This window comes from Dichotomopilus funicola (assembly GCF_033296635.1).
Source record: "Dichotomopilus funicola strain CBS 141.50 unplaced genomic scaffold C8A04scaffold_55, whole genome shotgun sequence".
Classification (NCBI taxonomy): domain Eukaryota; kingdom Fungi; phylum Ascomycota; class Sordariomycetes; order Sordariales; family Chaetomiaceae; genus Dichotomopilus; species Dichotomopilus funicola.
The window spans coordinates 1-65,792 of record NW_026944076.1 but is presented as its reverse complement, the minus strand read 5'-3'; the positions used below and the strand labels follow the sequence as shown (position 1 = coordinate 65,792).

The following is a 65,792-nucleotide window of genomic DNA, read 5'->3' as shown; positions in this document are numbered from 1 at the left end:
TCGTGGTGCCAATAGCACTTGAAGCACAGATCGAAATTCACGTGCTGGACACACTTGAAGCGGGCGCCGTACATGGGCTAATGAGGTGTCAGTTTTCGCCCCTGTCTCTCTCTCTGTTTCTCTTCTCTCCCTCGCTCTCTCTCTTTCTCATCAAAAGGGCCACAAGAAGTGAGGAAGGAGAACAGTTCAACTCACAACATAATGGCAATCATCGCACCCGATGCTTTGTCTCAACGTTCCGGGAACGACAACCTTCCCATCTGACCGCAGGCCGCTTCCAAACCTCGCCGACCATTCCACCCGAATGCGAGCCCGGCCCGGAACCTTTAGCACATCAGGGCTGATCTCATCACCACCACCGCCGTCTCGGGCCACAAACGCCTCTTCCGCTGATGTGGGTGGATCAGGGAGCTTCTCAGGAGGGGGCTGCTTTTCCCGACCGCTCCATTCAGGATCCATGGCCCACACGTGATGCTGGATGAACTTGATAGCGTCGAGGTTCCGGTGGAAGACGGCCACGGCTATGGCTGACCAGCCGTGGTGCGCTTCACCGCTGCGGCCTTGGTAGCGCAGCGCCCGTAGGGGGTAACGATATTGCGACAGCAACAGCTTGACTACCCCTGTCTGGCTGCCTCGGCAGGCCCAATGAAGTGGCGTCCAGCCGTCTGCGTCCGGCACGTTGACGCCGGTGCCGTCGACGCCCAGACTAGGGCGCAGATTCACGTCCCCAAAGGCGTCCCGCAGCTCGTCCTTTCCCAGCGTTCGAACGGCATGATGCAGCGCCGTCCGGCCCTGGCGATCTCTCGCCTCAACCACCGCGTTGCCGAACGCTGCAAACCACTTGATCAGCAGGCCGTTACTCCGCCGTGCCGCGGCGTGGGTGGGCGTGAGCCCTTCGTTATTGGTTAGCAAGAGTTGCTCTTTGGTTTGGAGCTGGGGGTGGGCGAGGAGAGCGGGCGTGGCGATGGTATTAACCGGCAAAAGCTTCGGGTGGAAGGCTATCTCGTGCAGAAGAGTGTTTTGGTCGTGGTCGCGGAGGGTGGCGTCGGCGCCGGCGTCGAGAAGGGGCCGCAGTGCCTCGGGACAGGCCCGAGCAGCACGCATCAGGGGGGTTTTGCCTTGTTTGTTCTGGACATTGAGGTTGACAGGGAAGCGCAACTTGGGCTTTTCGGGGTTCTTGGGTTCAGGACCCCTAGCGTGGTCCTGCACATCGATGGCCTCGGCCGTCTCATTGGTCTCGTTCAGCTGCAGGAGCACCTCTACCACATTGTACGTCCCCGAGGCGATGGCGGCCTCGAGCGCGGTATCCCCGTCCCCATCGACGAGGTTTGGGTCTGCCCCGGCCTCGAGCAGCACGCGCACCGTCCACGACCAACCATTCAGCACAGCGCGATGCAGCGGGGTAATACCGAACGTGTTGAAGAGGTTCAGGCTCGCCACGGCGCCGCTGTGCTCGCTCCCTTTTACCAGTCTCTCTGTGATCTGGTGGTGCCCCCTTCGCGCGGCTTCGTGAAGCGGTGTGTCCCCCACCTCGTCCGCCAGATCTGGATTGGCGCCTGCCCGCAGAAGGATGTCGACGACGCCGAGATGGCCCCGGATGACAGCGGCGTGTAGCGCTGTCGCGCCTTGTCGATTTGCCACGTTGACGTTCGCACCACTACTCGCAGCGCCAGGGCTTGGGCTTGGGCTACTCACCCCGAGAGCAGCAACGGCAGCGAGTTCGTCTCCTCGTTTGGCCCCTGCTGCTACCTTGGCTCCCAACCCCAGCAAGAGCAACAGCACCTTTACGTGCCCCCCCTCAGCGGCCAGGTACAACGGTGTGATGCCTGCGTCGTCAGCTACTGCGGCCAGGGGATTACCGCTGTTGCTATTCCCACTTTTAACACTACCAGTAGCGATACCAGCAGCGGTAACAGAAGCAGTAGTAGTCGCAGCGGTACTACCATGCCTTAGCAAAAGAGCGGTGGCGACAACACTCCCAGCTTGCGCGGCGTAGTGTAGCGGCGTGCGGCCAGTGGTAGAGTCGCGCGCACCGGGGTCCGCGCCGGCCGCGAGCAAAGTGGTGATTATCCCGGTGAGCGATTTGGTGCGGGCCATGCGGCTAAGGGGCAAGGAAGGAGTCGTGGGCGCTGGTAGTACTGCTTCTGTTCTTGTCGTTTTCGTTGCTGTCGTTGCCATGACCGAAGACTTACGTACAGAGGACCCGGCTGCTGCGGCGGCAAAATGTAGCGGCGTCTTGCCCTTGCCATCAGCGGCTCTGGGGGAAGCACCACGGTCGAGGAGGAGCTTGACGAGCTCGGCAGATTCGCCGCGGCCGGCGGCGATATGGAGAGCTGTGCGGCCCCGGTTAGTCGGGGTATCGACATCTACCACGAGGGCTTGGGGTTGCTGTTCTGCTACTACTGTTGTTGGTATCGTCGCAAGTGCTATGGCGGTTGCTCTGGCTGTCGTTGAGGAAGAGCTGCTGACTCGGCTGTTAAAGCTGTCTTCTCTTCGTGGGGGGCGGAAGGCATCATCTGTCATGTCGGATGGAATAGGGAGAGGGAGAGGGAGAGCTGGCGGGGAGAGTAGGATCTGGACCACATCCACCTCCTCGCGGTGCACGGCCAGATGTAGCGGCGTGTGTCCGCATGCCGTTTTGGCGTTGACGACGTCCGGTCCTAGCTCGACCAGCAGCCGCATGATGTCGGCGCTCCCGTAGTAAGCGGCAAAGTGTGCGGCCGCCCACCCGCGGCCACTGTTTTCACCCAGGATCCTGCGAGCCTCGCCTTCTTCATCTTCCTCCTCGTCGTCCTGGCCGTCGTGGTCGTCGTCGTCGCTGTCGTCATCGTTGCTGCGATCCGGGTCCTGGTGATGATCCACGCGATGCTGGATGTCCGCATCATCGTAAATCAGCGCCCGGAAGATGTCGAACTGGTTGTGTCGCGCCGCGTCCGTCAAGGCCGAGCACGGCGCTGCGGCTGTCGTCTCGGATGGAGACGATTTGCTCCCCCTCCAGCTGCGCCTGTCGCTCGTTTTCAAGATAGCCATCGTGACGGGCACGTTACCATGAATGATGGCCTGGCGCAGGGCGCTCGTTGCGTAGTCTTCGTCGGTTGTCACTGCCGCACCGTGGCGCAGGAGCGCATCAACGACGGCCGTGTGATTTTGCGCTAGGGCCAGGTACAGCGCCGTCTTGCCATCGGCGTTGGGTGCATCAATCGATGCGTGGCTGTGCTCGACTAAGAACTCGACCGCCGCGACGTGGCCATGTTCCGCCGCTTCGTGCAGAGGCTGCGAAACGAGGGGCTTATCCGGCCCTTCATCCCACTCACCGCCATCCACATCGGCTCCAAGCCCCGGACCGTCTCTCTCCAGATCGATGACCTGTCTGAGCAGGTCGACATCACCCACCCGGGCGGCCAGATGGGCGCTCGTGAGACCATCCTCGTTCGCGTTGTCCAGGACTCCGTTCTCTGCCAGGAGCCGACTCGCAATATACCGATACCCCCTCCGGATACTGCACTGTAAAGGCGTCCACCCGCGGTCCGCCGTTCTATTCACCTGCGCACCGTTTTCGAGAAGCAAGCTGACCACATCCAGATGGCCTTGCATGATGGCAGCATGTAGGGGCGACACCTCGCTGTCGCTATCCGCGTTGATGTAAGCACCGGCCTCGATCAGACGCTGCGCGAGCGAGGCGTGGCCGATGCGGCAGGCCTGTATGAGCAACGCGGACGGGATGGTGTATGGATCTTGGTTGGCCGCGGCCCTAACCTCGCGCAGTGGGTCAAGAAGAGCTAGAACGACGTGCTCGTCTCCGCGCTCACAGGCTTCCGTTATGAGGCTTTCGAGAGTGGCCGAGTTGGCCGTCATCGCGCTGTCTTGGATGAGATATTGGACGATGGGCAGGTGGCCGCTTTGGCAGGCTACGCGGAGGGCGTCGAGCCGGTCGGGGTGGTCGGGCTCCGAGGTCGCATTGAAGAGCTGCTTGAAGATGGAGAAGAGGCCAAGGCGGGCAGCGAGAAGCACGGGGCGTACAAGACTCTCGCTGCCTCCAATCTCGGCGGCCTGGGCTGGCGACTCCGGCTCGGGGTTGAGGTATTTTCGGGATGCCAGCCAGCGCATGTTCCTGGGGTTCTCGAAAAGGGCGCGGGCGAGCTGTTGGAGCTCATTGTGCGCGTCGTTTCTAACACTACCTTCGCTGTCGTCATTGTTGTCATTATCGTCCATGACCTGGCAGTAGTGCACATGCCAATGCTCCAGAGCATACTCCAACAGCCCAAACACTTTCTCTTCCGACACCTCCTGGGCAGCGCCGATCCTCTCCAGACAGAAATGCAGATACTCGAGTAATGTCTGCGTCTGACCGACCAGCCGTTGCGCCGGTGTGGCCTGGACCATCGCCGACGTAATCCACTCTTGCAACACCTCGGCGACGTACGAGTGGGCGATGCGGATCTCCTCACGGTCTGTGTCGATCTCGACTAGCGGACCGAGGGCCCGGCACAGGTCGGTGCCGATGTCGAGGGGGATGAGGCTCTCGTTCAGGGATAGGCCCCTCTTAGCAACAGGTGAATGAGAAGAAACGGAGTCGATGGTACTGGCTTTGTTAGTCCCAGCCTCTCCAGTCGCGGTCTCGGTTTCCATCTCTGCCTCAATCTTCCCGTCGCTCTCCGCCAACGCCACGGCAACGGCCAGCTCGTCCAGCCCTAACGGCCGTCGCACAAACAACATCCAAACCAACGCACCCACCACCCAGCCAGGCGCGCCCTGCACCATCGCCGTGATGGTCTCCTCCCAGCCTTTCTTGATCTCCTCAAGCCCGGCACTGACGCACTGAGGCCGGGACAGCTGGTCGATGCCGCGGATCCGATGTGCGAGTAAGTTTGCGTGCGTAAAGTTTTCCGCTGCGTCGAGGCACGCACGTAACTCCGGCTGGGTTGCGCGAAATTTGGGGCTGAGGGATGTAATCTGGGCCGCGAGTGTGGCTTGAAAGTCGCTTCGGCAGGCTTCGAAATCCGGCATGCGTTCTATGTCGAGGTGCCAGGTTTCGCCGGTGCCGGTGCCCATACTCCTTCTTTTCCCCGTCTGACTGCCCTCGACTGGCATGATCTCCAACCTAGCAACAGACGTGAACCAAATGGTGAGCGTGCCGGCCGCCGCGAAACGCAGATCGAGGAGATCTCGGAGAAAGTCGTGTAGCAACGGCGTGTCACAAGTGTCGACAGCATCAAGGACGAGGTGGGTATGGGAGGCAGAAGGGAGATGGCGGAGGGTGGAGCGCATCTGGATCCAGAGATTGCCTTCTGTCCAGCGCGTGCGGTCAAGGTGTGGGGAAAGGCCATGGGTATCTGGGGAGTCTTGTTTGCGTGTTGTGGCCATTGTTGGCGTTGGTGTTGTCGGCCCGGTCGGCGACGTGGGGGCTGTCTTCATCTCTGCCTCTGTCTCTTCGCCCGATTCTTCCCCTTCCTTCTCCTCCTTCTCCTTTTTTTCCTGCTCATCCACCCGCCCTGGTTCTTCCTCTTGCTTCCACCATTTCTTCCCCCTTTCCCGCTCCATAAAACGATTTGCCAGGCCGGGTTCGCTCGCCAGCAGCTGCCGGATCACCTTGACTAGCATTGCCCGCACCGACCGCCGTCTGTGGTCGTGCGTGTCGAACGCAAAGTAGGCAATATACTCTTTCTTGGGAGCCGATCCTATCTTGGGGTCTGATACAACCCCTAAACCTGGCCTCATTCCTGGCCCTGACCCTAACCCCAACTCCGGGGTTGGCCCTGAGTTTACCCGGACAGCGCGACCTCGCAAGAGTTGCTCGTGCAGGGCGTACGACAATGTTGTTTTGCCGATGCCACGGGCGCCGTAAAGGTTGATGGCGACAGTGTTAGCCGGGATCTCGGGGAGGGTGGCCGTGATAGCGTCGAGGAGGGGGTGGACTGTGGCTTGCACGAGCGGTGAGTTCGATAATGAGTGGGCAGTATAGGGGGTGCGGGAGATATAAGATGTGTGAGAGGGGGCGTGGGTATGTGGGCTGAGGCGGGCCAGAGTTTTGAGGTAGGTTAGCGCCGGAGAGGAAGCTGTGGATGTTAGTCATACCCGTGAAGACGGGGTGTGAAAGATCCAGGTTCAAGGGGGGTAGACCGTGAGGAAGACGGGAGAGGAGGCCTACCTGACGCTGCAGCCTTGACGATAGAGAATACCCCGTCAACCGCCCCGCGTTGGCTTGGGTTGAACCTCCCGATCTGGCTAAACCGAACGGCGGAATCGCGGAGGACGACGTGCTCGTGCGAGACACCAAGTACCCCGCACGAAGTGTCGACGGCCTTGAGCGTCCATCAGCAAACGAAATAGCTCAAACGAGGTGGGCATGTCAGACTTACCGCAGACGCCCCGTCCTGGCAGATACTAACGATGGCAATGCTAAACGCAACCGGGATAAACTCGGATGAGACACGTTTAAGATACGCTGGCAGATCCGCGGTCGTCTGCCAAAAGCCGTCCGGGAGAGCGGTCCAAAACGGGAGCACAATGGATGTGAGTGTTTGCCGCCAGGCTTCGAGGGACGGGGCTTTGTGCGGGACGCCGAGGAGGATCTGCGGCTGTTAGAAATAGTACTGTACCCTGACGTCAAGGGCTTAAATAAAAGCCAGTAGTGTTGAACGGAGGACGTACGCAGGCACAAGTGTGCTGGGCTATGGTGGTGTCAGTCCCGGCGAGAGTGAGAGCCTAGAATGTATTAGCTCCTTTTGGTGTTGCGAGATGGGTATGAATGGGACGACTAACCCGTTTGACAATGATACCGCCCAGGTTCTCGCCGCAGAAGACGAGTCTTTGATGCGAGTGGGCCTGGCGTTGTTAGCTTCTCCTCGCTTCTGCCCCCAAGGGCCCCTGAATTCGAACTTCTCCCAACTACGCTCTCTAATTCATACTCTAAGAGCTCATCCTAATATTTAGATTCTCAAATTCACCGTACCAGTGGCCCCATGCGAATTCAAGCTCCCCACTCAGGTTTTTAAGGCAAGGGAAGATAGAAGGGGATAAAACAAAGGATAAAACTCACCTCATCCCCTTCCAACATCCGCTTTACGAATGCAAGTAACTCTTCTGCCTTCCGATTAAACCACCCTGGCGCTAGGAAACCTGGCTGTGTCTCCGGGTTGCCGTTGTTTTCCCCCACCCCCTCACCATCACTCCCCCATAAATGTCTATCCTGTTCTTCAAATCCCACATCAAACTGCACAACTCTCACGCACTGTTCGCACTTTCCTTCCACTTGCCTTTGCTCTATTTTCAAGCTGTCCGCCTCCCTCTCCCCCTCTTCCTTTCCGGCATCATCTCCAAAACCACCATTCCCATCCCCTCCTCTCCCATTTCCCTTCCTCCTCGTTTCTGTTCCCGCCTTCCCGCGAACTGGCTCTGGCACAGTTGAGAGTGTACGTACCCAGTACGGGTCCCAGAGCAAGTGGCCGGCACTGACACTTGCACTCGTACTTCCGCTCAACCCCCCGGGGGGACTCGATGCGGGGTGATTCTGCCATGAACTCCTGACCCCAGGAGCGTTGGCTGGGTCGTGCAATCCCGGTACCACGACGAATCTGTCATTGATATCAGTGGGGGCAATTTTGACCCGAAACAAGGTAGGAGGGACATACGTGATGTGATCCATCGTTTGGATCGCACAGGAAATTGATTTGCTGAGGTAGTTTCAACTGGGAGCAGTCAAAGTTCACATGGTACCTTTTGTCACCAAGAAAAACATATTCATGCTGTTGCGTTGCTTTCCACCGTTCGCTTTCACCGAAGGAGGATCGCTCCTTTCCCTTCTGGGGCTGAGCTCAAAAGGCAGCAACATCCTACTGCATCTGTCATCAAAAGAGGGGAAGGTGCAGTGCAGTGCAACCTCAGGAACCAATCCTTTTCCGCACTTGCCTCGATCAAGAACTGCAAGTCAGCATGGCAGGCGCAAGGCTGCGAAACGGAGCTGCGTTTACATCGGCCAAGGCGCAAACGGTGGGAAGGCACGAGAGAGTAGCGTGGTAGCTTGGTGGCGTGCAGCGAACCCCGCCTGATCGGTCTGGCTCGGTCGCCACCAAGCTTTGTCTGGCATTTCCTCATCGCCGGTCGCCGCTATTAACGGGAAGGAAGGGAGTGGTTCCCCGGGGATGAGGCCAAGGGCGAGGAAAAAAGAAAAAGACTGCGAGACTGACCACATTTCGAGGGTTAGGGTTATGATGGGGGAAACAATGCAAAAACAATGCAAAAACAACGCCCGGCGGGGGGCTCGAACCCCCGACCTTGAGGTCTCCTTTCATAAAAGCCTCACGCTCTTCCAACTAAGCTAGCCGGGCGGGCCATCTTAGGTTGTGTTCGGCTGGCGGATTTTCGCACCATAAGCGGATGCCATCGGAACACCGTAACGGCGCCGTGAACTCCTTATTGTAATCGTGAGAACTCGACATCGATCGCCGCATTGAATGGCCTGTATATCATAGTGCGTTTTGGAATCGTCCATTCGAAGGGGAAATGCCCGGAAGGGCCCTGGCCATCGAGCGTGGTCGTCGCTAACTACAGGCTAGCGCGAGCCCTGAATTCGGAGAAATAGCAACAGCGTCGCACTCATACCCATACTCCATCAGATAATCAACCATGTATAAACCGACATACTTCGTACTCCGACCCCCTTGATGAAGTTGAGCCCTATTTGACGGAATTGAAGATCCCCAAGACGGAGACCCAAGATATTCATTACAACGCCCGCTCGGCTGGTGCACATTCACCGTTTGCTCCTTCCATAATTAGGTAAACCGGACCGCGACTAGCTGCTGCCAGAGCCACAGGCCAGCGACTCCCGCGAGGACGAAGAACACCCACGACGGCACCTGCACTTGCAGGCCGGAACCTCCCGTTCCTCCTTTGGCTTCTTTTTTTTCTATGTTTTCCTTTTCCGCATTTTTTCCCTTCTCCTTTTCCTCCCGCTTCTTCGCCGCCCTCTCGTCTCTCTCCTTGCGCACCTCCTCAAAGCTCTCATGCAAACTCATAAACATGACATCGTGCTGCAAGTCCACCGCCTTGAGATTCTTACTGTCAATATCAAAATTCCCGCTTCTCCGATCTGTCCCCGGCTGAAACACTACGGCCTCGTCCCGCTCGGCGCTCTTCCACACCCGCTTCGCCCGCGACGCCACCTTCGACCACCCGCTCTTGTCTGCAACGACGTCCAACTCGCCGCGGAACGTCGGCGCCGGAGCTGGGGACCCCGGCCGTGCCGGCGTCTTCCCCGCCACCACCGTCCGCCTAAGCAACACGCCGACCTGCAGCATGCGACAGATCCCGCTGCGCGAGGCATCGTTCTCCACGAGCGTCCATCGCACACCGTCATACCCTCCGTGCGCGCGGTTCATCATCCGCGGCGCGCCACTCACTTTGGTGTGAAAATCCAGCTCAGTCGTCTTCTTCAGCCCATACTCGCCGCTTAGGTTGACCGAAGCCGGCCCCCCTTTAGGGCCAGCGCTGGCTTTGCCCGTGGCGGTTACCTCGCGGGCCTGCTGGACGGGAGCGAAGGACCAGGTGCCACGTGGGGCGATCTCGTCGACGGCGATCTCGACGGCCGGGTCGTCGCTGGTGAAGGTCCAGGTGATGATGGCGCCGACAAAGCGCTTGTCGCGCGAGGGCAGGAAGTAGAAGTTGGCGATGAGCAGGGTGGCGTCCTCGTCGACGGTCTTGACGGTCCCATCGGGATTGGTGACGGTAGTCGGTGCTTTCCCGTGGACGGCATCGACCAGCTCGGCGACGACGAGGAACTGGTCGCCGCGGTTGATCATGGCCCGGCGGTTGAGCTCGCCGGATTGGTTGGCCATGGTCACGCGGTAGAAGCCACCCTGGTCATCATCCGTGAGGTCGAAGACGAGGGACTGGCCAGGTTCCCCGGAGAAGCTCATGCCGACCTGTGCGTGACGGAACTAGCGATGCTTGAAAAGATAGGTATGTGTATGTATGTCCCTGCGTGTGCGTATGAAAGGGATGATGGGCTGTGAGCCAAGTTGGGCAGCCCAGGCTGAACATATCTGGGGATGGTACATTGGTTTTGTACGCCTTCGCTCACTGTTCCGTTTCGTCCGTTTCGGATCTGTCAATTCGGCTGTCATGCAGGTGCTTTCGCTACGACGCTGGCGGTCGCGGCGTAGGAGTGAGGCTGCAGCTCTTATTGGTACGAACGCTGCGCCACTACTAAGTAGGTCGACGATCGTGGCAGTCCAGCTCCTTGCGCCGTTTCAAAGCCCCGCAAGCTAGGATCGGAGATAGTGGAAGGAGAGAAGAGAAAGCCTGGAGCTCATTATTAGTAAATTGGAACTACCTCAGTTTGAGAGAGGTAGAAAGAAAGAGAGAAAGAGAGATCAGGTTTGTGTCGTTCATTTACCGTTATTGACTAACCTGCAGCCAGCAATCTCACTCATATCTTGCATTTCCATATCACGTCTCATTCTGTCATTACGGACAATATTACAATAGTCCCATAATTCCTGCATGTCAACATGGTGGCCAACTTTATCTCAGAAGACGGGCCCGAGATATGGGACAACGGGGAAGACGGTGATAAATACCTACACCCAAACGACGGTAGAAATCACTCTGAGGGGAATTACGGCGGTCATGACGACGACGAATATGACGAAGAAGAGGACGAGGACGAGTATGATGGCCACGGTGACGGCGACAGCGTTATGGAGCCTTCGCTCGAAGAACTCCAAGACTTCTACGCCCGGGTCATACACGATCTCCATCACGACGCCAACTTTCTACGCACCTTCACAGAAGCCCTGGCCGCCGACGAAGCGGGCGTAGCTGTCCCAATAACGACAACAACAACTACAACAACTTCGCCACGACCACCACCAGGCTACCACCAATTCTCCCCCTCATCCTCTTCCGCCTCCCCTTTCGCGCGTTCCTCTTCCTCCTCCTCCTCCTCCTCCTCATCAACCACCACCAGACCCCCACCCATCTACCCCGCATCCTACATCTACTGCACTCTCCCAGACCAAAGCAACATCCTGCACGCCCTCATCGATGCCGTCCACCGGCAGCTCGTGCCCGTGCGCTCTGCGGCCCTGTTGACCGCCCAGCTAGTTAACGTCGAATTCGACTTGGTCAGCGATAGGGCCGTGGCCCCAAAACAGCACGAACAATGGACCCCGCGCGGCGGCAAGACCCCGCTAGAGTATGCGGCGCTATATGCGGATTGTCTGGATCTGGTGCAGGTCATGTGCGAGGTAGGATTGGTCGCGAGGGTGAGTCGGGAGGAGAAGGAGAGGATATTGCAAGGGGAACGTGGTGATGGAGTTGGGCATGATGGGGGGGATAGCGCGGTTGGGTTGGGGGATGGTGTACATGGACATGGTGATGTCGAAGCAGCCGAGGCAGCAAGAGGTTGGGGGTTGAAGGGTGTGCGGAGTCGACTTCTGGAGGGGTTGTCGCCTTTTATTGGGGGGACGACGGGGAGGGCAGAGGGCCCCGATGGAGGTGTGGACGCGGATGTGGATAATGGTGTGAGTTCTGAGGAGAAGACCCTGGAGGAGGGGATGGAAGGAGATCCGGAACTGGCCGCGGGGCCAAACCCTTTCTTCGAGTATGCCCTTATTGCCTCTTGTATGTTTTCTTTTCAGAACTCCATCTAACGTACGCCACGCAGACTCCCCGACGGGACCTTTCTCTGGCAGCGAATCTTCTGGACAGACCTCATCAAGAACAATGAAGACTCGTGCCTACAGTAAGTGGTTTTATTTTTATTCTATCTTTTCTTTTTAATTACCCCCTTGCTCTCACTACTCCTCTCGACTAACCTCCCCAGCATCGCCATCCGTGAGGGCAACAACGCCTGCGCCGACTACCTCCTCTCACGCATTCAACTCACGAACGACACCGACTCGGTCCTCGGCCTGTACGATCACAACGGCCTCACGGCGCTGCACCTCGCCCTCGACTTCGACAAATGCCACGACCAGTCCCAGGTCGAATTCGTGCGCCGCCTGATCGCCCACTACCCGCCCGCCCTGGCCATGAACTCGGGCGAGATGTCGTACGACGGCATGGCGCAGGCGCCGCCGTTGTCGTCCCCTGCGGTCGGTAGCACCGCCAGTGGTGGTTTCGGTACTTTCGTGTCTTCCGTCCCGGGGCTCGATCAGAACCATACACCGCAAAGCCGGAATAGGGGTTTTGGAGGTGGGAGGCTGTCACGGGATAGATCCCAGCTCCTGGAAGCCAGTTCTCCTGCGGCGGCTGCTGCTGCTGCTGCTACTGTTGCTGTTCCACTAAGTGGGGGTGTCCGACGGGGGCCGAAAGTGAGTGCCGCGCCGTACAGGTACTTTCTCGAGTCCCGGGAGAGGGCCTTGTTTACCCAGCGAGCGGAAGCCCGGCCGCAGGCACGCAAACCGAGAGGGCAAGGAGGAGGCAGTATGAATTCTGGTAGGAGTGGTATGAGTGGGAGCGGCGGTGTAGGAGGAGGAGGTGTCCAGCGAGCAAGCCTCTCGATGGCGGCTGGGCGGGGCTTCGCGTTTGTTCAGACGTCGATGGTGACGAAGAATAAGCTGCCCAAGGCGTCAATGAAGGTGGCCACACAGATGGCAAACCTGCTCAAACTGTCATGTATGCGGCATTGCGGGCGGGACCGGGCGAAGCTGAAGGAATTGTTGGATTTCAAGGTGCGTGAGCGGATGAATTAGTGTGCCTTTCGGTGTTGCGTGATGGTTTGAGTTGGCTAACCAGGTTGGCATGATTTTCTAGAAGCAAATACACCTCGACTTGAACCCCCGCACGAGAGTCACTGCCCGGTTCCTGGAGTACATGGCTGCCAAGGGACTCGAGCCATACCTACAGTATGTGTACATCCCAAACCTACGGGTTGTTGATGTGCGGAATGCCGAGCTGGAGAAGCAGAGTTGGTGGGAGTCTTCAGGCCGAAAGGACTATGCATAGTACGTTGATCCCTGACCCCCTGAATCATTGCCCGTTTCCTGAGCAAAAGGGAAAAAATAAAACAAAACAAAAAGGTGTTAACTCATTCATGACAGCATCTTCAACTGGCTCAAAAAGACGGTGGGCGTGACCAAAATCATCCGTCTTGTGGTTGAGGACGACCCGGCCGACTTCCACAGTGACGAGGTGATTGAACACTCACTCCGGGAGTTCGACATTGAGGAGTGGAAATGGTTTCGCTGGGACATGTGCATCGACACCATCCGCGAGGCGGCGCCCAACGTCCGCGAGTTGCACCTCTACTGGAGCGGTAGCAGGGCCGTGCTGAAGAGCTGGGCGTCCCGGGTGGACGGGTTGCCTGCATTAGGGCAGGTAAGCCGGGCTTTTCTTTGGGGTTGTGCTGTTATGTTGGAGTGGCGAAACAATAACTAATTTGTTCTGTCCAGCTCGAGAAAATCTGTATCCTGCGGTCACAGGTAAGAAGAGCCCCCCAGGGAGGGAATCTATGGCTCGTACTCGTACGCTGGTCTAACAACAATAGAGCAAGGAATCCCGCGTCCGGACCAACCAAATATTGGCTGACTTCGAATCCAATGTGCGCCGAGCCTGGATCGAGAACTGGGGCCTGCGGCTTCCTGCTCGGCTGCCGCCCAAGATCTCGGTCGAGGCATTTACCGGCCGGGAAGACCTATCCCGCGGGTTGTCAGAGAAGGAGTTGGAAGAGAAGGGCAAAAAGTAAGTCACCTCTGAACCAGTTACGCCTTGCCCAAGTCCCGAGAGGACATTTCTGAGACATATCTGACACAAACACACTCACGGATAGGGACCGCTGGCTCAAATGCACAGAAAGCTTCGGGAAGCTCCTCCGGAAATGGCTCAACCACCACCTCTTGGAAGCCGATGGGGACGGCAAACAGGTGCGCCTGGCCGAGGACAAAGAGATCCGCGTGGCGGTCATCGACGACGGCGTCAACATTGATTGTGACGACATTGCCGAAAACGTCGAGGAGGGCGAGACCTTTTGCGACAACGGGGGGCATTGGCCCGGCTACTACCAGTCGTCGTACGGCCACGGCCACCTGATGGCGTGTCTGATCCGGGACCTATGCCCGCGGGTGAAGCTGTACATCGCGAAGCTGAATGAGATGTGGGTCGATGGCCGGCCGCGGATTACCCCCGAGTCGGCCGCCAAGGTGAGTTCTCTAAAGCTTTCTCCGTTATCTTCCTTTCTGCCTCATCATAGCATCCCTAACAAACCAGGCCATCGAATGGGCGCGCTCCAAGGACGTCGACATCATCTCGATGAGCTGGACGATCGAACATGTCGACGAGCCGGCCAAAAGCGAACTCGAGGGCGCCGTCAATCGCGCCCATGCCGACGGCATCCTGCTCGTCAGCGCCTGCGACGACCAGGGCAACATCTCAGACCACCCTTACCCGGCCAAGAACAACGAAGCCAAGGTGCTCAAGATCGGATCGGCGACCACGCTTGGCACCCGCCACAAAGCAACCAACGAGAACCTGTTCGACTACATCGTGCCTGGGTCCCAAGATGTCGCCCGGCCGGCCGCTTCTCCTTCTCATACCACGCATCAAACTACTAGCCCACTGAGTGCTGCTGCCCCAACCGTCGCCGTAGAACGGCCGCTCTTTGGCTCGTCCATCGCGACGGCCCGGTGCGCCGGCCTAGCGGCCATGATCTTGCAGTGCATCGCGCTGGTGCATCACCCAGACGACTGCCACAAGCGCACGGTGCGCACGCTGGAGAACATGAAGAAGATGCTGGACCGTATGGTCGAGCCTGGTGACAGCCATGCGTACATTAAGGTGTGGACAGTGTTTGAGCAGGCCATGAATAAGCCCGGCATGGGCGAGGATCTCGAGGGGAGCATCATCAGGAAGGTTGCGGGGGAGTTTGTCAAGAGGCTGGCGTGGGAACAGCCCAAGATGATGGAGCCGCGGGTTACGGTGTAGATATGGGGCAATTTATGTACTCTGTACTGAGGTGTATGTACCGACTAGTGTAGGAGGGAGGGAGTGACGTTCTAAAGGAACAAGCGTCGTACACAGTGCGGGCTAGCCTCTTCTTTGGTGTGGGGTCATCCCCTGGCCAATACGCAACTTCCTATTGGATACAATTCATGGATCACGTGCCCTGGGCAGAATCTCGAAAACGGCAAATGCGCGACTCCGGCATAGGAAACTTTTGGTTCACGATTGTGGGAGATTGGAACCCGTCGTCCCATTTCCACCGGTCACCCACCCCACGACCGCCATGTTTTCTACAACAACAAGATCGCCTGGCCTGGTCCGGGCGGCTGGCAGCCAGGCATGGTTGCCAATACGCAATGGCGCCGTCAGCCGGTGCTTTTCCACAACCCCCGCGCAACGAGGTATGTTCCCCGCTGTCCCTCCATGGCTCCTTGGACTTTCGTTTTCTTGCTGGGGTGGGTGCGCTTTGAGCCGTACGAAAAGGCTAACAACTAGAAAGCTCCTCACATTATCACCTTCCAGGAAAGCTCGACGCCCGAACTCGCCGAACTCCTCGACAAATACCGCCAAATGATCATCCTCCCGACATACCTGTCCCCCGAGCAGCGCCGGAAGATCTACAAGCCCAAGATCAGGAAGTACCTCGAGCACGACCCGGTGCTGATGGAAATTGACGGCGTGGAGCATAAGTTCCGCTACCGCAGCCAAGTCGCCGACCTCCCGTCCACGAAGCATACCTTTGGCCAGGTTCTCCACCTCACCGAGACGCCAGCCGACTTCCAAAACATCCCGCCCTTGCTCGAGGGCTTCGTGCGCGCCGGGCGCAAGCTAGACGGCTCCTACTACCACCGGCTCATCCGCAAAGCGGCCAAGCACGGGCACATGCAGATGATCCTCGACTTCATACAGGCGGCCAAGCGGTACGGGCTCAAGCTCAACCGGTCCGAGCGCATCAACGAGGTGTTGGTGTACCTCCAATGGCCAGCCATCCTGAGCGGCTGGGAGGTTGAGGCCACCGAGAAGGCACTCCGGCAGGTGAAGCTGGTCATCAACATCCTCGAAACCGACCTGGCGCACGAGCCTAAGAACCCCATCGACGAAGGCGCTTACCCTTACTTCCGCGATCCCCAGGTGCTTGCGGCACGCCTGCACATGGAGGCTGCGCGCGCAGTGCACCTGCGCGGGGGTAAAGACGAGCACGGCCAGGTGGCCAAGTACGCGCAGCAGCTGGTGACGCTGTGGCCGGAGGGGTATGGTTTGTTGGACCTGCAGCCGCTAGAGGCGTACCAGGGCAAGTCAGCCAACATGCGCTACCTGCTAGACCGCAATGCGTTCCTGTTTTATGCGTCGCCCGTGTTAAATGGGTTGGGCTTGGCGGCGCAGGTGGTCGATCCGGGGCTGGCGATGCAGCTGCAGAACCGGGCGGATAAGGTGGAAGGGGAGATCCGGATTGCGCTGGCGGATGAGAAGCGAAATAAGGAAGGAAGGGGTGCGCGGATGTATGATTCGATTTTTAACCCGCAGCCACCACGGGCTGAGGAGGAAGCTAGTGCTGGGGAGGAATAAAAAAGGAGGTCTCTGAAAAATAAGGGGCTTTGATCGAAATCCCCGCCGGGGAACCAGGGAACGGTTCCATGATAACCAACGAAGAGTGATGAACGGCAATGGGAAGTACATAGAGTCTAGAACGGGTGAGCCTGGGCTACCGGTCATGTTATGTACATGTATTGATATCTACTGTTGTATTTGTAACGATCAATTCTTCCTGTCGCGCACGCTGTTTATTGAAAGGGGACGGACGGCCGGCAAAGTCCAACCCGGCTCAGGGTAGAACAAAAGAGAAGCAAGCCCGCTATGGCAGAACAATGTACTTCTGCAAATGCTCCGGAATCGCCCCCAGCAACTTCTTCGTCTCCAGCCACTTCCTCGAAAACAACCGGTCCGCATACCGATACGCTCCATCCGCCAGCACCGTCACCACAGTATGCCCCTCGCCCAACTTCTCCGCAACCTCCTTCGCCGCCACCACATTCAGCGCCGAGCTCGCCCCCAAATACAACCCTTCCTCATCCAAACACCGATACACCATCTCAATACTCTTCTCATCACTAATATGCAACGACCCATCCACTAGCTCCAAATCCGGCGCCAAATTATCCGTAATCCTTCCCTGCCCAATCCCCTCCGTAATACTCGACCCCGTCCTCTCAATCAACTTCCCCCCCGAGCTAATATACGAATGCAGCACACTCCCCGGCGGATCCGCCAAAAAGCTCTTCACCCTCCCCCCCGACACATCCTTCAAATACCGCGTAATCCCCGCCAACGTCCCCGCCGTCCCCGTCGAACAAGTAAACGCATCCACCTTCCCCTCCGTCTGATACCAAATCTCCGGCCCCGTCGTCTCAATATGCGCTCGCCGATTAGCCGTATTATCAAACTGGTTCGTCCACACCGCATTCTCCAGCTTCTCCGCATGCCGCCGCGCTTGATGATTGTAATTCTCCGGGTTATCAAACGCCACCGCCGGCACGGGGTACACCTCGGCGCCCAACAAACGCAGCAGGTCAATCTTCCCCTGGGACTGGGTGTCAGGCATGTAGATGACTAGTTTGTAGCCCTTGCTGCGGCAGACGTGGGCGAGGCCGATACCCGTGTTGCCGGCTGTTCCCTCGACGACGGTACCGCCGGGGCGGAGGAGACCGCGCTCTTCGGCGTCGCGGACGACGTAGAGCGCTGCGCGGTCTTTGACGGAGCCGCCGGGGTTCATGAATTCGGCTTTGCCGAGGACTTCGCAGCCGGTTTGTTGCGAGAGGTGGTTGAGGCGGATTAGGGGGGTGTTGCCGATGGCTTTACGGTGTTAGTCAACATGTTGGAATTATAGATCTAGGGGGGGGATCGTACCTCCTGTCAAACCCTTTGCGACTCCTTGCGCCTTGGACACGCCGATGAGGTAGGGCGTCGGTTCGGCGGCTGCGGCCACGGAGGCCAGGCGCTGGGCGCTTGTCGCGAAGCTGCGGGCGCCGTGGCGGAACATGGTGAAGACTGCCTGTATGAGGGCGAGAAGAGGCGGGGGAGAGGAGACGGGGAGAGGAAGAAGGTGGAATTAAAAATCCACGGCCGGTTCGGGAAGAATTCAATGCTCCCGTCCACCGAGAGCCGATGCCGCTGTCCCACAGTCCACGGGGAAGTGGGGTGGAATTGATAATGGCGCAATTCAGCGCCCGCCCGCCTGAAAGCGTGGGCTGAGGGGTCGATTACAGGGGTCTGGTTCCAGCTCCGTGGATGCCGCCGGCAAATTTTGGAGACACCCCTGTACGACGACGACCTTGTTGGGTTGTCCCACTCTATTTTCAAGTTTCCCGCGTTTCGTGGTGCAAAGGTGCGCGTTCCACCGTCACGCATTGAATGGCACGACCGGCCATCACGACGACGTGTATCTGTATTTTTATCTCGACCATCTAATGTTCCAAGGCGATTGAAAGGGCCCGTTTTCAACATGGCCGGCGACGACCTGGACGAGAGGAAATCGTCCTCGCTCGACGACTTGTCCGACATCGACAGCATCAACGACGACAGCGATGATGACGGCGACGGCACCGGCGATAAAATGCCTCAGGAGCCGGTGGAATGGTTAGCCACATCCCGCTCGAAGCGGTCTACCGCCGGGAACCGGATGAAATCGATGCTGGCGAACGAAGAACCAGCCGCCGACGACTCCGACCTCGAACTGCTCTTCGCCGAAGATGAAGATGACGCCGGGTTCAGCGACCAAGCGGCGGACGACGCGTCGGACGTGCACATGGACTCCTCGTCAGACGAAGAAGACAAGCAGGACAACGCAGACGAGATGGAAGGCGAGAAAGAGCTGGAGCGCCAGGCCCGCGAGAAACGAACCGCCGACCGCAAGCGCAAGGCGCAGGAGGCGATCCCGGCCAAGTTCCGCAAAAAGGTGCGCATCGAGCAACCCGCCGCGCGCCCGCCCCGGCCCAAGAAGAAATCCGAGCGAACGAGCTGGCTGCCCTCGCCCGCCGACATGCCGACGCGTGCCTCGGAACGCCGCACGACCAAGCTCAGCAAGGAACAGCTGCACCAGAAGATGGTGTCGGATGAGATCCGGCGCAAGAAGCTGGTCGAGCGGATGGAGAAGAAGGCTAAGCAGCTCGAGGCGCTGAAGAAACCGCCCAAGACGCAGGCCGAGCGTCTGGCTGAGGCGGCTATTATTGAGAAGCGCAACTCCAAGAGCTTGAACCGGTGGGAGGAGGCTGAGAAACAGAGGGAGGAGGAGCGGTTGAGGAAGATTGCGGCGCTGAATAACCGCAAACTGGACGGGCCGGTTGTCACGTTTTGGAGTGGGATTCTGGAGTTGCAGGAGGGCCAGGACAAGCATGTTGGGAATTTGGTCTCGATGGAGGAGCGGCCGAAGAAGAAGCGGCAGTCTGCTGCGGCAGCTCTCGCGGCGAAGGAAGCCGAGGCTGCGACGCCAACTACGCCGGTGGATAATCTGGAGGGCAAGCTGGGGAAGCCGGACGACAAGGCGGGGGAGAATACCCCGCCCGCAGGTCCCGAAACACCGACTGTCAAGACCGAGCAGCCGGACACGCCGAATCTCCCGAATCCGCCTGTCACGCCTTCGCAACCGTCTGCTGAGACAGCGGAGACGTTGACGACAGCCACAGCGCCAACAGCACCAGAGCCAGCAGCACCAGGGCCAACAACGGTGCAAACGCCAGCGTCAGCGCCTGCACCTGTACCCATACCAGGAGCTGTGTCAGCTCAAGAACCCGTTTCAACGCCAGCAACTGCGCCTGTATCAGCATCTGTATCGACACCGCAACCTGTATCAACTCCACAACTTGTATCAACATCAGCTCCCACTTCGACGCCTGCTCCTGTTCCAACACCTGCTCATGTATCAACACCTGCTTCTGTAACGACTCCACAGCCTGTATCAACACCAACACCTGTATCCATATCAGAGCCGGTATTTGTTCTGAATCCGGAATCCGCTCCAATCTCTACTCCAACCCCAGCTTCAAATTCTGCTCCAAACCCGGCTTCAATCTCCGCTCCAGCACCTGTATCAACATCAGCATCAACATCAACATCAACGGCAACGCCAACCGCAATGCCCCCACCGCCACCACCGTTACCTGAGACCAGACCGAGCAGCTCAGCCGTACTTGCAGCCCCTATTCTCGCCCCGCCCGCCGGCATATCGCACTCTTCCGGGGGACAGATGCCCATGCTAGGTTTCCCAGCTGGGCCCAAACCCTTCCTGGCCGCTCCAAATACCTCGCATCGGCCATCTCCTCTTGCTAACCCCCCATCCACACCAACGGCCCCTATACCCCAGCAAATCGGCGCACTGCCCATCTCTACCCCGAAACCCAAGGTTACCATCCCACAGACACCACTACCCTTCACGCCCGCGACACCGTTACAAACGCCCCAAACGGCATCACAACTGGCGTCTGCAAGACCCCCTACCGAAACGCCACAAGAACCCCCCACGGCAACCACCTCAGACCCCCCACGCGAAGGCAAAGTCACCAAGAGCTGCATCATTCTCCAAAACTTCAACGACCACGCCATCCGAGACAAACAAGTCCAAAACCAGATCCTCTTCGGCCGGAAAATGAACAAACTAGCCAGTACGTCCTCCCCCAAGACCCCCAGCCAGTCCCTCAAACTAATCCCCAACTAACTAACCATCCACAGAACCCGCCCACCCCCCCCTCTGCGTAATCACCAACCACCCAGCCAAGTACCGCGACCCAAAAACCGGTCTGCCCTACTACAACGCCTATGCCTACCGTGAGATCCAACGTGTTTACCGCGGCGACTACAAGTGGAGTCGGCTGGTGGGCGCGTGGGTTGGGAGAGGGGATTATGCGGCGCAGGGGGTGCCGGAGTGGTTTTTACATCCTGAAAAGGCGAGGCCTGTGCCTAGGAAGGGGGGAGAGAACACTATGGAGAATGGGGATGGGGAAAAGGAGGATGGGGAGAAGGAAGATGGGGAGAAGGAGGATGGGGAGAAGGAGGAGAATGGGAATGGGAATGCCGGGAAGGATGGAGATGGGGAGAAAGGGGAAGTGGAAGGGGACGGGGGAAAACAAGGGGATAAAGCACCGGAAGAGCCGAGATTGGCGGTCGTCGAAAGGGGTGAGGAAGCAGCACCAGAGGGCAGTGAGCCACTTGCTGCCTCATCTGCTGAGACCCCCCAAGTTACTGCTGGTAATGCCTAGTGCTACGAGGACACCAGAGGTTTATAAAATGCTACCTGGGCAGTCGTTTAGACTCGCTCCCAACACAATAAATGTAATCAATGCCCATTGCCAGTTTCCCATTGAATCACTTTAATAACGACACAGCCCCCCGGAGTATGCGCGCTAGTGGCCGTGGTCTGCGAGGAGTAGTTAGTACTCCAGTGCTATCTCACAAACCAGACCTACCATCGTAAATCGAAATAGTCCCGGGTTTGATTCCCGGGACTAGCGAAGAAAAAGCCCCCTTTGGGGGGGTTTTCGTAGCTACTGACCGGTATCCTTGCGGATGGGGATAGGGTTTGGTGGTGAGCTTTTTTGTGTTTGATTTGTCTTGTTAATTAGTTAAGGGGGGCGATCAGCTCTGGGTTAACAGATTGATGTAGTGTGATGGGTTGGTGTGTTCGAGGTTGTCAATTTGTTGGTGAATAGGGTAAATAAAGATCAGTGCGTCACAGTATAATTATCGATATAAGTGTGGGATTTTGTAAGCGGAGAGTATGCTCCCCAAGAACACACTATTGTATACTGAGTAGGTATTGCGTTTTTTAAATTACTACAATCCCGAAGAGAAGAAATCGGTTGCTGTCTCTTATGAGATTCAGTCCTACACAATACGACGTCGGTGACCAATGTCCAATATCCATTGTCCAATATAGCTTAGTCTTCCTAAATCTCTCGTTAATTCTAGGAACTCCTCCGATGGGAATATCTCACATATCTTGAACATAAGCATCACATATGACCATAACAAGTCTCAATTTCCACACCCATTGAAACTAAACTGAATCCTGTGCAACACTGTATACACCCGTGCCCAGATGGTATCATGAAACAATCCAAACGCCTTATCCCACCCCCCCTCCATATCCCCAAACCCCAGACTCACGACTCATCCATCCTATCCCCATCTTCCACTCCCACACCACCGCCACTTCCACTTCCACCGCTTCCACTCCCCCCCAACAACGCAACCACCCTCTCCAAACTCTCCACCTCCCCCCTCTCCAACCCCCTTCCTCCCCCTTCCCACTCACCCCCATCCCGAACCTCCCCATCCTTCCCCAGCTCCAAACCCCGTACCTGCTCTAAATGCTTCCTCGTCGCCGTCTCGACATATTCCAGTCGTTCACGACGCCAACTCTTTTTCTTTTTGCCATCTTTCCCTTGCCCATCCCCATTTTCTGCTCCTCCTTCTTCTTCTTCCTCCATGGTATCGTCGGATCCGTGGGTGGGTTCGGCCAGCGCTGTCATGACATCGCGTAAGGCAGCGGATAGATCGCGTAGCGCAGAGAGTTGGGAGAGGGAGAAGGCCGTGGTGGTGGTGAGGGGGCGTGAGGCGTCGCCTTCGGTGAGGTCGCCTTTGTTGTGGAGGAAGGCGAATGGGGGGTTGGCTTTTGCGTCTTGTTGTTTTTGTGGTTGTTGTGAACCTGCGGGAGCCGTCGAGCCGGTAGTACCAGCACCGACATCTACCGGTTCAGCCTTAACACTCTGCCCCGGCAACACCCCAACCAACCGACGCATCTCCCCCAACAACGCCGCATTCCTTGCCCGTTCCGCAACCAGCATACAATTCAACCTCTGACTCGCCTGCAGCCGCCGCCGAAGCCTGTTAATCCCCTCCACACTCAACTTCCCCCCTTCCTCCTCCCCGGTTTCCCCTTGCCCCTCTCCTACCCCTGCTCCCCCTTCTGCCCCAGTAGGTTGACCTTCAGCCCCCGAAAAATCCAACCCCTCATAATGCCCCAACCTCAACCAATCCATCTCCACCTTCCTCAAACACAAAATATTCCGCATCACATAAATCTCAAACCGATCAAAATTCTTATCAATACTCGCCCACAGCAGCGTCTCCAACTGGTGCGTGCCCGATTCGACTTCGGCACGGTGTCGGCGCGCGGCGAAGTCTGAGTCTGTTTCCCCTGGTGCGGGGCCGTCTTCTTCTTCTTCTTCCTCCTCTCCTACGTCCTGATCCTGGTCCTCCCCCTCCTCGTCGTCGTAGTCATCGTGGGCGCCATTATGGCGGGTGCCGTTGGCGCGGGATCTGGGTTTGGATTTGGATTTGGATTGTTTTGGTTTGGGTTTGGGTTTTGATTTTGAGGAGCTGGGGCGGAAGCCGAGGGAAGCGGGGGGCGCGTTGAGGAGACCTTGTTCGATGGAGTTGAGGGCGCGTTCGGCGAGGAAGTTGATGGAGTTGATGATTTCGTCGAGGAGACTCTAGATTGGGGATTAGGTTAGCTATACCATCTATGAATGCCCTTCTTTGAAGGTTTAGGAGGGAACTGGGAAAGAGAGACAGAAACAATAAAGCAGAAATGGGCTAATTGGTTAAAACTCTAAAAATACGTACAACAGGAGGATAGCCAAAATGCTCCGTCAGGAGCTCTGTGTCCGATCGCGAAGCCATTTTCGGATTGTGTTGTGTCGTGTGTGTAGTTAGTTGAAGCTGCGGGTCGCGACGACGCGACAACTGCGAATGTCAATGCCAATTCGCGAATGCGCGGCCAATAAGGTGGGGCGGTGGTATTATTGAGGGTTAGGGTTGTGTTAGCGAATGTTATGTGCGACTTCAGATTCAGGGGCACAATATCCAAACAAACCCGACGCCGGGAAAATGAAGAAATAGAAAGCTGGGAGCATAGTAAGCAACACAGCACGGCGACAAAATCAATAAACAACACGCAGTATAGCAAGAGACGATTCCTTCCCTAACTGCCTATAAACCAGTTCCACCATCCTTAACGATCAAACTGGTTGTTCCATGATATACTGCCTATGCTCCTCCCGTGCCCGTTTTCAATGATCCATGCCAATGCTTCCCACATCCTCCTCTCTGTGCGTAACCACCCACTTCTCGATGCTGTCCATGCACAACCTACACTCTTGACCCTCCCCCATGCTGCCATGTTCGACAACGGCTTCTTCTCTACCATCTCCCCGTACCGTCTGAATTACCCGACGTTTCCCCGACCACCACCGGCCAACCACCCAACGACGACCATCAGGATAAAACGAAGATCAAAAGACGAAAACTGATAACACAACAAAAACAGAAGCTGAAGAGCAAATCCCCAAATGGGAAGGAAAACATGATACAAGCGAAAGCGAAAAAAGAGCTATTACAAGGGAGTGAAACGCGTTGGTTCACACCAACACAGAAATAAATAAAAAAAATTAAAAAAAAAAAAAATTGAACAAAAACACCAGCAGTAATAAAAGGATTTATATCAAGTTTGGTGATTTGAAAAAAAAGGTGGTTTCAAGCCAAGAAATTTGGGTTGTTGAAGCGCGCCAAAAGCAAAATTCCAAAAAAACATCAACGACAAATACCAAAAAGAATTACAACAAAATACTCAAGAGATTAGATTCCCCATCGTCCTCGGCCCGTCGTCTCCCTCTCTCCCTGCCCTCTCTCTTTCTTCATCTCTCACATCCACCATCCACCCCACTGAGCAACTCCCTCTTAGTTGACAACCTCCTCCTCAACCCATCCATTAAGCCCCCCCTGAATCGCCAACCCAAACCCAGCCCCCATCCCCCCAAAGCTCGCCTGATACTGATGGCCCCGACGCTGCTGCTGATGCTGCTGCGATTGTTGGTGGTGATCCCCATTCGGGACGACACCATTCACATCGCTGCCGTGCAGACTGTTGTTGGGGCTATTCCCGCCGCCATTCTCGAACGGCGCAAACACGGGCAAACTGACGGCACGGCTGTGCGAGGCGCGCGGGTTGCCGGGCGCGAGGAGCCCGCCGATTGTGGTGGCGCCGTTGGTGTTGCCGTTCGCAGCGGAGGAGGAGGGGTAGCCGTTGGAGATGCTGGCGGATTGTTGGTGGTGGTGGTGGCCGGTGGGTGCGCCTTGAGGCACTTCGAGGGTGAGGCCGGCTTCGTTGGGAGATGAGGCGGCTGTGCCGAAAAGGGCAGCTTGTTGGGCAGCGAGGACGTGGTGCTGTTGTTGTTGTTGCTGCTGGGCCTGCTGCGAGACGTGGTTGAGGTACATGGTCAGGGGGTTGCTGGTGGTGTTGAAGAGCGCGGCGGATGGTGCGGATCCACTACCCGTGGGCGAGTTACCGTTCGGGGTAGAGCCGTTGGTAGGCGGGGATGGGACCTGGTCGCCGCGAGGGGACGGCTGCTGCTGCTGTTGCTGCTGAGGCTGTTGCTGCTGCATCTGGCGCGGCGGGTTGCCGCAGCGGTCCTTGCCAAAGTTCACCTTGAACTTGCGGTACTCCTCCTTACCCCGAACCGCCTCGATGGCCTTGATCGCGTTCGCGATGTTAGTGAAGTTGACGAACGCACAGCTCTTCTCGCGCAGGGTGTTAACCAGCTCGATCTCGCCGTATTCGGAAAAGTCCTGGCGCAGCCGCTCCTCGGTCCAGGTCTCATCCAGGTTGCCGATGTACACGTTACGCGACGCGCCACCGCTAACAGCCAGCGCGATCGCCGGCGGGAGAGCGCCCGAGTGCTTACCCCAGCCGATCTTCAAGCGACGGTTGTGGATCATCAGACCCTGCAGGTTGCTGAGCGCGTAGAACGACGCAGCCGCTGTGGGGTCGATAAAGGTCACAAAGCAGATGTGCTTGTCGGGAATGTACCGGATGTGGTGCAGCAGGCCACCGCGGACCACGTTGCAAATCTCCTCAATCGTGGTTTCGGGGTGGATGTTGCCGAGGTAGATGGTCCGGTTGCCCAGGTTGCCGATACCACCAGCCGTCGTAGCCACAGCCGCAGCCGCAACGGACTGCTGCGCCAGGGCGTTCGAGATCAGATCACGATCCGCACCAGTAAGCATGTGGGCGTAGCCGGGGGCGATACCCAAGTACTGCGCAGCGTTCTGCTGCTGGGTCTTGGACACGTAGGCACACCGGTCCTTGCCGTAGTAAACACGGCGAGGGGCCTGCCACTTGGCTTCCTGGGGAAGCTGGGACACGGCCTTGATGGCGTTGGCAATGGAGAGGAAGTGCACAAAGGCAATGTTCTTCTCCCGCACGATCTTCACCGTGTCGATGGCGCCAAACTTGCCCAGGTCCTCCCGCAACTCCTCATCCGAAATGTCCTCAGGCAAGTTGCCGAGGTACACGTTCCGGGATGCACCCGACTGCTGCACGGCCAGGGCAACCGAGGTCGGGACCTGCGACGGCTTGCCCCAGCCAATTTTGATGTCCTGCCCCTTGATGCAGAGCTTTTTCAAGATGGCATCGGAGTGGAAATGCGTGGCGGAGCTGGCGTCCAGGAACGAGATGAAAGCGCAGTTCTTGTCAGGCAGCAGGCGGACCGACTCGATCTGACCGCTGCGCACGTGGCCCAGGATCTCCTCGGCCGTCGTGTCAGGGGGGATGTTGCCCAGGTAGACGGTCCGGCTCGTGCCAGTGACCATCCCAGGCCCCATCGACACGGGAGACGCAGGCTGCATTGGCACCTGCATCTGGGCCCCGACGTTGTTGAACGACCCCGTGGGGGACTGCGGCGCGTAAAACTGCGGCGCGCCGTAGGCCGACGGGGAAACAATCGACTGGTACATCTGGGGGGACATGTTCTGCTGGACCGGGCTGGACGGGCCGTTCGCCTGCTGGAGGCTCTGCTGCTGGGCCTGCTGGAACCCATTGACATTTTGGAAGTGCGGGCTCGCGAAGGCCGCCGGGGTGCCGGGCTGGAACGGGCTGCCGAGGAGCAGCTGAGACGGCAGCAGGGGGGTGAACTGCATGTCAAAAGCCGTACCCGGGGTAGTCATGTCGGCGCCATTGGTCGGGGCCTGGTGGTGGTGCTGCTGCTGGAGCGGCTGGGTGTTAATAGTCGGGATGTTCCCGCGGCGAGGGTGCCTGTCCGCAAACCCAGACACGTTCGAGGTGAACGCGCCGTGGGAGAAGCCGGTGTCGCTGTTGGACGGCTTCGAGGCGTGGCCGAAACGGCCAGCTGTGCTGCCGCTAGCCTGGTGGCCCGACATGTCCTGCATCCCGAGAAGATGCGGAGGGACAAGGCTGTCCCGCGATTGGTGAGAGAGGACTGCCGTTTTGACGGATTCAACGTGCCCAGTCAAAGGCACGGAACGGATACTGCGAGATACGGGGAATTGCAGCGGCGAATGTAAGGGTTTGTCCTGACTCGAAGCAACAACGAAATCACTCGGAAAGCGGTACGGCGTCGTGTTTTCCTCCGTGTAAAACAGTAGCACTCTGTATCAATCGAAATTGGCTCTCACGGTAAGCCTCGTCGGGCAAGTTCGGGACAATGAAGGGCTGTCGAGTATTAAAATGCTATCGGGGATTCGAGCGAGCGGTTCTCGAGCAAGGGCCGAGACGCAAGAGTACGGTAGGTTCGAGTATCGGCGTTAGGTACACGATATTCGGGAATTGGTGCTCCAGGGCTGAGAATCGATATTGTTCGTTCAAAGAACCAGGAGATGCTACCTCGGGGTATCAAAGGAGTACCCAGCCGGCGGATCGCGTGAAACGGGCGAGAGCGCGTTGGTTCCCCCTCCCAACGGCCGGGAAGCAGCAAAAAGAATTAATAGCTATAATGAATGATGGGGATGGGAAGAAAGAAGAAGATCCAAAAGTTGGGATAGGTCGAAAGGTCGAAGGGACAAGCAAGACAAGGAAGCAGGTCCAACGAGTGAGGGTGGGAAAGGGCCAGAGAAAAAGAGCGGAGGGAGAAAAAGGAGGTGAATGAAAGATGGGGACTTCGGCAGGCCAGCCGAATTGGGGTGAATGGAGCTAAAAGTGGTTTTAATTGCAGCGGCCAGGGAACCCCGTGGACGCCCGTTCTTACGCGGTACCTGACAGCAAGGTCCCTTTTTTGTCCCCTGCAGGGGGCAGCCGCGCCCAGAACGTCGGCCATGCGACCTTGCAGCGGGTATCTCTGGGTCGCCTCCAGCCAATCAGCGGCCGTCGTGCGCTTCCAACTTCCCCGTCGCGCCCATCACTTCGACGACACTCTTCGCCAATTTTGTGCTTTGTGCAGCGCTCTCCGCATTTTACGCTGAGCCGTTGGCTCGCTGATGCTGTGCTTGTTCCTGTTCCTGAGCAGTGTGGCAACGCCAAAGGGGGTAAGCCAGCCCTGCGACATGGAAGTTCCAAGATGCGGCCAAGGTCGATTCAACCTCGCTACGAAGTACATCCTTCTCGTCTCCCATAACGTTAGTTTCCGCTGATGAATTCATCAATTTCTCTTTTGACTCGCTGCGCCCAGCCGGCCACCAGGCGGGGCTCAAATGCCCAGGCCGATCGCAAACCCCCCTGCGACAAAATCTCCCGTCAGAAGTGCGTGCATCTTCCCAGCACCCACGCACTGTCCCAGGGACTGTCGTCTTGGATTGTGCAACACACCTCTCCACCAAACACGGCGGCTCTGGGCCCAGGGGCCACACACACACAAACATAGGGGCACAGGGCTGTCATCCTCGTCGTCCCGAGTAACTACAATACAGGAAAATGCATCCAATAATTGATTGGGCCTTGCGTAGAATTGGAGATTGTGTCCCCTCACCTTGTTTCCCTTTGTCACTCGCTCGCTTCTCTTCGTTACTCTCCCATTTCCTCCGGCTGTGTAGCAGACCGCTGCTCACTGTTACCCCCAGGGGCCGGCCATGTTGTTCGCGTCACTCTCCTGTTTAACCGTGTCAATTTCCGATTGGGTGTGGGTTGCAGTGCACATCGCAGATGAGAGAGCGCCACGGATTGCGGTGAGAAGCCAAGCAAGCAGGCAGGTGGGTTTTGTGGGTGATGAGTTTGTGGTGGGTGTGTGCAACAAAGCCCGGGAATTCGGACGGACAATATCAAAGAAATCATCGAGGCACGCGGTACAACAACGGAACATGGTGGACAGGTAACTATCTGTGCCGTTGGAGCGATTGACTATACTCGATGAAGACAAAGCACAGTACAGATTCTCGATCCTGTCCATTACCGTCCGGCATACACTAGTTACCTCGACATCTGGGGAAAGGAAGATATGCTCCAGGGATTGACGGCCCCCTTGACAGCCTCGCCCGAGTTCCAGACCGCTCTCCAGTGTCAACACCTGGCCAATTCCTCCTTCTCGCATCGTTTCCAGATCCTAGCATCAATCAGATTTAGGCGTGGAAATCTCCCTGCTTGTGAATGCCAACTTCGGCAAGACATTCCCAAACCGCGCTACGAGAGTTTCAACGTAAAAATAGGATGGAATTCATTCCTCTCGCCCTTGGCTGTATGAAACCAAGGCTGGTGAGCAACTCCCTGCACTAATCCGCACTGTGCTCCCGGCTCGGTGTCCAACATCCCAGAGCCGAGATCCTCGTCTCAGATCAGGCGACTACACCGTAATAACCACCATAACTAGTTAATTCACAGGCGGTTAACTTGGGCTCGTGGGACGACTGTAATTCTTTTTTTTTCCTTTCCCTCCCTTCCTCGTGAACAAAGGAAAATGATTGCAACCGCGAAGCGCCTGTCCCACCAATTCCGTTCCTCTCCATTCCACCTCCGGTTGTCAACGGTTGGCATTCCACACAGTGTGCATTCCAAACATTATCTTTCCTCAACCCCTTAGCTCCATCGCGGTCAGGCCCCAACCACACAACTGCCGCAGCCTAAGGCCTGGCCTGATGGCTCAGAACGCAGGGGGGAAGAGACAGCGCCAAGAAAGGCGTGATAGCTTCGCCTTGATCACTGTGGAGGAGTGCTGTCTCAATACCCTTGAGATTACCCCAAGCCTCGATGGGGGCGAAGGAAGAGACCCAGCTGGTCTGTGTGGATATTAACAAGAACAGATGAAACCAAAACAGACTCTCGACATTCAAATTTCTGAGTCGAACATAGCCCAGGCCAGGACAAAACGATCCTATCTTATCACAATACAGTCATAACCCAATACGGTGAACGAATAATCTTTACCCGCCCTCTAGTCTTTACCGTCGGACGCAACCAGCGCAATGCTGAGATTGCCAAGATCTCAGATATGTCCCAGCTGCTTTGGTCCAATGCTTGTCAAAACACCACGGACGAAGCCGGCCAGTCCTCACCTCACCCTTCCTTCCATGCTCCTTCCCGTCCTTCGGTAATCATCCCGGACCAACCTAAAACCCATCTCCTCCAAAGAACCCACCGAGAATGGACGATAAATCATAAACAACAGGGCTGAATCGGGAATACCGGTGCATATGTGGGGATAACGTTAAAGTTAGCTAGTGCCCGCCTGCAACCCCTCGTCTCACCAAAACACGAAGGAAGCAAAAGAAGGAACACCAAAAACCCGACAACCCGGCTCAACCGTCCCTAAAACAGAGTAAACAAACGGGTGGGATCGCACACAAAAATGGCTCACACGGTGAGAAATTCGACGAACAAATCAAAGTTCCTGGACTGCAGACCGCCAGACATTCAGACTGCAAGGCCGCAAGTCGCAGCCGCAACCCGCCGCCCGCAAATCTCCCACTATTCCACAACCACGCCGCACACTTGGCGAAGCTGGGTTCGCTGCTGCGTCTCGTTTTCCTCTTTTTGCGCAGAATCAACAACTAGTTATCATCAAGCAAGTATCAATTTGAGCTAGGGACTGAGGAGCCTACTTTCGGGACCTCGAAACTCCACCATCTGCTTACCGATTTGAGGAAAAGGTGGTGGATTTCTCATCCTTTCGAACAATGTCCCCGTAAACAAACTACGAGTAGTAAGACTCCAAGGGAAAAAACATCGTCTCTGCCGCACGTGTCGAAACAAAACAATGCGCCCCCTCGTGGGGACAGGACTCAGCCTCATCGTAACTCGGGGAAAGCGATAATAACAACAGAGTAAACAACTGCAAGAGCAACAACAACCGGCATCCCCATCCGGTCATGTCAATATTCTCGGTTTATTTAGCATTTCCATCCCCACTACCTACTCCCGTGCCATTTAAAAGAGGCAACAGCGTTTTCGAGGGACAACAAAAACGACCTGCTCAAACATCTCAAACAGAGCAGCTCAAAATGCACACAAGCATACGCTTCGGAAGCAGCAAGCAAGCAGGAAGCAAAGATCTTGTCTATAAGCTTGATATCTTTCTCCCCTATTCTCCCAACACCATACAGAGACTTTCCCCCTCGCCTTAGAAGCCCTCCTGCCTCTCCTTAAGGCTTGCATCGCCCCATAAAACGCGAATACAAACTGCATGTCCGGACGGTGTGCTGGTTAGCCAGCCAGGCTAGGAACCGTTCTAGACCGAGACCGTAGCCGCCGTGCGGCGATGAGCCATACCTGAGAAACGGGGTGTGTCAGTTGCTTTACTCTTGGGTGAAATATATAGGGCAGCGTCTTTGTGGACGGGTTATGCGAGAGGAGAGACAATGGAGAACGTACTTCCGCTGGTCAGTGTACCAGTAGTACGGCTCGTGCGGGATGCCGTTCTTCTTATACGCCTCGATGAGCTCGTCGTAGTTATCCATTCTCATGGAACCACCGACGATCTCGCCGACTCCGGGCACTGCAGAGAGAAGTAAAAGGTTAGCAGTCTGCTTTCTGTCCTACTAAACCAAATCGATCTGATCGGACAAAAGAGCTGGGGAAATGGACATACTCAGCACATCAACCGACTCGGTCACCCGCAAATCCTGCGGGTCCTTCTTCATGTAAAACGCCTTGATCTCCACTGGGAAGTGCGTCAGGAGAATAGGCCGGTTGATGATGTCGGTCATGCGGCGCTCCGCGGCCTCGGCGATATCATCACCAAACACGTGCGGGTTGCCCTCCTCGTTGGGGATGGGCGGGTCCTGCTTGTTCAGCCACTCGATGGCGTCCTCGTACTTCATGCGCATGAAGGGCCGCGTCGGCTTTTGGAAATCCGGGTTGAGCGCCTTCACGTAACGGCTCATTGTCTCGTCTGCTAGCACCTTGTCGACGACGCGCGAGACCATCTCTTCGATATGGTCGAGCAGGTCGTTGAAGTCGATGAAGTCTAACTCGGCCTCGACGTGGGTGTACTGATACCATTGTTAATAATCCCCCTCAACTAGCTCAACCATAACCGCCCAATCAGTACCGAGATAGAGAGAAAATAAACCTACCTCGGAAAGATGACGCCTCGTCAAGCTCTTCTCTGCGCGGAACGACTTCTCAATGCAGTACACGTTGCCCAGCGACTGCATGACCGTCTCAAGATACAGCTGGCTGGACTGCGTTAGGTAGGCCTCCTCGCCGTAGTAATCATACTTGAAGAGCGTCGAACCACCCTCAACCTGAGTCTGCACCATAGCCGGCGGCGAAACCTTCCGGAAATCAAGCTCGCGGAAGCTATCGATAAACGCCAACTCAACAAACTCCCGCAGCTTCATAACCGACGACGCGTTCTCGCCACGCAGCACCAGGTGGCGGTTATCCAGCATCTGAGCATCCCACGGGTCCTGCTGCATCGACACGCGGTTGGTGATCGCATCCAAATCACTCGGCGCGGCGCCCAGCACCTGGTAGTAGTCGACGTGCAGCTCACGGTTGTCGGGAGCTTTGAAACCCTCAGGGACCGCGCGTATCTCGCCGTACAGCACCAGCGCCGTCTCCAGCGCAAACATCAGCGCGTCATAGTTCTTGGTCAAGTCACCCGCCGGCAGGATGCAGGACAGGTACCCGTACCCATCCTTGAGCGTAATAAACGTCGTGGTCTTCTGCACGCGCAGCTCATGGATACGCCCATACACCTTCACACGGGTTCCCTTCTTCTCCTTCCCATCGCCCAACTCAACCTTCTTGTTGTTAATCTTGATCCGCACCGCAGCCGGCAGCGAGTCATCCTCCTTCAACACGATCTTCTTCGCATCCTCCAGGTTCTTCAGCCGCTGCTTGCGCTCGTCCTCCTCCTGCTTAGCCGACGCCTGCTCCTTGGCCAGCTTCTTCTTGTACGCGTCGACGCGGCCGACAGCCTTCTTCATGGCGCTCTTGGCCGGCTCTTCCCACTCGGCGGCTGGTGGTGCTGTGGCGGGGGCGCCATCCTTGTCCTTCGCGGCGGCGGCGGCAGGGCGGGTGAGGTAGGTGACGTCCTTGTTGTCGAGGTTCTGCACGAGGGCGTGGTAGAGGGATTGGTAGGGCTTGGCCTCGGAACCGTCCGCGGAGGCGTCGTCTTTGCCGGCGGTTGGGTCAATGTAGCATTTTGACTTGGTGCGGTCGGCGAGGTCGGCCATGTTTTGTTGTGGGGGAACACCGGGTGGGTGCTGGCGCGGTCAATCGCAGGTTTGGGGTTGACTGGCTTTACTTTTTGTTTTTGTTGTCCTCTTTTTTTTTTCTCCTTTACCTTTTTTCACTGGCTGCGAGAAACGAGGGTGAGGGGTCGAGGTTGGTCTTGTGTGTGAGTCGTCGAGAAGGATGGTGGGGTTGAAGGGTCCGGGGTTGAAGAAAAGTTGGCGGGGCAAATTCGGGGCAAGCAGTTCCCTTTCTACAGCGGGCTTTTGATGCCCGAAACACCAACCACAATGACTCACCTCTAGTGCTCCAGTGCCATTTCCCCTTTTTTTTCTCAAACTGTACCTTGAACGATAAGGATGTAATGTACCCCTTGTCCCGGTACAACGGGTCTGCAGGCCCGCATGATCTGGACTGGCCACCTGGAACAAACCAATGGCGATCAGGGGCGATCTCGAAATGTTGTTCCCGGAGAAGCTTCCGCCGTGTTCCTGTGCTGAGTTGAAGAGGATAGGAAAATACTTGGAAATATGCGAAGGCCGACCCTTCCTGCGCATACCGGAGGTTTTAGACACCAATACACAGTTTTCATCACCTCGAACTTCAAATAATTCATGTACCCATCCCAAGTCATTCTCCTCGGTCCATGTATGGCAAGTGACAATTGTAGCCTTGTCGATCATGGACCCGACTATGCGCCTTGTTGCTCCTCTTATCAGCCACCACCTTAGTGCCGTCTCAGATAACATCAGATACGTTACAAAGTTTCGCAGACACAGTGACTCCTTCTCCCGGGCATTACCTAACGCGACCCTCAATTGATATTTTTAGGCCTCTGCTAAGTAAACCCCTTGCGTTGGTTGATATGAGATTTGAACTCAATTGGTGTCCTTTGTTTTGTTTCATAGTACGAAGGTAGAGAGAAGCTTATCTATGACAATGTTGTCTTATCTTGGAGAGCGACTATGGGCTGTAAAACAACAGAGGCCAATTGATGTTGCCCGAGGTCCACGCTAACGTGAACTATTTGCTTGCCTCCAAACAGCTGGGTCTGTTCTAGTATGCTGTTCACCTAGCCACCGATTTGCCAATATCTCACCTATCTCTCACCGAGCAATCAACTCAAATGACAACCCAAACATGCAAGACAACCAGTAAACGAAATCTCAAGTTCAATTGCCTAAGCTCCGGTCGCCGTACCGTACTGTCTGTCCTATTCAAACGGAAAAAATCTGATAACCCCCCCCCCCCCCCCCCCCCACCCAACCCAAGCCAAACCAGTAATTATCCCGCTTTTGTTTATCTTAAATCTTGCCCATCCGCTACCCGGCCGACGGGAAAGGGGGGAGAAAGAACCGTTAGGAGAGGGAGTAAGAGGAGGTTGAGGTGAGGAATCCCGGAAATCAACCTCCCAAGAGAATGCAGGGGTGGCTTTGAACTTGAGCTGAGCCCTTCCCCTTCCCCTCCTTTTCCTTCTCCCGCTGCATGTTGACGAGAAACGTCGTTTGGCAAATCCCAGATTGCAGCACCGTATCCCCCCATTTTCGAAAATAAGCATGCGCCGAAGCCCTGCTGTCAGGCCCGGGTATAATGCTGCTCATAGGTTTCTAACCTGTGACGCAGACGGTGGAGATGACAGCGATTAAAAACGGGCATGGGCAAGCAGATGCGCCTTTAAGGGTCTTTCCCTCCAAACTCCCCTTGTCCCCTCCCCCCTAGGCTGCGCATCATTGGTTGTCCCAGTCTATGGGGGCGACGGTTGTGTGTGGGATGGGCTAGATAGATCAAACTTGAGTGGGTTCATAGGTAGTTGTCCAGATTCCTTCTTGTTATCTGATCATGAGCCGGTCTCCCCACGCTAATTGGGGCCCGATCTCGACAACTACAAATGGCATATCCCGAAATGCCCGATTAAAGAATCTTGCATTTATGTTTGTTGCCCTTGCTGTTCTTCGGCGGGGGTGGTTCAAGTGCCGCAACAATAGCCTGGGAGGGGTCAGTCTCGTGCGAGTGGAAAACAGCAAAAGCTTGGCCCGGGACAATCTAGCATCGGTTGCCCTGGGGGATTGCGCAAGCAGAAAACTCACCTCATCAAACACATCCTTGAGCTTGTACTGCGTCAGAGCACTGCACTCGACGTATTTGACCGCGCCCAATTCCTTCGCCATTCTCTCACCGTCCTCCCTCTTTACCGGTACCATCCTCTGGCCAGCCAGCTTCTTTACCACCTGTTGATCCTCCCGCAAATCTACCTGCGTGCCTACGATCAGGCACGGCACGCCGGGGCAGTGGTGATGCACCTCGGGGAACCACTTTTCACGGACGTTTTCGAACGAGGCAGGCGATGTGACGCTGAAGCAGACGAGGAAGACGTCGGTCTGGGGGTACGAGAGTGGCCGCAGGCGGTCGTAATCTTCTTGTCCTGCGGTATCGAAAAGTCCCAGCGTGTAGGGTTCGTCACCGATCCTAGAAGAAGCATTCCGTTTAGCTGTGCTACCGGGGAGTGGAAGTTGCGATGGAGGGCAACGCAGCGCGCGCTGGCAGGGCAGGGCAGGGAGCCGGAAGAGCATACATAACCGTGACGGCATAGTTGTCGAAGACGGTCGGAACGTATTCCGATGGGAACTTGTTTGTCGTGTAGCTGATGAGGAGACATGTCTTGCCGACCGCACCGTCGCCGACGACCACGCACCTAGATAACAGCCAATTAGTAAGTGCCAAAGCTCGGCATGGAAAAAGTAAGACGCTAAATGGGGTACGGCAGCCGGCGCGACGAGCCTGCGAGCGCGTCTAATTGAGGCGGCATCTCCCGAGTAACGCGATAACCGCGAGGAAGAAGGTAGCTGCTGCCATATGCGTGCAAACGACCGCCATGCAACGTCATGAGCAGGAGCAGGATAGGCGGAGATATACATACTTGATAGTTCCAAGTACCATTTTTGGAGAACGGGGAGTGCGCTCCGGGGTTGGGGAGCACGTTGTGTGTGTGGTTGGTTGCCGATGACTACCCGAGTAGCCTAGGGTTGATCGCTCGTCAAACCGCCTTTAACAAAGGACGTCTTGCAATTCAACGGCTTCGTCCCCTTATCGCGCTCTGCAGACCACCGGCAAGGAATCCGAGAGTGCGCAAGATGGCGTGTGGAGTCGAGAAGCGAGGGAGAGGGATGGAGAAGGTGGGAGAGAGAGAAGAGGATGGGACGGTCTTTTTGTTTCGGCGGTGGGAGAGGCGATGACGAATGAAGTGGTCGATGTTTCGAGGCAAGCCTCTTCGCTGGAAATGATGGGGGGCTAGGACCGGCCGTTTTTGCACGGGCAAAGGAGTGCGCCGTGGGGTGGGGGAGGGAAAGTTGACGTCGATTCGGATGAAGCAGTAAAGAAGTGGTCCAGCGCGGGGGGAGGTAGCGGGTGCAGTTGAGAGCAGGGCAGCAATTGAATGGGGAAAAAGGAGATGAGCTCGGGTCGCGAATGAAAGGGGACCGGAGCTGGAGGTTTTGATGCGAAGTATGCAAGCAGCAGCCTCGTAAGATTACGGGGGCAGCTTGCAGAAACCAGGCAGGGCCTGGCGTGCTGGGGAGAATTGGGGGTGGATGGGCCAGGCGAGCGGTCAGTGGTGGCTCTGGCCGGGGGGGGTCCTGTGCACTGGGGCCAAGCAAAGCCAGATTCGGTTGGGCCTTCCGCGCAACCTGTGATAACGAGCACAACTTCCAATCGCTTCAGGTGGCAGACAGCCGGGGAAGCCCGCCAGCTGCGCTAACCCACTTCAGTACGTAAACCCGTTTTTTCCGCTTTGTGGAAACAAGCTCGAGATCGGGAGAAAAAACAGTTTGGACGGAGCAAAGAGCACAATCGGCCCTCATCTCATGATCATGGAATTGACCGTATGCAGGGTCGGTCCTGAATAGAGAAAATTAACCCGCCCCCATTATATCATTCGGTTCCAACCCATCACTATCAACGTTGCGATCATGTGTTTTCTCCCGCCCGCGGGTTCTCTCTGTTGGCGCATGTTGCGCGGCGGCTGAGGTTGACTGGCAGGCACATGGCTGGCTGGCGGGCAGGTGGGCCACCGTCCATTGTGCTGCAGAAAGGCAGACGGCTGCATTGGTTGGCTTCTGGAAAACGCAAAGCTGGCAAATGCTGTGCAACAGAAGCGCCGGCCGTCCTCCGTCACTCCAATCCCAAAGCTTGCCCGCGGCCGGCCATGGCCCTTTTGGTCTGGAGAACACGTCGACAGCATGAACGCCCGCCGCAATTGTCTAACTATTGCTCCTTTGCCGAGACATCGCAAACTACCCACCACCTTCCCCCCCGCGGCAAAGCCCATTCAGATAACGCTAATACGACAAATCGACCCAACGACGACAAAGTCCACTAAGCCGCCCCGCATCGCGTCTGAGGTCGAGCCGTAACCGGTCTCAAATCGACCTCACGTCAGGCGGTGGATGATGGCTTCGCGAGGAGCCCGGTTCGGCGACATCGCAGCGGCAGGCAAGGGCTCGCATAACAGAACGCGGGGCCTTCCGGTCTTCATGACCAAAAGCCATATGCCGGACTGGGAAAAGATGAGCCTGCGGGGCCGACTCGCTGCGGCATTGGGCCCACGATATCCTGGCGACACCCTGCGAAAGCACGGCCTGGGTCCTTTGACATGCACTGGTGTCCGACTTCTGCGTCAAACTGATCCGACTTGGGCCGAATAATAGGCACCTCGGTTTGTCGAGGACCTAGTGTACTGCATACCTACCCACTACGCAGGAGGTAATAATTTGAGCTTCCCCGGGCGCGGGCAACCTGCAGCGCGTTATTACTGGAAAACAAGGTTTGGTCTTGGCAAGGGACCTTTGTGCAATGGCCCGCGACCGAAGATAGGTGGGGCCTAGTGTGTGAGAGTCCAGTTGGGGGTTTGTTTGGTGTTTGCTACCACAGGACTTCAATTCCTGCTGCTCTTGCCCGGCGGTCAACGACACATGGCCCCGGGGTAATATGCGGGTGATTTTCGATCCACGGATGGCGGAATAAGTCTTGCGCGATGCAAATCCGCGGGCCAGAGAGATGTCACCGCTTGGACTTGCCCACCCATGTTCGAGTGCTGGGCGGTAACGTTAACGTCAATTGGAGGCGCAGCCCAAACGGGCAAGTGGAAATTTTCGGGCAACTGGCCCGTCAAATCGCGGAAGACGGAGTCCAAGCGATCCTGGAATTTGGGGGTACGAATTTACTCGTACTGTAACTAATGACCTCGGTTTGTGTCGTACTCTGCTCGCTCATTGGCCTCATTAGCACAATTGACGAGATAATCGCTCTCAGCGCATTTTAGAAGAGAGAATATACTACCTAATTATGTAGTCAACGTTAACCCGTCTCTGCAGGAAGAAGGAAGCTCCTCTGCAGACGGAGTGGGGCTTGCACAGATAACAGACCAACCAACATCGAATCCTCACGCACCCATTTCGCTCCCGTCAGCCTCGACTCACTTGATTCAACGTCACTCTATCAAGTTACATCAAGAGCTCATATTCCCTTACACTAACTATCATCACTTCACGCCATAAACACCAGTCCCCTGTACTCAACCCATCTGTATCAAGCTCGACCATGTCTCTCAACCCTAACCCCCACTCACCACCCACCACCAACTCCCCCCCAACAACATCAACATCAACACCCCCAAAACAACAAGACCCCCCACCCCCCTCCCAAATCGACACCCTCCTCCAGCACTACCTCACCCTCCTAGACGCCTACACCACCCAGCGCGCGGCGCTCCACACCCAGCAAACAGCTCTCTTCCAGAACCTAGCGCGGGCTAACTCGCTTGAGGCAGGCCGCGGCGTGGGACGGTATGGGCAGGATTGGTATGACGGGCGGATGCAGGCTGGGAGGCGGGTGAGGATAGGATTGGGAGGGGAGGGTGAGAGTGGGGAAGGGGAAGGGGAAGAGAGAGGTGATGAGAAGCAGGGAGGTGGGAGTAGTAGAGAGGCAGCGGTGTTTACTGTGGAGGTGTACCCCAAACAGCCAAGTGAGGAGGAAAAGCCAGTAAAGGACCAGGAAGAAGAACCTGACGCCTTGACTACAACGGAAAACCAGGAAAGCAACGGCAGCGACGCCAATAGCACCCCCTCTCAACCTCCCCAAGACCCCCAACAACCCAACCCCCAACAACCGAACCCCAAAACCGCAGCCCACCAAACCCCCCAAACCAACCAAACCCCCAAAGCCGAAGCAGAAAATGCGCCCAAAGACCCCCTCAAATGGTTCGGCATCCTAACCCCCCTCCCGCTCCGCCAAGCCCAATCCCATGCCATCACCGCAGTCGAGGATATCATCCCCCGTCTATCCACACTCAGCGCCGAGATGGCGGCTGTTGAGCTGGAAGTGCGAAGGGCGCGGAAGAGGAGGGTGAAGGCTGAGAAGGTTGCAGGAGTAGAGAAGGCGACTGCGAACGCGGAAAGGGGGAAGGCGGAGGAGGGGGTGAGAACGAGAGAGGGACGAGATGGGGGTTTGGCTGAAGGGGAGGTTGGGGAAAAGGAAACGGCGGTAATTGAGTTGAGGGAGAAGTTGGAGAAGGTGGATGTGACGGCTTAGACACCCATAGTTACTGCATCTTGGGGAGTGGTGGCCTCTATCTCTGCGCACATGTACATATCACATCGCAAATAAAAAAGACCGTGTCTCGAACCATTCTATTCACCACGAGTCCCCAGACTCCCATTACCCCCCACCTCATGAAATTTAACGTTTCCCCTTCACCCCATTCATTATCCGCCCCCAATTTTCGTCTTCGTGTCCCGTTCTAACCCGCTGTCCAAGCCGTACAGTTCTAGAACAGGCTATTTAAAGAAAAAACAAAGCCGGAAAAAAAGGAGAGGAGAAAAAGAAAAAAAGAGAGGAGAGATCGATCGTCAAGGCTCGCCTGCCCGCCTCGCCTGCTTTTGTTCGTAACGTAAAACCCCATCCGAATCATCCGTAACGTCATTACCCCCCGTCCCGAATCTCCCAGCTAACTCTTCCAGCCCAACTCAACTCAGTAAAGGGCTTGAAAAACGTAGGGAAACGCAAAGATCTATGTATCCCGGAAAATGACCTCCTTCCTCCCTCGATGTGATCCTTGGAATCAGTGACCCGCCCACTCCGGCTCGCCGGTCGGCAGGGCAGGTTGGTCGCGGTTCATACGGCACTGCTGCTTCCAGTTGGTCGGCGTGAACTTGTCAACGACGGCTTTGAACGCGGCCTAAAAAAACGCAAACATATGGTCAGTCATACCGAATCTCTACTACATCATTTCCGGCCTGGCAAACTCACCAAAGTGCAAAACGACTCGTCACCCTCAAGATGATTCCCTGGCAACCGGCAAGCAGGCACCGTGACGGGCTCATCATTGTAACGGATCCGCACATAGTACCCATCCAGCTTGCTCTTCTCGTCGGCAGTCAACTCCGCAGTCGGGCGCCGTCTGATCCCGGCCGGCGCAGCACTAGACCCAAACACCGAGCTGAAGAAGCCGCCGCCGCCGCTCTTGCGCGCGGGGTCTTGTTGCGGCAGAGGCTCGGGAAGCTTGGCATCGCGGAACATCTCGATCGCGACATGGCTGGTGAAAGGCGGCCACTTGTTCGTTTCGTACGCTCCCAGGCTCGCCAGCACGCCGGCAAGCGTGGTATCGTGGCACCCGCTCAGGCCGAAACGGATGCGCCCGCTGTGGTCTTCCTGTCCGGAGCGCTTGAGCAGGGTGTTGGCTCCATCTTGTGTGGTCGGCTGCTCGATGCTGCCTACCATGCGGCCGACGATGTCCCCCATCAGGGCTCCTATGCCCAGCGTGCGGTACTCCTTCGACTCCTTGAAACCGTCAAACCACTCCTCGACGCTGATGTTCTCCATGATGGCGCGTGCCTTGGCGTCGTAGAACTCCTTGGGCAACTTTGTGGCCGGCCCGTGGGCGTCGGTCGCGTTGACGGTGTCCATGATACCCGATAGGCGAGGATGCGAGTCTACGGCGACCTTGGAGCCGGCGGCCATCCACTTGCCGTAGACCTTCTGGAGGTACTCCATGTCAGGCGTGTTGTTCCAGCGGTCGGCGGCCCGGTCGGCGAAAGCCCGCGACAGAGCGGCAAACCGACGGCAGTTGCCCTCGTTGGGGTAGAGGGTTTCGTCGTTGGGCACGCGGGCCAGGATCGTAGGGGCCGGAAATTTCCCGTCCGGGCCGGGGGCGCGGGCCGAGGGTGGGTACAGGGCCGAGAATGTTTGGTGCAGAGACTCGAGGGCGCGCGGCACCGGGGTAGAGCGCAAGTACATGAAATCGGCCGAGGTGATGGTGGCCGGGAGGAACCCCAGACGGTCGACATAGTGCTGGCGCAGGCGCAGGCCTAGCTTGTAAGTGCTCTGGCGGCCGAGATCGGTCAGACTGCCCATGTCACAGACATCGTCGAGTTCGCCCTTGGGACCACCGGCAACCACGGGCTCGTCGTTGGGACCGAACGTCTCCAGACGGCGGCGCCACTCCAGGACATCGAATGCGCCGTCGGTTGTGCTATTTGTCGACGCCAGGACGGCCGAACGCATCTGACGCACGCTCGCACAGTAGGGCCACCATTGGCGCAGACCGGCGTTCTGGAAGCGAGCTGACACGGGGGTGCGCTCGCCATGACGCATCAACACCTGTACCAGGTGCAGCTGCAGGTTCTTGGGGTAGAGCTTCCGCAGCTCGTCGTCCGTGTAGGGGGTGCGGGGGACGAGGGTCGTCATGGTGTGTGAGAGAGAGAAGTCGGGGAATATGCGAGTGAGCCGGAATAATATCTACTGTGGTAATTACCCACACAATGGATGCTGCAGGTTGGGCGGCCCGTGAAGGAGATGGAGGGTCGCGTCCCGACGGCGGGGCTAGTATGGATGGTGGATGGGTGGCCGGAGGATGAAATTGGTATGAATTGGGCCTCAGTTCATTTTGGAAAGTCGAGAATCGAAGCACATCGGCCGGTCGGTCTAAATACCCACGAATTGGGGAGGGGCAGCCTAGACAGCGTCATGAGATCGGATGGACCCAGTGTGAGTGGGCAAGGTCCCCCTACCGCTCCTTCCATCTTGCTCTCTCAAACCGGGCGGATATCGGCGGTGTAACGATGAGTCTTCCGGAGTCGGGCAACCTGAGAGGGTTCGAAGGAGCATGGATTGGATCGTGAAAGAGAAAACAAAGGTCCAAGCAAGCCAAGGCAATCGGAGCTCCCCAGTCCAGAGGGTCCGACAGGGCACTTGGTGGGGCAGCCACAGGGGTGAGAGGGGCCAGTGTGCAAAGGTCCAGGGCCCCACGCGCTCCCAGCTCGATTGGTGACTGGGCTCCAATTGAGATTTCTGGACGGGAACATTTCTACACCACCGAGAACCCCACGCAACACCACGCAATACCGGGCAACACGGCACCACGCAGTGCGACACTCGAGTTGCCGCGAGTAGCTAGACCTGAGCCGAACCCACGGGGCGACGTGTCCGCGGATTGTCGGGTGTTGATGGCAGGATGCTGTCCTGGAATGCCTTGATCCACGAGCCCGACTCTTCGACGACGACGACGACGACGACAACAACGATCAAAATTTAGGACGAGAGGCACGGCCCACGCAACCGCAACAAACATGGCCGATCTTGGGAGGTTCGGGGCCGCCGGCCGCATGTGCTTGCGGTGTCAACTCCAGGCTTTCGTCGCAACTCATGCTCGATCTCGTCGTGGTATCTCCAGCTCGAGCAACGCTGCTACCGTTGAGGCCCAGGGTAAAGCCGAGATGGGACAAACGGTGCCACAAGACGAGATCCCAGTTGCGCCTTTACATTCGACCCCGACATTCGACCGATACCGTCCCCCCCAACGCTCCGTTTCAGGCAACCGGAAGGCCTCTGTCGCCATGTTCCAGAGCATCGTCCAGAAACAAGCCGGGACATCCACCGGCCCCGGGGACTCGATAAAGGGATCTACTAGTATAGAGATTGTGAAGGACGTTGCTCGGCTTCAGGCCATGCTGGAGAAGGAGGGTGCTACTCTGGCCGAAGCATACGCATTCTTTACGGAGACCGTCTACCCGCAGATGACCAAGGACCTTACCGGGATCCCGCAAATCGTCAGGAACCAGATTGGTGTCGTTCTCCTGGACCCCCTGGCCGAGGAGAAGGCGAGGGATTTCGACTCGGACCAGCTGCCGAGCGTCGCCCGCATCACAGAGATCATGATCGAGCTGGATGTCCTTCGGCCGTCCCAGTGGGCCACGCTCGTGATCTCGCTGGTCCAGCATATCTACGGGCAGAAGACGGTCCCCGAGGCCACCGGGTCTCTCGTGGAGTACGAGAATGCAATGGCGCGGCGGGATTCGCTTGTCTATGATTTGCTTGGGGCCTGGCGGGCGTTCTGCGCACAGAGTCCCTCCTTGGACAACCCAATGCCTGAGACCGCGGCCCCGAACCTGGACCAAGCCAGACCTAGGCCATCCTACGCAGGGGGGAAGTACCCACGACAACAACAATACCAGCAGCAACACCAGCAACAACAACAGCAAAAGCCCTCGCTTGAAACAGTGTTCGGGGCCATGTTCCCCCAGTACATGATCCCGTCCTTGTCACGGCCCACCTTTGCCGCCTTCGCAACCTTCCGGCTGCTGACGGATACGTTCAACCGCTCTCGCGCGGTCCGGAACGACGCTGCGCCTTTCCTTCAGCTGATGCAAGGGCTCCTTTTGAAATCCGACCGGATCCGTCAGAAAGACTTTCGGCCCATCTTCGACACGTTCCCAGACCTCCCCAAGTTTATATGGCCCCAACAAGACCGTGCGGCTACCGCCTTCCTCGACCCGGCGTCTGGGCCGGCAGGGGATGCACCGGGCCTGATAGACCGGGACATCCATCGGCAGCTTGGTGAGGCCGTCAAGAGCATGAACCTGAACATGGTGAAGCGAGCTTGGCTAGGCTTCTGGGGCGAGGCGGCGACCCCGAGTGACGATCGGATTCGCGAACTGACCCAGCAGCCTAACATGTTCAACTACTTCATCCTGGCCTACAGCATGATGCGGCAGCCGCAGTTAGCGATCGATGTGTGGAACAACATGGAGCAGATCGGCATAGCGCCCACGGTCAAGACCTGGACCGCCATGCTGCAAGGTTTCGCCAAGGCCAAGAACCCGCGCGGCATCGAAACCATCTGGGAGAAGCTGCTGGCCTCGCGCACCCAGCTGGACACGGCGGTCTGGACGGCCCGCATCAGCGGCCTCTTCATGTGCAACGAGCCCGATGCCGGCATTCGGGCCCTTAGCCAGATGGCCGACTACTGGCAAGCCCGTGCCGACCCCCAGTACGCGCCCGCGGCCGTCCAGCTCTCTGCCGAGCCCGTGAACGCCGCGCTCGCCGGCCTCCTCCGCGCCAAACGCAAACGGGACGCTCCCAAGCTCCTCGCCTGGGCCGCCGCGCAAGGCGTCAACCCAGACGTCTACACCTTCAACACCCTCCTCCGCCCCCTCGTCCTGCGCGGCGACATCGCCGGCATCGACGAAATCTTCTCCATCATGCGCAGCATCGACCTCCAGGCCGACACCGCCACCTTCACCGTCCTCCTCGACGCGGCCCTCAGCCGCATCGGCGACCTCCCCCCCGCCCAGCAAATCGCCATCGTCGAGCGCGTCTTCGCCGCCATGACCGCCTCCAACATCGACATCAACATGCAAGTCTACGCCCGCGTCGTCCACCTCCTCCTCGTCGAAGGCGACCGCGCCGAAGAGCCCGTCAAGGCGGTCCTCGCCCACATCTGGAACCGCGGCCTCGAACTCACCTCCCACATCTACACCATGCTCGCCGAGCACTACTTCGCCCGCGACCCCCCCAACACCGACGCCGTCGCCGCCCTCATCGAAAACCGCCGCCTGCACCGCAACAAGGGCGTCGACCGCATCTTTTGGGAACGTGTCATCTGCGGCTACAGCGAGGCCGGCGAACTCCCCCGCGCCCTGGAGATATTCGACCGCGCCTTTGCCAGCGGCACCCCGATGTCGCTACCTACGCTGCATGTGCTGTTGGCGGCGGTGCTGGCGGCCGGGGACGGGCCGACGGCGGAGCGCGTGGTCGAGGCTGCGCGCAAGCTTGGGAGTGTGGGCGGGACGGATCATCAGAGTGGGCCGTCGGGGGATAGGATTTGGAAGCATCGGTTTTGGCATCTGGCGAATCAGTATGGGCTGTTGAGCCCGCTTTTGGTGCGCCGGTTCCGCGCGGCGAATGATTTGGGGGATGAGAGGAGGTGAAATAGAGGCAGGGTTGGATATATCTTCTTGTCAGTTCGTATGCTGCGGGGGATGTCGCCAGGGAGATGTTTCCATCGTGGTGCTAAGCACGTTGCAGCGGTATTCTCGGTTCCGTACAATTCCATCGCGGCAGTACTAGATCTAGAAAATCACAAAACCAATGATAGAAAAAGGTGGGACAACGTCACGATACAGTCTCGAAATGTACTCAGATGAAACAAAAGAAAATCAATTGCAGGTTGTAACTCTAATGGTATAGACAAGGATGCTTTCCCTGAAGTATGTTTTGCATTTCACATGGTGTATCCCGCCGAATCCCAATCCAAAGGTCGCCCCGCAACACCCTCCTGGCCTGCGAACCCCTTGCCAAGAAAAAGGGGGCAAAGTAAACAAACCGATCCTGCTCTCCGCCTCACATCGCGCAAGGCCGCGCTACGACCTGCTGGAGTGTCTACCGATAGGACGATTCTTAGACATCTTTTGTGGTCAAAGATTCGTGGCAATACACTGAATAGGAAGAAGAAGGCGAGTTGCTCAAAACGGCGATAGAAAGAGGTGTGGTTAACGTGGCCCGTTACTACTATCACGAGACTGTCTCTGTCCGCGACGAGGCCGACGATGTTTCGAGTAACATTCGAGGGAACCTTAACATCCGGGAAACGGGCAATTATCGAGTAGGTCAGTTGATTCAATTGGAAAGCTCGAGTGTAGATATTCCTCGGAAAAGTTGAAGCAGTGTTGCTGCTGGACGTTCATTGATGAGGCTGTGACCACACCGTGCGAGTGAACCCATCGTTACCCAGTCACAGGGGTACGTACTAATCGCGAGCCTAGATTGGCACCCAACATTTATACCCATCCATCACCCTGGACATCAATATCAATCAACATGTCCTCCATTAACTTGCCTCCGCCGCATCTCAACGAATCGATACGAGAAGTCGATAACATCTCCTGGCTTTATCGCAAACACCCTCCTTCTCACTCGTTCACCATCACCACTCCCCACCAAGATTCCAACCGACCAAGCATGCTGGAGCGACAGCCATGGTGGGCATTTCGCCCTCTTCCCAGCACCCGAGCCACTTCCCGATTCCAAGCCCCTCAGAGAAGAAGACTCGTCTCCCATCTCTCGAGTCCACGCAGTCGACAACCAGGCGGCGGTTTGGCGCCCAGGCGAAGCCTTCATCAAAGCCCATCACATGGACTACCCCGATGTGACCAGAGAGTATGTTACGCTACAGTTTCTCAAGGACCGGCAGCCCCCATGTGGCTTTGACTTTCCGGATGTATTGTATCATTTTGAGACTGGCTCACGGTACTTCCTCGTCGTCTCGCGAGTTCCCGGCCAAATCCTTGAAGAGGCTTGGCGCAATATGGACGAGACCCTTCGCCAGCATTATGTTGCCAAGGTGCCAGATGTTTGCGATTGCTTGGCAACGTGGAGGGGCGATATCATCGGTGGTGTGGATGGACACCAGCTGTTGGAGCGTTATCTCGTCAAAGGCAGCAACAGCAAGATGGTGGATGATGATGCCCTTTCTCTACAGCAGCTCCTGAAGAATTGTACCGAGATGGCTATGGATGTTTCTACACTTGTTTTTTATCATTGCGATCTTGGTCCTACTAACCTTCTTGTTAATGTCTCGACTGGCTCGCTGGGCATCATTGATTGGGAGCTTGTTGGCTATGTTCCTGTCGACTGGGTCAGAACGAAGTTTCGACTCTCGGTGGGAATGGATTTCAATCATGGGATGGGGGATTCGAAAAGGGACTGGCGCCGTAGAGTCGCCTAGCAGCTGGAAAAGATGGGCTATGGCGATGTCGTGGATGCATGGTGGAAGTTTCAGGACGGCAAGTAGACAATATTGTTTTCAGGTGCTCTTCTCTTCGGTGCATTGGATTGAATGATCTTTTGCATTTCCCCTGCTTTCGTCCCCATTCTTCCCTCAATAAGATCTAAAACTCCAGACAAAGAGAGGAGACGAGCGGGCTTCTTTAGGCATACCCACTCACGGGGTCTAGACACGGTGTCCCGCCTCCGCAACTTTCCCATGGCCGGATGATGTATTTTTAAATAGGGGGTTGATGGATTATAAAAAGGATAGAATAAGGCAGTTATTTCCCAGCGTTGTATTAGAGTAGCGAGAGGAATAACCCCATGCACCCCATTTCCACAATCACAACCTTCAACCCCCCGCAGTTATTCTAACACGGATAGTCTCCCTTAGTGGGCCTCATCAAAAGACCGCAGTTACCAACATCGGAAGACGAAAACTGAAAATTGAAAACGGTGGCATACGTGTCTGTGTCTGTGGCTGTGCACAGTGTAAGTGAGCAGCAAAATACAAGACGACATGCTCGGACAGATATCTCCTGATTACGGATAGTTAACATTGGTAACCACGAAGGAACGAGAGCAGGAATCAATCCCCTGTCTAGCCTTGCTCAGCCCTGCCACACCCGTGCCGTGCCACGTGTAGTGTAAAGTCCCCGGACCAGGGGCTCGTAAAGCGGATTTGTTCCCTGTTCCCATGTGATGGTCATGGAACGAAGGTTGACACGGTGACGAATGGGTGTCAAGGTTCTGATAAGTCTTCTCTTTGGAAACACTGTACCATTATGTCGAGAGGGAGGTGATCCTTTTATTTTTTCAGATTTTCGAAGGTAGTGAGTGAGTGGTGAAAGCAGGAAATGATGCATGCTCCTGTACAGACATGTTTTGATCAATCACATATTTCGAAAGCAGGCACAATGAGAAAAGTAGGCAAATTGAATGAATATGACCGCCAACAAGGCATCAAACTTCAATTTCTGTTCCCCCCTCTGTTCTTCAAACAGAAAGTGACCATCCCATTGTACGAGAGTAGACTGACCACCACGCCATACCAGCAGGCAAATTATTACATATCCTCGTCATCTCCGATTTCATCTTTTTCGTATCCCATATCTCCATATCTCAGTTCCACACACCCATATCCCCTTGTCACATCATTCTCTTCCGTCCCAGCCAACCCCCTTTTCTTTCGACTCCGTAAACCAGCAGAGAGGAAATGGAATACAAAGGAAAATAAGAAAAAGAAAAAAAAGAAAAAAAAGAGGTATCTATCCCAACCCAACCGACCCATCCGCTCGCTTTATATGCAATAACCCAATCCCCATTCTCCCAAGTAAATAAAACTCTATTTTACGCCCGCCCCATCCCGCTTCCGTTGACCAGACCAAACCAAACCAAGCCAAACCGAAAACGACTCAAGGGAGCAAAAGAACAAAAGAGAAAACAGAAAAAAAGACTAAGGGAGGAACAGCTCAAAACCTCACCCCCTGCCCAACAACCCACCCCAATTCACTGACCAACTCCCCTAGCCCCGCATCCGGAATCGGACTCGTCAACATCAACGGCCCAGGTACCGCAGACCGTTCCTGACGGGTGGTTGCGGTCGTCTCCTTCCCCTCCGCAGCGCGCAGTTTGTTAGCGTCCGCCTCCGTTCCACCCGCCGCGGTGCGCGGGAGGGAGTAAGTAGATAATGACGCGGAGATGTGACGGACTAGCCCGGCAGGCCTTTTTTGGGTCCGCTGCTGCTGCTGCTGCTGTTCAAAGGCGTCGACGGTGTCGATATCGACGTCGTCGTCATCCAGATCGTCATCGACATCAGCGTCGGAGAGGTCAAACCCCGGTGGGGAGTTGGTTTCGTCGTCGGCTGGGGACTCCGGTTCGGGGGGGTAGGGGTTGAAGGCGGAGAGGGGGAATGCGGCGCGGTTGGTCGGCACGGCTACTGGGCGGAGGGGAGCTGGGCGGGTTGGTGCGGCTGGGTAGGTGTTGAAGGAGAGGGTCTGGTTCTCTTCGGTGTCGGAATTGACTGAGACCACGGTCCGCGCGGGGGAGAGAGAGCGAGTAGGAGGTGGAGAGAGACCGGTGAAGTGCATAGTCTCCGACACGGCCGACGTAGCGAAATTATCGTCATCGTCGTCGTCGTCTTCGAGCTCCTCGGCGATGTCATCCGGGATATCGATGGTGACAGACGGGGCAGCGGCGTCGAGTTGAGTAGGAGCGGTGTCGGGGCGTGACGGCAGCGGGGTCTCGTCGACGAGGAACCGACGGAGGGACTCTGGTGAGATGTCTCTCGACCGGCTGCCTTCTGAGCGCAGGCTGCGAGCGTCTTCGGCAGATTGCTGTGGGGGGGTTTGCATCTCCCGCAGGGAGGAGGAGCTGGACTTGCGGCTGAAGAGCTTCCGCGCGGAGAAGTGCCAGCGGGAGCTGGGAGAGGGAGATCGAGAGGGCCGCATTTGCTGTTGTTGATGGGGGTTTTGGAGGCGGAAAGGGGCGGTCCCGAGCCGGCGGGCGGTGGATGAGGAGGCCTCGGCTGGCGGTGCGGGTGCCGGCCGCGGCGAGATGAACTTGCTTGCGGGGTCCATGGTCTTGAAGTCGGTGTCGCGCAGGGAAGTCAGGGACGCGCTGCGTTTGCGGAGGGACTGCTCGACGGGGATGAAGAGGGTGTTGACGGTTTGGCCCGGAAGATATGGGCAGGTGGTGGTGGAGGGCTGGGAAGGATCGTGCGTCTCGGAAGCGCCGTCGACCTCATACTGTGGTTTCATCGAGTCAGCGGCACAGTCTTTGCTTTTCATGTCCCCCGGTATTTTGGGGTAGATGGGTGTGTGGGTGGGTTTCTTGCGGGAGGCATATGCTGCCCAGCGGCACGGCACGTACGTAGTAGTAGTATGTGTGGCCCATTCTGAGACCGCCGTCCCTCTTGGGCACACTCCCGGCGTCGCCTTCGCAGGTAATGTCCTTGAAGGTGTAGCAGCCCTTCCATTGGCCGCGATCCCGTCGGCTATCCCGCTCCATGGTGTAAGGCCGGGTAAAGCTGTCCCAAGACCCGATGAGCTGGACAGATTTGACAGACGGGGATGTTCGTCTGGCGTTCCGTGTTAGTGTGTTGGTCTCGTGTGGCACATTCGTAAGATTAAGAGACACGAGAGAGTTGGTGACAGCTGAGTGAGACTGTTCTCGTGTCTGAGAGACAGTGCTGCGTCACAGGCAAGACGTACAAATCAAAAGACAACCAGTGTAAGAAAGAATGGGTGTGCGTGTGTATGTGTACGTGTATGTGTGTTGGTGGCTGTGTGTGTGTGTGTGTGTGTGTGTGTGTGTACCCTCCAAAAAGAGTGGCTGAAAAAAGAGTGTGTAATAAAAAAGAATGACACAGATCCGACAGGCACAGGACCAGACTGAGCGGCGAATTGGAGGGTTGAGGTGGAAGGATTGTAATAAATAAGAACCGAGACGGGAAAAGAGAGTGAAACGGCGTTCAAAAAGAACTCACAGCATGAATGTAAAGAGAGTGGTGGTGGGATCCATGGTGTTGGGACGTGGATGGCCTTGCGCCTCAACGGAGGTTGCAGTTCCTGGACGGCGCAGCAGGGCCGTCTTATAAAGTGGAACGAGCAAACGTGTAGCTGCCTGCGGGTGAGGAGTAGTGAGTCTGGAACACGACCACGCACTGCGACTCTCCTTCTCGATCCCTGTCTTGGTGGAGGACAGTCAGGGCACGGAGGACGGGATAAACGGGATATAGATTAGACGCGAGGCGATCTGGCGCTGGGTGAACGTGGCAGTCGATGCCGTGAATGAAGGGGCCCTGCGTCTGGCCAATGGGATCGCCAAGACGGACCCGGAAGCGCCGTGGTGGTGTGCAGAGAATCTGCGGGAGACTCGGCGGCGCGTGCGATGGAGACTCAGTGAGTGGACGGCGCTTAGCCACGCAAGCGGCGAGCGAGTTGGGGATTTGGGGATACGGATATCGGGGACAAACTCCCGGACAAGCAAGCCACTTGTTTCGGAGGCTTGTTGCTGGGGGTTCTCGTGGTTTCTGGCGGTTCTCCTCCTCGTTGCGACTCAACTCGTGACGAAAGCAGAAATAGCACTGGGGCGCGCGCGCCTGTTCCTGAACCGTGCCGCAAATGTTGGGTCTCCCGACGAAACGCTGTGACGTGACGCGACACTGGGCTGCCCGGGATCTTAAGGGGAATTATTGCGTGAGCCGGAGCTGTGTCGAAAAAAGGTTGCCGGAAAGGAGGCTGCTGGTGTCGCTCGCTTTTGAACGGAAATCACTGGGAGATCTGGAAACGAATCGTCGTGGAGCAACGTGGAGGGCGATGACGAGCGTTATTTCTCTCGTGCGAGAAGCCCTCCTCTTCATGTCCGAAAGCCCCGAGCCTTTCGTCCCCTCATCCCTTCCGATGGTGTCTCCAAAACCCTGGCGCCCCCAACATTTTGCACCATTCAAGGTTGCGCTCCACGGCCTTTCGGGCTGCCAAGGGAAAGCACTGGGCTGAGAATCTGCGATGATTGCCGGGGGCGCTTGGGCCGTCGGGTTGCAAAATCGAACGGGACGACAGATTGCCAGCGGCTGACTGGAGGATCGGGGCTGGGGGATTGGGTCGTCGTCATGCACCGCCAATCTCCTTCAGGGTCGTCGTCAGGGGAATCCCGGACAGCCCAGCGGCGCCCCCCACTCGACCGCCCCCATGTGGCCAGGTGAGGCCCGGGATGCAGCCGATCAAGCGGGTGGTTGCATCCATCTCTGCGTGCAGCAAGCTGTGTGTGTGTGCTGCATGCGTCGAGTCGAGTCAAAAAGTGCAGGTTGTCGGTCTGTCGGCCGGCGGCTCGGTTGGTTCCAGGTTTGTTCAACCAGACAAAAGACAATGAATGGGCCGCCCGAGTATACTGTGTAGACATTTTGCCAGATGAAGCCCATTGATTGTGCTGTTTCTCCTAGACAACGCACACAAAGAAGCCTTTCCCGGAGCACAGGCCCGCTGGGACAAGACAGATGCGGAGATTGGTCTGTCTGGGAAATGTCGAAACAAACGGAGATTGATAATACCCATCGAGAGACACCTTCCCTGTGGTTAACGAACACATTCATCGCCAAGTTCACACGCCTGTGTTTTTCTCCGACGGCACTGCCGGGTAAGGCGAGGGAGTGAGCTGTCCACACTAAGGTCCCTGTGTCGTGTAAGGTGGGCTGGCTGCAGGTGAGGTCACCGCCCGACCGACTGGGATGAATGTTGAATCGTTGATATTTTGCTGCGCGGGCGTGTTCGCTGTCGAGAGGCCGATTGGACCAGGGCCGGACTTCCAGAAGGGACGGTGAGCATGGCCAACCTCACCAGCCTCGCTGACCTCCAAACCCAACTCTCATCAGTCGTTGCAGCCACTGAGAACCCTCTGTGCTCGCTGCTCACTGCCTGCTGTCTCGGGGTCGATGCCGGCTGCACCACCCGAAGCATGTCTCAGCTGGGGAAGGAAGCCAAGAAGGCGGGCAGGAAGTGAGAATTGCCAGCTGTCAACCCTCAACTGGCTCTGTCTACCCAGCAACGTGAGCCTCACTCGACACCGCATCGTCGGGCTGCAAAATGGTCCATCGCATCCTGACCAGTCGTGAAGCGAGTTTCGACCCTGAGATGGAATGCTCCATTTCGCAGTTTACAGGGGGGCATTGCATTGGTTCCTGGGGGGAGATGAGACGAGCAAGCGGTGCCCGTCGAAGCCCTCCAGCCACCAGAAAAAAAGTCGGGCGTGCTGAGGTAACATCAGGCCCCCAAGCACCCCCAGATCAAACTTCCTGTTCCTGAGACAGGACCCACCCTGCGGCCCGCTTCACACATGGTCAAAATGATTGGTCAATCGCTTTCGTCCCAGCTTTCGCAATTCATTGTCTGCGGTTTCCTGGAGCCAATCGAGTCACTTTTTCGAAACTCCAAACACCGCAGCCGGGAGAAACCCCGATGGCTGTTTCGTCGCGCAGGGCATCTTCGAATCGCGGCTCAAACAAAATATTGACAACAGTTTCCGCCAATTCAGCATCCTTGATCGCGTTGTTGTGTTTTGTCCTTGTTTATTTACATGCCTCGCCCTATCCGGCCAACACACTTCGACCTGCATGAGCTTGCTGTCGTGCAACCGACAAACGCGGCCCACCGCATGGAATCGGCCTTTCCAGATGCGGCCGCGAGCAGGTGGGAACACCACGAGCTTCGGCCCTGGCTGCTGCAAGCAAGCTGAATCCTGTGTTGTTCCTGAATGAGCAACCCTAAGCGGGAAGGCCAAGCTGACCTCATCTCATCAACTCATTAAACCCACGGCTCACGGATTTCATCAGCATATTAACCCGCCGGAGAAACATGTTAACTAATCATGAGCTGCGCTCCCATTGGGACGGGGAACGATGAAGCTGATACATGACCGACCCAGCACCTAGGATGTTTAATTCATGGTTTCTCTCCAAATATTTGTCAGCCCGGACGACGGAAGACACGAAATGATGACTTGACGGTGTTCACAACCAAGCGTAAACAAACTACTGCGTACGAAGGACTCTCACCGGTAATCTCCTGCCGTGCGACGGCTCGCGCGGCCGAGGTTTCGCACTTTGATGGATATGTCTGTCAAACGGTGTTGCACGAAAGCCCTTGGTCCGCATTGGCAATCTCAATTCTTGAAGCACTCGGCCGCTGTGGTGGAACTCCAACTGACGGGACGAGGAACCAGAAGGGCATTCTGAAATTACTCGCCCAAAGCCACACAAGCGATAGATTGAAAGCCTCAAAGTCTCATCTGCGAGTACAAATGAGTCCATACTGTGTCCATATTAGATCCATATGAGACGCTCTGCAGCTGCGGTCCTACAGAGATACTCTACCGAGAATAGATGAAACTCTCCAATCCTTCCCGCGCAGCTACACCACACTAATAACTATCACATACCAACCGGTATTCCCTCCATCGTGAATACCACCACACCGTCCCACCTCACTACGAACGTCCTCGCCGGGGCCCCCTTTCCTTACCATCGGCATCACCATCACACAGCCTCGCGCCAACAGACCATACTATACCACCCTCCAGCCCAAAATTGTCCCTCAAACGCGCCAAAACGCAAGGCCGCGGCAAAGCAACCAACCCATCGATTCACACATACCCGCCCACACCCCCCCAAAAAAATAAAAATAAAACACTGTGTAAAATACTGTGCATCAAGCAACTTCATACATATCCACAGCATAACGCTAGTTAGAGCCATAGTATCCACCGACTTTAACCGCCGACCGACCCGGCGCCTCCAAACTGCAGTGCGCAGGAATGAAATAGAGAAGAATCACGGCCGGGATGGCGTAGGCGCCACTGTGGGGGAGGCGTATGCATGCATGTTGGGGATGGAACGGAACTAAGGATGGAAGTCAGGATGGAACCAACAACGAAGGGACGGACGAGCTGCTTGCCAGCTTGAAGCGGCTTTCAATCTACCAACCGGTTCAATGAAACAACAAGGCTCGGGACGAGAGCAAACATCCAAACACCAAAGTTCAACCTCAACCATCCCATCCCGTCTCTTGTCCTGCCCTACCTATCTAGATCTTTGCAATACGGATAGTTAAGTGTACAAACCTCAACCGCCGGACTGACCGATTTGACCGGCCGGCCTCGCCGCAGGGTTGACCCGACCGCCCGGTCGGTCGGTTCGGCCGATGTGGCGCGACGGCAAGCAAACAAGTATTAGTTATGCAAATGCGGGTTGGGTTGGATTGACGCCGTGCTTTGCGCTTGCTGTGGTTTGCTTGGATTGCTTGGTTTGCTGTGCCGGTTGCGCCGGGACCTTGCATAGGGATGGATGCGGCATCTCTTTCATCTGATCCATCGATTCATCCATCGGGGCCCAAATCCTGTGCTAAATTCTCAAATCATGTGCTGAAGTTCTCAAGTGATCAAGTGATCGGGTTATTCCATTTCGTCCCATCTTGTTCCTATTTTCATCCCTTCTTGCGCTTCGTCTTATCACATTAGTTTGTTATGCCTTTCGTCTCGTCCCATCTTTCCAGTGTTAGTTCCTCCTTAGTTATGGTCTTGTTTTCCTTTCCGGCGTGAACTTCAAAAAGAAAGCCCGGCGCATAGGAGAACGACTCGTCAAATCAAGGGGTATTATCATTAAGGTATCTGTGCTCTAAAAAAAAAGAGGTATCCGCATGCCCCCGCCTCTCCTTTTCCTGCTATCGCAGGCGGGTGAGAAAGAGGCATGTGAAGAAGTTGTGGATCCAAGTCCAAGACCAAGTCCAGCAAGATGGTGAGAAAAAGGGGTAAAGAAGAAGCAGAAAAGAAGGGGAGAAGAAGAAGAAGCAAGCCAGCGCAAGGACCTCCATCCATCCCTATCCATCCATCCATCCACTAGTCAGTCCAGCCGCCCAGCCCATACCATACGTCCGTCCATCTTCACGTCATCCATCGTCTAGACAACTCGCATTATTCCATCAGGAAGCCCAACCCCCCGGAACCGTAAGTAAACAAATATCGGTAGCGGCCACCCCAGACATACATAATCATCTTTCGTATCCGTCTCTTTCGCGTTCCCTCTCCTAAGATATGACCTTCACCGTTGCAAAAAATCCTGATGCGTTGGGATCCCTTGCACGCAATGTGGACACTGGTTGCTTGTGCCATGACGGAGCAGTGCGCCCAGTAGAATGAACCCAAATAGAGGAGGGATGATGTTGAATGGAACGGAAGGTTGGCCGTGCGAATCCTAGAGAAACCCAAAAAAATAACGCCTTTCCCCAATGCCCCGATGCCGAATGTCGTGTGGTGCTGCTGATGATTTTCTCTTCGTTTCTTCCTCTTCTTATCCCGCTTCCTCTTTAGGTCCCGGAACCGAAATCCAAAACTCAGGTTGCATCTGCCGTCGCCTTTGCTCTAAGACGGTAACCTGGTTTGTTTGGCCGGTTTGTTGGGTGGCTATTAGTCCAGCACCCCCCCTCCGGGAAATGGAACCTAAAACGCCGTTTGGAACGAAAACCCAAAAGCCAAAATCCAAATGTTTCTACAAACGCTGTCTGCTTGCCGCTCGCTCACTTGGTTTTGACTGTCCCATTCGTCCGGGGAACAGCACTCCCATTCGCTACGCTGCTGCTGATGCTGCTGCTTTCTCCCACCGCCTTCTTCTCCGCCTTTTTCGTCGCTGCGGTCCTCGTGCGCTCGTACTTGAGCGAGGTGTCGCCCTTCCACTTCGTACCGAGGACACGGTCCCAGACGGTGAAGAAGGGCTGGGAGAAGTTGGTCTTGATGCCCCAGCTCTGGTGGTGGATGTCGTGGTAGGCCGCGTTGTTGCTCGTGATGTGCTGCATGGGGTCCCATGGAAGGGCGTACCCGCAGTGGTCGTCGACTGTCTTGACAGTGCTGAACACGAAGAACAGCAGGCCCAGCCGGGGGCTCAGCATCGACGCCTTGTAGGCCGCGCCCGCGCCTAGAGTGTCGAGCAGGAAACCCTCAATCGGGTGGTTGTAAAGCGCGCCGTAGGCGTAGGGGACGTACAATCGGTGGTGGCGAGAGTGCCAGTGGGCTGGGGAAAAGAGTACAAAACATTAGCACATGGAAAGGAGAGAACGAAAGCTCGAAAAAGGGGGTCATTGAGCACATACTGTACATCCACTTGTTGATGTGCATCGCCCGGTGCCAAAAGTACTGCCATGTGTCGAGGAACACGGTGGCCAGCCAGAATTGAATACCGGGAATGATGAGCCAGTAAATGGCCTTGGCCACCGCCAGCTCCCAGGCCGCAAACGCGGGAACAGCAGCGCCGGTGACGTCGTCGAGGGTAGTCGTGAGGAACGGGTAGTGCCCGCCTGCCAAGGCGCCGGCGAGCAGGGGGTAGGAAGTGGCCATGTTCTTCGAGATCGCCGCAGCATTGAGGCCGAGCGTTCCGAGCACCGACGGGAGCGCGCGCTGCGCCAGCCGGACCCGCGTGGCCCAAACCGCGACATCGTAGTCCTCCTGGCCTATCGTCGCCACGGGGTCCGTCAGCGACAGGAAGGCCGACATGCCCGTCTGGATAATCTGCTGCAGGACAACATCCCGCGCGACTTCGTAGCGCGACGCAAGGTTCCGCTGGCTGATCTCCTCGGGGGTGTGTAGTCGGTACTGCGGGAACAGGTCGTAGACGTCGATGATGTGGAAGATTAGGGAGACGACCCAGTACGCGATGTGTGTAGCGATGAGCGACAGCCAGAAATCGGAGATGAAGGGCAGGAGGTCGGGCTGTGGCCGGATTTCGTACGCCGGGAGCGGCGGCAGGCCGGACGCGAAAGTCGCGTTCGCCATGACGGATTCGGGGATTGATGTGTCGTTGTCGTTATCAGCGTCGATTTTGGAAGGTATGTTCGGAATTACAGGATTGTCGTCGCGTGCGCAGAAAACAAAAAAATTAAACAAGAAAAACGAGGCTGCCTTGCGACAGCATCAGAGGGTCAATCAATCGGTGCAGAAAAACGGCGGGACGACCGGGAGACGAGGGAGTGGCGCGAGGATGCCGGGTTGAAAAAGATCATCGGCTGTGGAGTAAGCCCACCGGGGCCCCTGGGTTGCGGATGGCGAACGTCGGTTCTGCACGGTCCAGGTCTCAATTTCCTGTTCTCACTTCTCATGGAAATGCCCGACGGAGAACCCGCGTGTCGTGCCACTTTTCACGCCATTTGGGAAGTCGCGGGCGCTGAGCGCCGTGAATGGCCTCATACTGCGTGATTTCTTGCGCTTTCATACATGACCGAACCACTATCTGTCTGCATCCCGGGGCGTGGCCAGGAACCGTATCACAATGCGATGTGTTGAGGCATGAAAAGGAAAAAAATAATCGAGGCCGCGCCGGTCTTGGCAGGAACTGATCAACGGTCGGCTGCAAGGAGTCGCGCATCGATTTGCCCCACAAATACGGCACTCGGCCCCGTCGGCTTTCCGGATGTTGATCGGGGTTAGGGTTAGAAGCGAAGTGCCGGCTTCTGTTGGGTTAGGGTTAGATCTGATAAGTGTCAGCTCAGCCCAATTGGAAGACCTAAACAGACTGTGTCCTACCATTAGAGAGGCGTCCATTTGCAAAAGAAATAACAACAGGTTCAGGCTGAAACGTAGTAAAAATCGAGGAATCAGATCTGGCAGAGGAGGGCAGAGCCTCCAAGAGTGCATTATTTCTTCAATATGCCAATTGTTCCCAAGTTGCTATCTTGAGTCGCTCTCTCCACCTGTACATCTCGTTGGAGATTGGAGACCGTTTTTAGCAGGCGGAAGGTGAACCCACAGTCCTTCTAGCGTTCAGCCCATTGCGCTGAACAGCGCTGCCCCGCCTACCCCTCCTCCATCTTTTGCCCCCGCTCAATTTTTTCCCACTCCTTTACCTAACCCACCTTTTTTTCTTGCGGCCGCCATTTCGAGATCATCTTCGCCCTTCCTTCCTTAGACCACGCAGACCCGTATTCAAAATGATTATCTACACGGTAAGTCCTATGATGAGCTTCAAACGTCAAGAAAAGATTCCTTACTGTGCCCGAATGTCTCGTTGCTAATACGGAATGCCCCTTGTCTATTAGGACATCATCACCGGCGACGAGATCATCTCCGACTCGTACGACCTCAAGGAGGTCGACGGTGTCGTGTACGAGGTCGACTGCGCTATGATCACCGAGAACGCCGTCCAGGTTGGTATGTGTTAATCGATTGTTACCTGATGCTGTGAGAAGGAGAGAAGACAGGGAAGGGATAGGGAGAGGTAGAGAGAGAAGGAGGAGAACAACCTGATTTGGGGAAGAAGGAATTATCGGAGCTAATGTGACGGGCTTTTCTAGACACTGGCGCCAACGCTTCCGCTGAGGAGGCTGAGGAGGCCCTTGAGGACACCGCGGTCAAGGTCAACAACGTGATCAACTCGTTCCGCCTCCAGTCAACCTCGTTCGACAAGAAGACCTACCTGACCTACCTGAAGGGTAAACACCATTCTAGCTTCGTTCCCCAATAAGCCCCGTGTGATTCGGTTCGCAAACACGGGCATCGCGCATTCGTCACGAAAAAAGCGCTAACCGTAGCTGTTTCCGCGTTGCAGGTTACATGAAGTCGGTCAAGAAGGCGCTTCAGGACGCCGGCAAGTCAGAGGATGAGGTCAAGGACTTCGAGACCAAGGCCGGTGCCTTCGCCAAGAAGATTGTTGGCAACTTCAAGAACTGGGAGTTCTACACCGGCGAGTCCCAGAACCCCGATGGCATGTCAGTATTTGTCCTCGTGGCCTTTTCCCCTTCCATCAACCAATGGGGCCGCGCGAAACTAACACGACTTCGGCAGGGTGGTTCTCCTCGACTACCGCGAGGATGGGACTACTCCTTATATCGTTGCCTGGAAGCACGGTCTCAAGGAGACGAAGGTGTAAGGTGGTTGTGGAACTCGTTTCTTCTGTCTATACCACGCCGGAAAAAAAAAGAAAGGTTCCCGACGCTCCCAATTTTTTCACCCCTGGGTACCTCGGTGATTCGCGCCTATCCAGAACGGCGTGGAGGGTTGCCAAGCTGTGACACCGTTAATTACCGGACCATTCCCGCCCTCAGAACTGTGGCCGCGTAGCCATAGGAATAGGCGGAGGCTCATCATGCTCTTGTCCACCATCCCCACGACTACCACCACCCAAACCGGGCTTCTTCTTCGGCGGTGGAGGCGGAGGCGGCTTCTTCTTCCCTGCCACAGCCGCAAGATTCCCAATACCCCCCGCAATACCACTTCCACTCCCATGCCCACTCCCAACACTAGTCCCATTCCCATCACCCCCTCCGCCAAACCGCCCCTGCAACTCCCCTAAAGCCTTCACCCCTGCCCCAACCTGCTCTCCATGCTTCCGCCGAAACCCATCTGCCGCATTCACCGCGTCAGCCGCGGCCCTCACATCCTCCAGCGCCGGTGCCGTACCGGCCCCGCGGCCTCCATCACTCGTAGTAGTAGTAGTATTCCCGCGCCCGATACCTAACCCGGGAACGGACACACCAGCTGCGCTGAGACGGGAGATGGCTGATTGGTTGAGGTGAGGAGAAGACGACCCAGACGTAGCCGGTGATAGTGGTCCCGAGGTAGGAGATGGCTGTGGTTTATGCCGTGTCGGAAGGGCTGGGCCTGCAGTAGGGGACGAGTACGGTGGTGGTGGCGATGGCGTGCCTGTAGCTGGCGAAGACGGGTTTGAAGATCGAGGTGGCAAACGGGGTGGGAGACTTGGCGGGCCGGGACGGTGCGTGGTGTTGTTCGGTGGGACAGGAGGCGGTGAGCGGGTGTTGGCGCCGTCCTTACGGCCTGGGGGAGGGGGTAAGTGGGAAGTAGACAGACCGGTGGTGTCGAGACGCCAGGGTTTGGGGGGTGCTGTGGGTTCTTGTTCTTCGAGGGCCGATTGTTCGGCGAAGGTTCCGGGGCGTGAGGGGATGGGCGGGCCGGCGGTACCAGTACTGGTGGTTGGACTGGGGACACCGATGACTGCGTTGGGGTTACGTTTTGGTGGGGGGGCGAAGCTGGCTGGGTCGCGGAGTGAGGCGAGGGGGGTGGAGGTGTGGTTTTCGTAGCGGGTGGTGTTCTGGGAGTTGGCTTGTTAACACCGGATGTTCATTCACCGGGAGGTTGTGGATATCGTCGGCCGGGCTTGCCGGGGCATGGGAATGAGGGCTTACATCTTCGCCGCGGCCAATTTTGCTTTTCTGGGGAGATGTTAGCAGAGTGTCGGATATTGTAAGGAGGAATAAGCTTCGAGTCTTGACGGAAACGTACCACCTGGCCTTTGAGGGCAGATCCCCTTTCGCCGGCACTTTTTAAGACGCCTTTGTAGTCCGGCATGATGTATTTCTGTTTTTGAGGTTAGGCGATACTGCGCAATATAATAATGAATTTCGAGTTTGAAAGGAAAGGGCTGCAATCGTAGCAGGCAAAATAAAGGTCGTCGAGGTCGAGGTTGAGTGTGTGAAACTGAAAGTTAATAGGTGAGGTGAATTATGTGACGGGTGAGGCGATGTTGGGTGCCAAGAAATTGGTCTTCTGACGCAATCTCGTATCTAACCCTAACCCTGGTATTGACAATATGTTGACCTCGCCCCCTTTTTACGGGTAAAAGGAGTGGTTTCCCCTGGATTTTGTGAACAAAAACAACATTCGATATGGAGAAACGTGCATTGGTTTGTTATCCTTATACATAACATAGTGAGGACTTGTCGCCCTGATTCATGCTTTGCGTACGGACAAATCAATCATCACAATGAACATTAGTAATAAAACAACAATGATTTATCTGTTGTATTTCTGACCGCTATATTCCACCATAAATACTCATCCACCTTTCTCACACTCAAGCTATTGAGTCATATATTTAGGTGGGAAGGGGTTAAATTCCAGTTTCCGGCCAACTACATCAAATGGTCAGCTTTACTTCTTCAAGCCTTGTTCGGCATCTTGGTCTGGGAAACTGAAGGGTCATTGGGCCCTCCCAGTTCCATCTACTCACCTTCAGCCTCCATAGATTGCTAGAAGCAAGCCCAGCTTAGCAAGCCTGTCCACTGGGCGACCACGAGCACCATCCAGAGCTGGCACAGGTGTACTGGTAGCACTCTCCGCTCATGCACGAATAGCCCGCGGGGCAGCCGCGTCTCTCAAGCGTGCTCTCGTCGGCGGCAGCAGGAGCCGGAGCAGCTGCGGCGAGAGTGGCGAGGAGGAGGGTGATGATGGTGGTGGTCTTCATGGTGCTGGTGATGAGAAGTTGAGGGTTGGTGTTTGTAGCGTCGGTGAGATTGCGTGGTGAGATGGTTTGAGTGATGGTTTGAGTGATGCTGAGAACAGAGTGGAGTAGAAGTGAAGGAGATTCAAGATTCTTTATAGAATTTCCGTCTCTTATCTTCCGGGTCACCTGAACTGTGATGTCCTGTCCACGCGGTCAACCATCACACAACTCAGATCCCATTCCCGGATCGGAGCTCTCCATTGTTGCCCTCAAAGAGAAGTCTCGCGGCTCTCATTCCGCCGGCCGTTTTCGAATGTCTCCGGCTTCTCGTGCTCGATCCCTTGTGTACTGCTCCAACACATTCTCGGAGGAGCTTACCACAGAGCAAAGGGCAGCCAACATGGGAATACTAGGCGAGCTTTCCCGGCTTTCCGGATCTCACAGCAGAACGGAAACACGAGATACTGCACCCGGTTCCGATTCCCGAACTGCTAGGTAGTCTCGTGGTGTTTCTCTGTTCCAAGAACAGGCTGCAATCACAACATACCTTTTCGACTCAAGGTTACGTCTGACCCCTGCTTATACGTTGTGTGGTCAGACTGGGTGCATCTCTAGATACACACATGAGGGACCCATTTTTAGGCTAAACTGGTTTATGTGCGTCTCTTACTCATGCCCAGAGCCTTGTGTTGCAACTTTGAGAAATGAGAACGGCAAGAGAAAAAAGTGTAAAAATGCATGTAACAAGACCAGATTCAACTAATTGCAATGCGATGATTTTTTAGGAAGGCTACTACAAAAGCGGAATACAATCCAACATTCTCAACTGTTAAAACCAGGTAGTAAACAATACCGCCTAGAAAAAATAAACCGAGGTCCTAACACATATATATACTTCTGCATTCTACTTCTACATTCCCGAATCACCAACTACCTCCCGTTAACCCATATCAACCCCCCAACAACTCACCTATCCCACGCCCGCCCCGCCACAAGTATGTACGCGTACAATGGCGGTAGCAACAACCACAAACATCAACGTACATACACCCCTTGCCCACCCCCGCCTCGCGATTGGCCCACTCGTATAACAAAGTCAATACTACTACCTCTCAGCTGAACCACTTCACCTCCTCGCCTACCTCGGCCCTCCGTCTTCGGAGCGTACGGCTTGACCTCTGTTGACTAAACCTTTCCCACGCGAGACGAGACAAGACCAACCCGAGGCGGACACGAGACGGGACATTATCAACATTTTCCCAGACGAGGCGAGATGGTTTGTGAAGCCAAAGCCGAGTCAGTATTGGAAATCCCCCGGCCACATAAGTTAGCCAGCAAGCCCATGAGTCAAGCTGGCCAGGTGGTGTTCTACGCCTCGGCTGAGTGCTTTAAATTCACCACTCAGAGTGGACACGGATATCGTCTCCGAGGCCCGGCCAGTATATTCACCATCTATGGTGGTCCGTCACAACACAACCCACACGTCTAACACTCGCCTTGCGAAAAAGCCAACACCGAAAAGGCCAAAAAGGGGGCCAAAAAAGATAAAAAGCAGAAAAAAAAATGGAAACCTCATAAACAAACAATCCATTCCCAACTCTCTAACAATCCTCTATAAAATACTACTCCCCCGATCCCCCTCCAACACCTCCAACACCACCCACAAACCCCCCCGCACCCCCTCCCTCACTCCGTCTCGTCTCCTCCGCCCCATTCAACACATACCAAACATCCTTCTTCGTCAACAACCCCTGCAACACCCCCCTATCGACGAACAACACATACCGCACCCCCAGCCGCTGGAAGTAACTCACTGCCAGGTGCAAGCGAGCGGCAGACGGTAAGGTGAGCGGGGTTTGATCCATCCAGGGTCGGAGGTCGAGAGTTGTTGCTGTACCCCCTACGCCGATGCCAGCAGCGGCCGTGGCACCGACGCCGGGGGTAGTGACAGTGGTGGTGGTGAGTGGGTCGGTGAAGACGGCTTCTGTTGTTTCTGGTGGTAACGATCGTGGAGGTTGGGTGGCGGCGTGGAGGGTATACGCCAGTTCGGCGCGGGAGATGTACCCGAGCAAGATCGCATCGCGGGGGTCAGAGACAACAGGGAACCCGCGGTGGGGGTGTGCATCGAGGACAGCGCGGAGGGAAGCGATGGTGTGGCCCGTGGCAGTGAGCACGACGAGGTCTTCGATGCGGGTCATGATTTGCCCCGCGGGGATGTCCGGGATCGGGGTGGTTTCCTCGGAGAGGTCGAGGAAGGGGTACTCATTGAAGTGGATCCAGGACTCGTAGATGCCGCGGCGGGAGAAGGCGTCGCCGACCCATTTGGAGATCATGACGGCGACCATGATGGGGAGGACGTAGGTCAGGGCGCCGGTGAGTTCGAACATGATGACGACGATGGAGACGGTCATGCGGGTGACGCCGGCGAGGGCGGCGGCCGCGCCGATGATGGCATAGGTGCCTGGGATGATGCAGGGGATGTCGGGCTCGCAGGTGTGGAAGGCGAGGAAGCGCGGGTGGTTGGTTTGCCAGATCTCGACGATGATGCCGATGGCGCGGCCGGTGAGGGCGCCGATGGCCATGGAGGGGAGGATGATGCCCGCGGGGATTTGGAGGCCGAAGGTGATGGCGGCGAGGCCGAAGCTGAGCAGAGCGGCGAGGAGTAATAGCAAAATGTTGGCGGCTGAGGCAGCGCCGGTGGTGCAGAGGCCGAACTGGTCGTCTAGTAGCTGCGAGCATTCGGAGAAGAGGTTGGTTACGAGGTCCGAGTTTTGCGAGCGCATGTAGCGATTCGGGTAGTTGACGAGTGCTGTTAAAGCGGCCACCAGCACGACCTGCACCACGGGGCCGGGCAGCCAGGGGGTTGATTTGCGCCAGCGGGCCACGGCCATGTTGGCCTTGATGAACAGGCCGCCGTAGATGCCGCCGAGCACGCCGAGGATGGCAAAGGGGATGAGCTCGAAGCCGTGCCAGCTCGACGTGTATGTGACCTGGTACATGACAAGTTTTCCGGAGCGGAAGGGGTCGAAGGCTTGGAGCACCATGGCGGCCGTCATGGCGCACACGAAGCTCTGCCACATGGTCTTGTCGGGGAAGTAGTACGAGAGTTGCTAAAGGTTCACGTGTCAGGCTATCAAAAGTACTAGAGCTACTTGGTTCCTTGGTTAGTAACTTACCTCGAGAGAGAACAACACACCCCCGATGGGCGAGCCAAAAGCAACCGAGATGCCGGATGCCGCAGCAGCGGACAACACCTCTCGTTTGCGTGCTGGCCAAGTCAGCCATGTCCAACCAATACTCCAAAAAAGAGGAAAAAAAGACATACCCTCATTCGTGTTAATACTCGGAAACAGCTTCGTAAACAGATTCGCACAGCAACAAGCCACATGCACCAACGGGCCCTCCTTTCCCAGCCACAGCCCGGAGGCCACAGCTAAAATCAAACCCAGGGACTTGGTGATGAGCGTCCACAGGCCGAGGAACCGGCGGATCACAAACCCGCCCAGCACCGTCTTGATCTCGGGGATCCCGCTGTGTCGCGCGTAGACGCCGTATTCCTTGACCAGCACGGCGGATGAGAGGGCGAAGAGGATCTGTTTGTTGTGTTAGTACTGGAACATCACCCTGTGCAACCCCCCAAATAACCAAAAA

At 56.4% G+C, this 65,792-nt stretch overlaps 20 protein-coding genes and 1 non-coding gene across 21 annotated transcripts in view; 7 read left to right on the top strand and 14 right to left on the bottom strand.

The window, feature by feature from the left end:
- The window catches only part of C8A04DRAFT_30752 (ankyrin repeat-containing domain protein), a gene marked incomplete at both ends in the record, with an annotated part of 9,134 nt that extends 1,489 nt beyond the window's left edge, over positions 1–7,645 (bottom strand). Inside the window, 8 exons of the mRNA XM_062781505.1 lie at positions 1–77; positions 196–6,056; positions 6,149–6,302; positions 6,360–6,572; positions 6,652–6,705; positions 6,763–6,825; positions 7,421–7,574; positions 7,632–7,645. The exon at positions 1–77 is cut by the window's left edge and continues 1,489 nt beyond it. Of these exons, the coding sequence (XP_062635013.1) occupies positions 1–77; positions 196–6,056; positions 6,149–6,302; positions 6,360–6,572; positions 6,652–6,705; positions 6,763–6,825; positions 7,421–7,574; positions 7,632–7,645 (6,590 nt within the window). The remainder of the gene's footprint in view (positions 78–195; positions 6,057–6,148; positions 6,303–6,359; positions 6,573–6,651; positions 6,706–6,762; positions 6,826–7,420; positions 7,575–7,631) is intronic.
- A 600-nt stretch (positions 7,646–8,245) lies between these two features.
- Positions 8,246–8,327, bottom strand: C8A04DRAFT_t105. The gene has a single exon. It is a non-coding gene; the product is annotated as a tRNA-Lys (tRNA).
- A 447-nt stretch (positions 8,328–8,774) lies between these two features.
- C8A04DRAFT_13904 (uncharacterized protein) lies at positions 8,775–9,917 on the bottom strand (the record flags this gene model as incomplete). Its single annotated transcript, XM_062777894.1, has 1 exon — positions 8,775–9,917. One exon carries the CDS (start codon positions 9,915–9,917, stop codon positions 8,775–8,777), a length of 1,143 nt encoding a protein of 380 aa, XP_062635012.1.
- Positions 9,918–10,511: 594 nt separating this feature from the next.
- C8A04DRAFT_30750 (uncharacterized protein) lies at positions 10,512–14,925 on the top strand (the record flags this gene model as incomplete). The annotated part of the gene is made up of 9 exons (XM_062781504.1): positions 10,512–11,605; positions 11,669–11,746; positions 11,828–12,677; positions 12,760–12,917; positions 13,047–13,323; positions 13,398–13,427; positions 13,493–13,686; positions 13,775–14,144; positions 14,212–14,925. The coding sequence occupies 9 exons, from the start codon at positions 10,512–10,514 to the stop codon at positions 14,923–14,925; spliced, it is 3,765 nt and encodes a 1,254-aa protein (XP_062635011.1).
- A 301-nt stretch (positions 14,926–15,226) lies between these two features.
- On the top strand, positions 15,227–16,509 carry C8A04DRAFT_38916 (uncharacterized protein; the record flags this gene model as incomplete). The annotated part of the gene is made up of 2 exons (XM_062784390.1): positions 15,227–15,344; positions 15,443–16,509. The coding sequence occupies 2 exons, from the start codon at positions 15,227–15,229 to the stop codon at positions 16,507–16,509; spliced, it is 1,185 nt and encodes a 394-aa protein (XP_062635010.1).
- A 286-nt stretch (positions 16,510–16,795) lies between these two features.
- Positions 16,796–17,980, bottom strand: C8A04DRAFT_13928 (cysteine synthase; the record flags this gene model as incomplete). Its single annotated transcript, XM_062777900.1, has 2 exons — positions 16,796–17,793; positions 17,848–17,980. The coding sequence occupies 2 exons, from the start codon at positions 17,978–17,980 to the stop codon at positions 16,796–16,798; spliced, it is 1,131 nt and encodes a 376-aa protein (XP_062635009.1).
- A 462-nt stretch (positions 17,981–18,442) lies between these two features.
- Positions 18,443–21,218, top strand: C8A04DRAFT_38914 (YL1 nuclear protein-domain-containing protein; the record flags this gene model as incomplete). The annotated part of the gene is made up of 7 exons (XM_062784389.1): positions 18,443–18,895; positions 19,016–19,279; positions 19,310–19,855; positions 19,889–19,891; positions 19,925–20,597; positions 20,665–21,038; positions 21,192–21,218. The coding sequence occupies 7 exons, from the start codon at positions 18,443–18,445 to the stop codon at positions 21,216–21,218; spliced, it is 2,340 nt and encodes a 779-aa protein (XP_062635008.1).
- An 876-nt stretch (positions 21,219–22,094) lies between these two features.
- On the bottom strand, positions 22,095–23,616 carry C8A04DRAFT_13884 (Mis12 protein-domain-containing protein; the record flags this gene model as incomplete). Its single annotated transcript, XM_062777889.1, has 3 exons — positions 22,095–22,612; positions 22,667–23,426; positions 23,560–23,616. 3 exons carry the CDS (start codon positions 23,614–23,616, stop codon positions 22,095–22,097), a joined length of 1,335 nt encoding a protein of 444 aa, XP_062635007.1.
- Positions 23,617–24,672: 1,056 nt separating this feature from the next.
- C8A04DRAFT_30745 (uncharacterized protein) lies at positions 24,673–27,150 on the bottom strand (the record flags this gene model as incomplete). The annotated part of the gene is made up of 1 exon (XM_062781503.1): positions 24,673–27,150. One exon carries the CDS (start codon positions 27,148–27,150, stop codon positions 24,673–24,675), a length of 2,478 nt encoding a protein of 825 aa, XP_062635006.1.
- A 4,143-nt stretch (positions 27,151–31,293) lies between these two features.
- Positions 31,294–33,333, bottom strand: C8A04DRAFT_38911 (uncharacterized protein; the record flags this gene model as incomplete). Its single annotated transcript, XM_062784388.1, has 4 exons — positions 31,294–31,420; positions 31,523–31,646; positions 31,740–32,142; positions 32,227–33,333. 4 exons carry the CDS (start codon positions 33,331–33,333, stop codon positions 31,294–31,296), a joined length of 1,761 nt encoding a protein of 586 aa, XP_062635005.1.
- Positions 33,334–35,242: 1,909 nt separating this feature from the next.
- C8A04DRAFT_38910 (P-loop containing nucleoside triphosphate hydrolase protein) lies at positions 35,243–36,268 on the bottom strand (the record flags this gene model as incomplete). Its single annotated transcript, XM_062784387.1, has 4 exons — positions 35,243–35,317; positions 35,419–35,797; positions 35,904–36,023; positions 36,249–36,268. 4 exons carry the CDS (start codon positions 36,266–36,268, stop codon positions 35,243–35,245), a joined length of 594 nt encoding a protein of 197 aa, XP_062635004.1.
- Positions 36,269–38,926: 2,658 nt separating this feature from the next.
- C8A04DRAFT_38909 (uncharacterized protein) lies at positions 38,927–39,840 on the top strand (the record flags this gene model as incomplete). The annotated part of the gene is made up of 2 exons (XM_062784386.1): positions 38,927–39,745; positions 39,784–39,840. The coding sequence occupies 2 exons, from the start codon at positions 38,927–38,929 to the stop codon at positions 39,838–39,840; spliced, it is 876 nt and encodes a 291-aa protein (XP_062635003.1).
- A 605-nt stretch (positions 39,841–40,445) lies between these two features.
- C8A04DRAFT_38908 (histidine phosphatase superfamily) lies at positions 40,446–42,070 on the bottom strand (the record flags this gene model as incomplete). Its single annotated transcript, XM_062784385.1, has 2 exons — positions 40,446–40,562; positions 40,634–42,070. 2 exons carry the CDS (start codon positions 42,068–42,070, stop codon positions 40,446–40,448), a joined length of 1,554 nt encoding a protein of 517 aa, XP_062635002.1.
- An 881-nt stretch (positions 42,071–42,951) lies between these two features.
- C8A04DRAFT_38907 (uncharacterized protein) lies at positions 42,952–45,591 on the top strand (the record flags this gene model as incomplete). The annotated part of the gene is made up of 1 exon (XM_062784384.1): positions 42,952–45,591. The coding sequence occupies one exon, from the start codon at positions 42,952–42,954 to the stop codon at positions 45,589–45,591; it is 2,640 nt and encodes an 879-aa protein (XP_062635001.1).
- Positions 45,592–46,480: 889 nt separating this feature from the next.
- On the top strand, positions 46,481–47,387 carry C8A04DRAFT_38906 (uncharacterized protein; the record flags this gene model as incomplete). Its single annotated transcript, XM_062784383.1, has 2 exons — positions 46,481–46,531; positions 46,605–47,387. The coding sequence occupies 2 exons, from the start codon at positions 46,481–46,483 to the stop codon at positions 47,385–47,387; spliced, it is 834 nt and encodes a 277-aa protein (XP_062635000.1).
- Positions 47,388–48,900: 1,513 nt separating this feature from the next.
- On the bottom strand, positions 48,901–50,950 carry C8A04DRAFT_38905 (uncharacterized protein; the record flags this gene model as incomplete). Its single annotated transcript, XM_062784382.1, has 3 exons — positions 48,901–50,175; positions 50,300–50,507; positions 50,916–50,950. 3 exons carry the CDS (start codon positions 50,948–50,950, stop codon positions 48,901–48,903), a joined length of 1,518 nt encoding a protein of 505 aa, XP_062634999.1.
- A 5,543-nt stretch (positions 50,951–56,493) lies between these two features.
- C8A04DRAFT_38904 (sphingolipid C4-hydroxylase) lies at positions 56,494–57,742 on the bottom strand (the record flags this gene model as incomplete). The annotated part of the gene is made up of 2 exons (XM_062784381.1): positions 56,494–56,984; positions 57,064–57,742. 2 exons carry the CDS (start codon positions 57,740–57,742, stop codon positions 56,494–56,496), a joined length of 1,170 nt encoding a protein of 389 aa, XP_062634998.1.
- Positions 57,743–58,893: 1,151 nt separating this feature from the next.
- C8A04DRAFT_30737 (Mss4-like protein) lies at positions 58,894–59,831 on the top strand (the record flags this gene model as incomplete). The annotated part of the gene is made up of 5 exons (XM_062781502.1): positions 58,894–58,908; positions 59,002–59,113; positions 59,257–59,394; positions 59,511–59,670; positions 59,747–59,831. The coding sequence occupies 5 exons, from the start codon at positions 58,894–58,896 to the stop codon at positions 59,829–59,831; spliced, it is 510 nt and encodes a 169-aa protein (XP_062634997.1).
- Positions 59,832–60,002: 171 nt separating this feature from the next.
- Positions 60,003–61,267, bottom strand: C8A04DRAFT_30736 (uncharacterized protein; the record flags this gene model as incomplete). Its single annotated transcript, XM_062781501.1, has 3 exons — positions 60,003–61,010; positions 61,105–61,131; positions 61,202–61,267. The coding sequence occupies 3 exons, from the start codon at positions 61,265–61,267 to the stop codon at positions 60,003–60,005; spliced, it is 1,101 nt and encodes a 366-aa protein (XP_062634996.1).
- Positions 61,268–61,964: 697 nt separating this feature from the next.
- On the bottom strand, positions 61,965–62,162 carry C8A04DRAFT_30735 (uncharacterized protein; the record flags this gene model as incomplete). Its single annotated transcript, XM_062781500.1, has 1 exon — positions 61,965–62,162. One exon carries the CDS (start codon positions 62,160–62,162, stop codon positions 61,965–61,967), a length of 198 nt encoding a protein of 65 aa, XP_062634995.1.
- Positions 62,163–63,763: 1,601 nt separating this feature from the next.
- On the bottom strand, positions 63,764–65,734 carry C8A04DRAFT_13891 (chloride channel protein 5; the record flags this gene model as incomplete). The annotated part of the gene is made up of 3 exons (XM_062777892.1): positions 63,764–65,251; positions 65,318–65,409; positions 65,467–65,734. Coding segments are annotated over 3 exons (1,848 nt in total), but the record flags the coding sequence as incomplete, so codon positions are not given.
- Between the last annotated feature and the right edge of the window lie 58 nt (positions 65,735–65,792).